This window comes from Chlorocebus sabaeus, chromosome 7 (assembly GCF_047675955.1).
Source record: "Chlorocebus sabaeus isolate Y175 chromosome 7, mChlSab1.0.hap1, whole genome shotgun sequence".
NCBI lineage: Eukaryota > Metazoa > Chordata > Mammalia > Primates > Cercopithecidae > Chlorocebus > Chlorocebus sabaeus.
The window spans coordinates 12,381,625-12,453,509 of record NC_132910.1 but is presented as its reverse complement, the minus strand read 5'-3'; the positions used below and the strand labels follow the sequence as shown (position 1 = coordinate 12,453,509).

Sequence of the window (71,885 nt, the reverse complement as noted above, 5' to 3'; positions counted from 1 at the left end):
ATGACTGGTTTGCTGTTAATAAATACGTGAGTAAATCTCTGTTCGGGGCTCTCAACTCTGAAGGCTGTGAGACCCCTGATTTCCCACTTCACACCTCTATATTTCTGTGTGTGTGCCTTTAATTCCTCTAGTGCCTCTGGGCCTGACCAAGCTGGTCTCGGTGGTCACCACAGTTGTCTTTATTATCTTTACATTTGCATTTAATTTATAAACATTTTTCATTTGAACTATATACTGGACATATTCTTTAAGTGAAATAAAGCAAATTGCCCTAGTAAGGAAAGTGGAAAGGAGAGGCAATGAGAGGGGGGTAAGCCCCACGTTCCCACTCTCACTTGCAATTCATGTTCACAAGTTGTTCATCCCATGCGTGCCACTTCCCTGCTCCTCTCTTGCTTCTAAAATTACCCCAAGATCCTCTGGCCAAGTTTATGAAAGCACATTTGTGGTGAAGGAACATTCCCGGTGGTCACTCCTTATGGTTGCTGCTCCTGAGGAAGTGGACACAGATGGGATGGAGAGGATCTGGCCCCCTTTCTCCTGCCCCACTGTTTCCTTGCCTCTGCTCTTCCATGGTGACCCCTGGAGACCAGGAAATCTCTGACAGTCCCTTCCTCATTCCTACATGTGACAGAGACAGCTAGATGTCTACCCACCGCCATTTCCCTGCTACAGACTGAATGTTTGTCTTCCCAAAATTCATATATTGAAATCCTAACCCTCGATGTGATGGCATTTGGAGATTGGCCCTTTTGCGGGTGATTAGGATTATTTGAGGTCATGAAGGTGGAGCCCTTGTGATAGGATCAATGCCCATATAAAAAGAAGAGGAGAGGGCTGGGTGCAGTGGCTTACGCCTGAAATCCCAGCACTTTGGGAGGCCAAGGCAGGTGGAACATGAGGTCAGGAGTTCGAGACCAGCCTGGCCAATATGGTGAAACACTATCTCTACTAAAAATACAAAAATTGGCCAGGCGTGGTGGCAGGCACCTGTAGTCCCAGCTACGTGGGAGGCTGAGGCAGAAGAATCGCTTGAACCCAGGAGGCAGAGGTTGCAGTGAGCCAAGATCACGCCACTGCACTCCAGCCTGGGCGACAAAAAAAGACTCTGTCTCAAAAAAAAAAAAAAAAAGAGGAGGAGACAGGGAATCTTCCTCTCTACTCACCAACATTTGAGGATACAAGACAGCCATCTACAAACCAAGAAGTGGGACCTCATCAGACACTGGATCTGCCAGCACCTTGATCTGAGACTTCCTAGCCTCCGGAGCTGTTAGATGTAAATTTCTATCGTTTAAACCATTCAGTCTATGTTATTCTATTATAGTAGCCCATACTAAGACTTCTCATTTCTTCCTTGCCAATGAAACCTTTACTTTATTGCAAATGTCAATATGACCAGTTTAAGAAAACTACTTTTCCCAGTCTCCCAAGTGAATAGGCATGAGTAAGTGGCAAAATTTTGGCTGGCAAGATGGAAATAGAAATCGTTGAGTAGGACATCTATAAAGCTTCTTAAAGGGGGGAAATGGCTCATCTGTGGGCCCCTTAAAATGTTTCCCTTCTTCTTTCTTACTTATGCATACTAAGCACAAACACAGCACCACTACATATATTACAAGGATATATGCATATTCAAGAGCACATCTCAATCACACCAGAGCAGGATGCCTGCAGGAGGCACATACACAAACACACACACACACACAACTTTAGGTTTGGGGGTACATGTGAAGGTTTGTTACATTTGTTGTACAGATTATTTTATCACTCAGGTATTAAGTCCAGTACCCAACAGTTATCTCTTTGTGGTTTTGATTTGCATTTCTCTAATGATCAGTGATATTGAGCTTTCTTTCATATGCTTGTTGGCCGGATGTATGTCTTCTTTTGAAATGTGTCTGTTCATTTCTTTTGCCCACTTTGTAATGGGGCTGTTTGCTTTTCCCTTGTAAATTTAAGTTTCTTATAGATGCTGAATATTAGACTTTTCTCAGATGCATAGTTTGCAAATATTTTCTCCCGTTCTGTAGATTGTCTGTTTACCCTGTTGATAGTTTATTTTGCTGCGCAGAAGCTCTTAAGTTTACTTAGATTCTACTTGTCAAATTTTGCTTCTCTTACAATTGCTTTTGGTGTCTTTGTCATGAAATCTTTGCCCTTTTTTTGGTCCAGGATGGTATTGCCTAGGTTGTCTTCCAGAGTTTTTATAGTTTTGGATTTCACATGTAAGTCTTTAATTCATCTTGAGTTGATTTTTGTATATGGTGTAAGGAAGGGGTCCAGCTTCAATCTTCCGCATATGGCTAGCCAGTTATCCCAGCACCATTTATTGAATAGGGAGTCTTTTCCCCATTGGAAAAACAAATTTTGTAAAAGAGAGAGGAGGTCAAGAAGGAGGATCAGGCCGGGCACAGTGGCTCACACCTGTAATCCCAGCACTTTGGGAGGCCGAGGCAGGTGGATCACCTGAGGTCAGGAGTTCGAGACCAGCCTGGGCAACATGATAAAACCCCATCTCTACCAAAAATACAAAAATTAGCTGGGCGTGGTGGCGGGCACCTGTAGTCCCAGCTACTCGGGAGGCTGAGGCAGGAGAATTGCTTGAACCCAGGAGGTGGAGGCTGCAGTGAGCCAAGATTGCACTGCTGCGCTCCAGCCTGGATGACAGAGCGAGACTGTCTCAAAAAAAAAAAAGAGGAGGACCACTCACACCTGTAATCCCAGTAATCCCAGCACTTTGGGAGGCCAAGGTGGAAGCTTGCTTGAGGCTAGACGTTTGAGACCAGCCTAGGCAACATGGTAAGACTCCATCTCCACACACAAAAAAAATTTTTTTTAATTTAGCTGAGCATGGTGGTGCGTGCCTTGTAGTCCTGGACATAGTGACACACTCCTGTAGTCCCAGCTTCTCAGGAGGCTGAGGAGGGAGGATCACTTTAGCTCAGGAGTTTGAAGCAGCAGTGAGCCCTGATAGTGCCACTGTACTCCAGCCTAGGTGACAAGGCAAGACCTTGTTTCAGAAAAACAAAAACAAAAACAAACAAAAAACAGAAAAAAGGGCTCTGTACAGGCTGTTGATAAGAATGTTTTCTAGGGCTGGGCGCGGAGGCTCACGCCTGTAATCCCAGCACTTTGGGAGGCTGAAAGCGGGCAGATCACGAGGTCAGGAGATCGAGACCATCCTGGCTAACATGGTGAAACCCCGTCGCTACTAAAAATGCAAAAAATTAGCCGGGCGTGGCAGCGGGCACCTGTAGTCCCAGCTACTGGGGAGGCTGAGGCAGGAGAATGGCGGGAACCCGGGAGGCGGAGCTTGCAGTGAGCCGAGATTGCACCACTGCACTCCAGCCTGGGCGACTGAGCAAGACTCTATCTCAAAAAAAAAAAAAAAAAAAAAAAAAAAAGAATGTTTTCTGAAATAGGTGTTATGGGTGTTTTTATTTAACTCAGCTGTCTGCACCTTATGTCCTGGAAGGGAGGGGAACAGGGAGAGGAGAGATGAAGAATCAGAGCCAAAAGCTATGGTCAATAATCATATGAAACCCTGCAGTGGTGCAGCATCCTCTGCTCTGTGGGTAATTAAGAGACGAACTCTCCACTTCCAGTACTATTCCTTGAAGATGTGAGCAGCAACCCATGCTGTCCTGCAGGAAAGACGTGGGCTGCTGGCCAGGTCTTATATCTCAAATCCAAACTTGCATTCCCTTTCCAGATCCTCTGTCCTAGGTGGTGGGCAGGGGCGGCGGGGGGTGGGCGCCTAGCTTCAGATCCTTGATCCATCTTATCTTTGCACAGCTGTCCCTTTTAGGACTCAATAGACTTAACTTCCTGTTTAGGTTCTCTTTTCCATCAGGAGAGACTGCTGGCTGTCTTCTTCCTCTAAGCAGAGTTGCATAAAATTAAATGTTACCTAAAGTGTCTGTGTTGTGGGAGAGGTTAAAGGAGGAGTGTGGTAGGCTGTCACATTGGTGACCCCCGCTAAGCCATGCCTCCTTGTATGGAATTACAGGCCAGGAGACCTGGCCCTGTGACCTGCTTTAATCAGTAGAAGCAGGCAGAAGGGGTGCTGTTTGGGACTTAAGGCCTGGAAGCTTCCGCTTTGGCCCTCTGAGGGAAGCCAGCTGCCCTGTAGGAAGATGACTGCCCTAAGCCCAGCAAGCTGTGAAAAAGCCCTCATTAAGTTTTACAGCGGTTTGTTATGAACACTAGATAACCAAAACAAAGAGGCACCGCACTGCACTGCGTTATATTTAGGGCTTGTATTTCCAACTTAGGGGAACAACAGCTTAGGGGAGAAGGTAGTGTTGCTTCTCACAGGGAATGAGAGTGGATGCTTAACAGACGTCTTCCATGCATAAGAGGATGCATAACACTGCAAAGCATCATCAAATGCTGACTTCCTCTCACGCATTTCTCTCCTCTGGCTCCTTTTCTCCCTCTACCCACCCACCCCAGCATTTTTTTGAGACAAGGTCTCACTCCGGTTGCCCAGGCTGGAGTGCAATGGCATGGTCTCAGCTCACTGCAGCCTCAACCTCCTGGGCTCAGTGATTCTCCCAACTCAGCCTCCTGAGTAGCTGGGAATACAGGTGCACACCATCACGCCTACCTAATTTTTTTGTATTTTTAGTAGAGAAAGGATTTCATCATGTTGCCCAGGCTAGTCTCAAACTCCTGGACTCCAGCAGTCTGCCCACCTCAGCCTCCCAAAATGCTGGGATTATAGGCATGAGCCACCATGCCTGACCTCCTCCCCCTTTTAATGAGCTGATCCCCATGCACCCCGGATTTGCTTTCTGCTTCTTCCCACTCCTGTTGCTTTGCCTGTGCTGTGCCATCCACCTGCAACGCTCCTCCTTCATCTCTGTGTGTCAAAATCACTCCAGTTTTTCTGAACCATTGTAAAGTATAACCTTTTTTTTTTTTTTTTTTTTTTTTTTTTTTGAGATAGGGTCTCACTGTGTTGCACAGGCTGGTCTTGAATTTCTGGGCTCAAGTGATCTTCCTGCCTGTGCCTCCCAAAGAGCTGGGGTTGCAGATGTGAGCCACTACACCTGGCCTAAGTATAACTGTTTTAATAGTTTTCCATGAATACCTCAGCCCCAGTAAAAGTTGTTCCTTTCCTCTGAAATCCATTCTCAAAGCAATTCTAAGTGGAAAATTGATTTGGCCATTATTCAATTTGTAACATCATTTCTCTTATTGTCTTGAACTAATATGTAAATGTACCTTGATTTAACTTTACAGTAGTTTGTTTCTTGTTCACTGAATCAGATCGTAGTTCATTAAGAACAAGAATATTGGGCTGGGTGCAGTGGCTCATGCCTGTAAGCCCAACACTTTGGGAGGCCGAGGTGGGTGGATCACGAGGTCAAGAGATCGACACCATCCTGGCCAACATGGTGAAATGCTGTCTGTACTAAAAATTCAAAAATTAGCTGGGTGTGGTGGCGCTCACCTGTAGTCCCAGCTACTCGGGAGGCTGAGGCAGGAGAATCACTTGAACTTGGGAGGCAAAGGTTGCAGTGAGCCGAGACTGTGCCACTGCACTCCAGCCTGGCAACAGAGTGAGACTCTGTCTCAAAAAGCAAACAAACAAAACAAAACAAACAGGAGTATTGGCTGGGCGTGGTGGCTTATGCCTGTAATCCTAGCACTTTAGGAGGCAGAGATGGGGGATCACTTGAAGTCAGGAGTTTCAGACCAGCCTGGCCAACATGGTGAAACCCTGTCTCTACTAAAACTGCAAAAATTAGCTGGGTATGGTGGCGCCTGCCTGTAGTTCCAGGTACTCGGGAGGCTGAGGCAGGAGAATTGCTTGAACCTGGGAGCCAGGGTTGCCATGAGCAGAGATCATACCATTGCACTACAGCCTGGGGGACAACAGCGAAACTCTGTCTCAAAAAAAACACAGGAGTATGTGTTGTCATCCACTCATTAGAAAGTAAGTTAGTAAATATCTATTGATTTCAACTGTATTTACCAGTTCTATCCAGACCAAGCAGTGTAATAGCTTTCTTTTTAAAGTTCTCATATCCTATCGAAATGATTGCAACAATTTTAAACTTTTGCCCAAGACCAAGGAGATTTCTGGGAATGAGAACCTTCAGTTTTAAAACTGAAAAATTAGCCAAGTGTGGTGGTGTGCACCTGTAGTCCCAGCTACTCTGCAGGCTGAGGCAGGAGAATTGCTTGAACCTGGGAGGCAGAGGTTGCAGTGAGCTGAGATTGCGCCATCGCACTCCAGCCTGGGTAACAGAGCAAGACTCTGTCTCAAAAATAAATTAATTAATTAATAATTAATTAAAATAAAATAAAACTGAGAGCGTCCCGTGCAAACCAGGACAAGTTGGCTACCCTACTTACAAGTTTACTGCCCCACCTAATTCACATGGTGCCCCACCCAGGGTTTCAAACAGCAGAACAGTTGCCCAATCCTATTTTCACATGAACTACTCTCATAAGTTCTATTAGTTCAAACAGGTGGTCTCCTAAACAAGTTTCACTGTCATTTAAATTTGATAGGCTTTTGAGAATCATTTGTGATAATTATACGTTACCATAATGGAGGTTGTTTTCATAGTAGAAGCTATAAAAAGGAAGGATAAAAACTTGCTGGATTTTCTCCAGCTTGGTTCTTGGAGGGAAGGTGTATGTGGCAAGCACATGTCATTCAGCCCCAGACAGTCTTACTATATTCCATCCTGCTGCAGAGGAAGTTCAGGGCTTCACTAAGACCTTAGTTAGACCTTTTGCTACATTGTATTGAAACATTTACCTGTCACTCTTTACCTCCCAATACTGTGAGCTGCTTTTTTTTTTTTTTTTTTTTTTTAGATGATGTCTTGCTCTGCTGCCAAGCTGGAGTACAGTGGTGCGATCTCTGCTCACTGCAATCTCTGCCTCCCGGGTTCAAGCAATTCCCCTGCCTCAGCCTCCTGAGTAGCTGGAACTACAGGCATGCGCCACCATGCCCAGCTAGATTTTTTGTATTTTAGTAGAGAGGGGGTTTCACCATGTTGGCCAGGATGGGCTTGATCTCCTGACCTCGTGATCCGCCCGTCTTGGCCTACCAAAGTGCTGGGATTACAGGCGTGAGCCACCCTGCCCGGCCTACTGTGAGCTTCTTAAAGCCAAGGGCTGGTGTATTTATACGACAACATTTATAAAACACATACAATGTGCCAGATAATGTTCTTTGCTTTTTACAAATTTTGTGTGTGTGTGTTTTTAAGAAACATTGTAATGACATGTTCTCAAAGTTTGCGTCCAAAGATGTTTCTCTGTCAAACACTTATATTCACTGACTGAAAACAGTTTTTGATGCATCTTTAAGAAATCATGCTTACATTTGCCTTTTTTTGGTATAAATTTATGGGGTACACATGTAATTTTGTTTCATGCATAGATTGTTTAGTGTTGAAGTCAGGGCTTTTAGAGTATCTATCACCCAAATAATGTTCATTTTACCCATTAAGTGATTTCTCATTATCCATGCCCCTCCCACTCCCTCCCTCTTCTGAGTCTCTATTGTCTATCATTCTGCACTTTAATCCATGTGTCCACATTATTTAGCTCCTACTAGTAAGTGAGAACATGCAGTATTTGTCTTTCTGTTTCTGAGCTATTTCACCTAATGGCTTCCAGTTCCAACCATGTTGTTGCAAAAGACATGACTTCATTCTTTTTATGGCTGAATGGTATCCCAATGTGTGTGTGTGTGTGTGTGTGTGTGTGTGTGTGTGTCACGTTTTCTTTATCCAACCATCCATTTGATGGATAGTTAGGTTGATTCCGTATCTTTGCTATTGTGAACAGCAGTGTGATAAACACATGAGAGCAGATGTCTTTTTGCTGTAATGATTTCTTTTCCTTTGGGTGGAAACCCAGTAGTGGGATTGCTGGATTGGTTGGTAGTTCTATTTTTAGTTTTTTGAGAAATCCCCATACTATTTTTCATAGAGAACACACTAATTTATATTACACCAATAGTGTATTAGAGTTCCCTTTTCTCCACATCCTCACCAACATGTTATTTTCTGTCTTTTTAATAATGGCCATTCTGACTGATATAAGATGATCTCTCATTATGGTTTTAATTTGCATTTCTCTGATGATTAGTGATGTTGAGCATTTTCTCATATGTTCGTTGGTTATTTGTATGTCTCCTTTTGAAAAATATCTGGGAGGCCGAGGTGGGCAAATTGCCTGAGTTCAGGAGTTCGAGACCACCCTGGGCAACATGGTGAAACTCCGTCTCTACTAAAATACAAAAAATTATCTGGGTATGGTGGTACATGCCTGTAGTCCCAGCTATTCAGGAGGCTGAGATGGGAGAATCACTTGAGCCCAGTAGGTGGAGGTTGCAGTGAGCCAAGATCACGCCACTGTACTCCAGCTTGGGCAACAGAGTGAGACTCTCTCTCTCAAAAAAAAAAAAATGTCTATTCATGTCTTTTGCCCACCTTTTAATTTTTATTAGAGACAGTCTTGCTCTGTCACCCAGGTTAGAATGCAATTGCATGATCATAGTTCACTGTAACCTTGAACTCCTGCTTTGCCCACTTTTGTTTTGTTTTGTTTTTTGTTGCTGTTGTTTGAGATGGAGTTTCGCTCTTGTTGCCAGGCTGGAGTGCAATGGTGCGAACTCAGCTCACTGCAACCTCCGCCTACCAGGTTCAAGCAATTCTCCTGCCTCAGCTTCCAGAGTAGCTGGGACTACAGGCATGTGCCACCACACCTGGTTAATTTTGTATTTTTAGTAGAGACAGGGTTTCTCCATGTTGGTCAGGCTGGTTTCAAACTCCTGACCTCAGGTGATCTGCTCACCTTGGCTTCTCAAAGTGCTGGGATTACAGGCCTGAGCCACCGCACCCGGCCTTTGCCCACTTTTTCAATGGGGTTATATGTTTTTCATCGTTGAGTCGTTTGAGCTCCTTGTAGATTCTGGCTATTAGTCCCCTGTCGGATGCATAGTTTGCAAAAATTTTTTCCCATCTGGCAGGTTGTCTGTTTACTCTGTGGATTATCTGATTATTTCTTTTGTTGTGCATAAGCTTTTTAGTTTAATTAAGTCCCATTTGCCTATTTTAGTTTTGTGGCCTGTACTTTTGAGGTTTTAGTCATAAATTCTTTGCCTAGACCAACGTTCAGAAGAGTTTTACCTAGGTTTTCTTTTAGTATTTTTATAGTTTCAGGTACATATAAGTCTTGTAATTCATCTTGAATTGATTCATCTTATATGGTGAGAAATAGGGGTCCAGTTTCATTCTTCTGCATATGGCAATCCAATTTTCCCAGCACCATTTATTGAAAAGGGTGTCCTTTCCTTAACGTATGTTCTTGTCAGTTTTGTTAAATATCAGTTGGCTGTGCTTTCTTATAAATGTTGACTCATTTAATTCTCATATGACCTTTATCAGAAAGGTGCAATTATTATTCCCATTTTACAGATGAGGAAACTGGGGCACAAAGTGGTTAAGCAACTGTCAAGCTAGTAAATAGTAGAGTTGGAATTTGAATTCAGGCAATTTGTCTCCAGAATGTGTTTTGTTTTTTTTTCTTCTTTTCAATGTTTAAAAAATTTCAATAGAGGGCCGGGTGCAGTGGCTTATGCCTGTAATCCTAGCACTTTGGGAGGCCAAGCTGGGCAGATCACCAGAGGTCAGGAGTTCAAGACGAGCCTGACCAACATGGTGAAACCCCATCTCTAGTAAAATACAAAAAAAAAAAAATTACCCGGGCATGATGACAGGTGCCTGTAATCCCAGCTACTTGGAGGCTGAGATGGGACAATTGCTTGAACCCGGGAAACAGTGATTACAGTGAGCCGAGATTGTGCCACTGCACTCCAGCCTGGGCAGCTGAGCGAGACTCCATCTTAAAAAAAACAAACAAACATCAATAGGGATGGGGTCTCACTATGTTGCCCGGGCTTGTCTCGAACTCCTGGCCTCCAGTGGTCCTCGCCGCTCAGCCTCCCAAAATATTGATATTACAGATATGAGACACCAAGCCCGACCCCCAGAATGTATTTTAATCACTACATAATCCTGCCTAGTCCTTATTTATTGTACCACAGCACCTAGCTCCATCTCTGGCATTAAGTAGATGTTCAATAAAATATTTATTAAAGAAGAAACAAGTGGCTGGGCACGGTGGCTAATGCCTGTAATCCCAGCACTTTGGGAGGCCAAGGCGGGCAGATCACCTGAGGTTGGGAGTTCGAGACCAGCCTGACCAACATGGAGAAACTCCGTCTCTACTAAAAACACAAAATTAGCCGGGAGTGGCAGCGCACGTCTGTAATCCCAGCTATTCGGCAGGCTGAGACAGGAGAATCACTTGAACCTGGGAGGCAGAGGTTGCAGTGAGCTGAGATTCTGCCATTGCACTCCAGCCTGGGCAATAAAAGCAAAACTCCATCTAGAAGGAAGGAAGGAAGGAAGGAAGGAAGGAAGGAAGGAGGGGAGGGAGGGAGGGAGGGAGGAAGGGTAAATGATTCACTTTTGTACAACAATCACATTCCAGGATATTCTTGGGGAGTTCTAATTTAAAACATTCTGCCATGTTTTCAAAACATGTTAAATTAGGCATGAGATGATACATTTGAATTTAGGGATCAGAAACCGTGGCAGTTTCCATAAGATTATTAATTCCATTTACTCTGATTCTATGTTCAACACATCATCTTCAAATTGATAATTCTTAGTCTACCATCTTAATACCAGGAATGAGGTGCCCTGGGATAATGGTTGTCAAATGCCAAGCACTGGAAAAATATCAAGTGTTGACGAGGTGTGGTATCTCATGCCTGTAATCCCAACACTTTGGGAGGCTGAGGTGAGAGGATCACTTGAGACCAGGAATTCACAGCCAGCCTGAGCAACATAACGAGACCCCATCTCTAGAAATATATATATATATATATATATATATATATTTTTTTTGAAAGGATAGAACTTTTTGTTTTAGAGACAGGGTCTTGCTATATTGCCCAGGCTGGAGTGCAGTAGCTATTCACAGGCACAATCCCACTTCTAATCAGCACAGGAGTTTTGACCTGCTCTGTTTTTGACCTGGGCTAGTTCACCCCAGGTGAACCTGGTGGTCCCCTGCTCCCAAGAGGTCACCATATTGATGTCAAACTTAGTGTGGACGCCTGATCAACATAGCACAGTACAGCCCAAAACTCCTGGGCTGCAGCGATCCTCCCAGCTCCGTCTCCTGAGTAGCTGGGACTGCAGGCATGCGCCACTGTGCCTGGCCTCTAGAAAGAATTTAAAATTCACTCAGTGTGGTGTGGCAGTGTGAGCCTATAGTTCCAGCTACATGGGAGGACAGCTTGAGCTCAGGAGTTCAAGGCTGCTGTGAGCCATAACTGTGCCACTGCACTTCAGCCTGGGCGACAAAATGATATGTTGTCTCAAAAAAAAAAAAAAAAAAAAAAAAAAAAAAAAGAGAGAGAGAGAAGAGGAAATTTGGACACAGAGAAGTACAGAGGGAAGACCATGTGCAGACTCAGGGAGAAGTTGGCCATTTTCAGAGCCAAGACAGACCTCAGAAGAAGCCAGCCCCGGAACACTTTGATCTTGAATATCTAGACTCCAGAACTGTGAGAAAATTAATTTCTGTTGCTTAAGCCATCCAGTCTGTGCTACTTTGTTACAACAGCCCTAGCAAACTGCCCCAGGGGCCTAGCCAAAAATGTACCTTGTTAGGATACTATTTTATGGCAGGGACTGCTTATCTTGTATTATAATCTGGTCTACAGAATCTTTCAGCTAAGGATTCCATGGTCCAGAAAAGTTTCTATGCTAGTGGTTTTTATGTGTTCCCTGACCAGCAGCATCAGCAGCTCCAAGGAACCCATTAAAAATACAAATTTTTGAGCCCATTCTATAACTACGAAATCAGAAACTCGGAGTGGAGCTTAGCTATGTGTGTGCCCTCCAGATGATTCGGCTGCAGGCTAGCGTTTAAAAGTCACTGATCGGCTGGGAGAGGTGGCTCACGCCTGTAATCCCAGCACTTTGGGAGGCTGAGGCAAGCAGATCACTTGAGGTCAGGAGTTCAAGACCAGCCTGGCCAACATGGTGAAACCTCATCTCTACTGATAAAAAATACAAAAATTAGCCGGGCGTGGTGGCAGACGCCTGTAGTCCCAGCTATTCAGGAGGCTGAGGCAAGAGAATAGCCTGTACCCAGAAGGCAGAGGTTGCAGTGATCTGAGATCGTGCCACTGCACTCCAGCCTGGGTTACAGAGCAAGACTCTATCTCAAAAAAAAAAAGAAAATAAAATTTAAAAAGCTACTGTTTTACAATAATAACTAAATTTGGTTTGTTTTTTAACTCAACTTTATTAAAAGAGAAAGAAAAAGAGATGGCAGGTACATCCCAAGTTCCAAGAATCCCCATGAGGTTAAAGTGGTGTTTGTTTCATGTATAATCAATCAGAGGCTGCCCCTCCTCTACCAGTGGTGACTTGGTGCCCTGTCTGCTCTAGCTGTGCTTTCAAGACTAATTCTGGCACACCTTGCCAGAGTGTTCCCTAAATGCCTTTTTCTCCTTAAAGAAGCCTGCAGGGAAAGGGGCTTTGGGCCCTGCTCCACACTGCTGGGGAACCCTAGGTGTTCTCATGAGCACACCGAGGCCAAGGCTGGACCCTTCTTCAAGGGGCCAACCACTGCCGCCTCCCCATCTTCCCCTCCTGACCATTCCATACAGGCCCTGTGCCTTCTTTCAGGGTGGGGGCTCTCAGCCGTGTCTCTCCCTGCCCTCACTGCTCTGGGGGTTGTCTCCCACCTTGAGATGCCCTCTCCCCTTGGCAAGGAAGGAGCCATAGAATCCTAAGAAGATGAATGTTCCCTAACTTGCCCTTATGTGACCAGGGCTTATGCAACTACTGACTGCCTCAAGCTCCCTGCTCCTGGGGGCCTTTCCTGTCCCCCATAAGCATCAGTAAAGTCTTCTGACTCCGGGTGGTGGGGGGTGATAAGGCTGATTATACTTTCACAGCCGTAACTACTGCTATTATCTATCAGAGCTGTGTTCACTTTCAAGGTGCTTCCTGTAACCTGCCAGCTGTAGCTCCTACTCCCTTAAGCGGACTTCTTTCTTTCTGTATGATTTTTGCTCTGCTTTTATTTCAGAGAGGTCATGTACACTGACTTTGGGGCAGGAAGAGAACAAATTCTAATAGTTCATCCAAAGTATCTGGAAAGTCTACCACAATGTGCAGGAGATATTGACTTCATTGTTATTTTCTAGGTGGCACTATCTAACTCCCCTTGGCAATAGCTCCTCAACACTTCCCCATTTAACAATTCATGTCCACTATGTGTGGGCTTCACTTATCCTAGGGATCGAAGACTATCTGTGTGTGAGTCTTGATGAATGAGCTATTTGAAGACAGCTAATTACCCTTAGGGAGGCCTGAAAATGTTCCACTATTTTAAAGTAAATATTCCTAAAGTATTCTTTTGTAGTTCTGCCACCCTTGTTTCTTATTTCTGCCATTAAAATATAGTGGCCAGGCGCGGTGGCCCATGCCTATAATCCCAGCACCTTGGGAGGCCAAGGCGGGCAGATCACAAGGTCAGAAGATCAAGACCATCCTGGCTAACACGGTGAAACCCTGTCTCCACTAAAAATTCAAAAAATTAGCCAGGCGTGGTGGTGGGCACCTGTAATCCCAGCAACTTGGGAGACTGAGGCAGGAGACTCACTTGAACCCGGGAGGTGGAGGTTGCAGTGAGCTGAGATTGCACCACTGCACTCCAGCCTGGGTGACAGAGCAAGACTCTGTCTCAAAAAAAAAAAAAAAAAAAAACAAAATATATATATATATATATAGAGAGAGAGAGAGAGAGAGAGAGAGAAACAGAGAGAGAGAGAGTTAGGCAAAGAGCTTAGGATGCAATTGTGATGTAGAACAAGATTGACCTTAATATTTATCCTCCTTATGCCCTTATCATCCAGTTTGCTGGTTTCTGGAACCCTGACCAAGAAGATAATATATTAGCAACTCACCCAGATTATGCTGCTAAGGTAGGGAAGGATGCCATATAGGCCTCTACTCATATGAAAACGTTGACTAGCCTACATAGGCTGCCAGCAGCACTGTGTTGAGGATTCTTTTTTTTTTTTTTCTGAGATAGAGTCTCTTTCTGTCACCCAGGCTAGAGTACAGTGGTGCAATCTCAGTTCACTGGAACCTCCACCTCCCGGGTTCAAGCGATTCTCCTGCCTCAGCCTCCTGAGTAGCTGGGATTTACAGGTGCTGGCCACCATGGCCGGCTAACTTTTGTATATATATATATTTTTTTAGTAGAGGTGGGGTTTTACTGTGTTGGTCAGGCTGGTCTCGAACTCCTGACCTCAGGTCACCCACCTGCCTCGGCCTCCCAAATTTCTGGGAGCCTCCACACCTAGGCTTTTTTTTTTTTTTTTGAGACAGAGTTTTGCTCTTGTTGCCCTGACTGGAGTGCAATGGCATGATCTTGGCTCACTGCAACCTCCGCCTCCCAGGTTCAAGTGATTCTCCTGCCTCAGCCTCCTGAGTAGCTGGCACCCACCACCGTGCCCAGCTAATTTTTGTGTTTTTAGTAGAGATGGGGTTTCACCATGTTGACTGGGCTGGTCTCAAACTCCTGATCTCTGATGATCCACCTGCCTTGGCTTCCCAAAGTGCAGGGATTACAGGCATGAGCCACCACGCCTGGCTGCCTTGAGGATTCTAAGGCTAATTCCAGACTCTGTGAGAAAGCACGCGATGATAGATTAGTGACACCTGCAGTCAATTGGCAACGTGCCTGGGAACTTGCCTAGAATTTGCATCCCTGTGTTAAAAACTTAATATATTACCTTTCTATAGGATATTTGCATGTTAAAAGAAGAATGTGAAGGAGACAACCATTTATTAAAAGACCGATGAAATGTGGAGGCTCAGACATTGGTAGAAGGTCAGTGGGATATATTAAATACATTTTGCAGGAGCCATGGAGAGAGTTGAAGAAGGTGGAAGCAACATCTGTTCCGAAAGAAAGAATCAGCTTGAAAGGGTGCAGAGAGAAATTGCTTATCCTAGCCTTACTAACTACCATTTTATAGACCTAATATTAACTCAAAATTCTGGTTAAATGTATAAAATATGTCCAAGGTGCTGTGATTTATTTTGCCAATAATGTGGTTTCTATTTAAAAAACAACTTTCCAGGCTTCACATCGTGCCCTGGCTCAGTTGTTTATTTTATTTTCCTTTGTCTGATGTGAGCCAAAAAGCCTGAGAAGGTGGCCTTATAGAAGGCATGGAAGGTACTGTATGTGATTTTCCTACTGGTCTGAGCACATCTTTGGTGCTCAACAAATAATAAACCACCTAAGTGCTGCCACCTACTTGGGAACCAGCTTTTTCCCCAACAGAGTCTAAATGAGAAGCTCCTCTCTCAGCAGCACTGCGAACTACATCCTTTCAGCACCTTAGTTGTTTATGTAATCCCAGCACTTTGGGAGGCCGAGGCAGGGAGATCACTTGAGGTCAGCAGTCCAAGACCAGCCTGGCCAACATGGTGAAATCCTGTCTCTACTAAAAATACAAAAATTAGCTGGCTATGGTGGCGCATTCCTGTGATCCCAGCTACTCAGGAGGCTGAGGCAGGAGAATCGCTTGAACCCTGGAGGTAGAGGTTGCAATGAGCTGAGATTGCCCCACTGCACTCCAGCCTGGGTGACAGAGTGAGACTCGGTCTCAAAAAAAAGAAAAGAAAAAAAAAGAAAACAGTAACAGTAGCCACCAAATCCACTGCAAAGAGAGGAAACAAAGGTACTGTTGATCACGACAAGTCCCAAATATATTTACAAGCATTTATTTAGTGTGTAAAACCACACTACCCTAAAATCTCTACAGCAAATGCTCCTTTTGAAAGATTTTTCTGCATGAGTAAGATTTGTTGCAACTTTCGAAAATATATGGTTTAGAAAGACAACTTTCCCTAATAAATCACCTGTGGCAAACAAAGGAATTCTTCACTCTTCCAAAGACCTCCAAACAACATTGAAAATGAGGGTCATCTGTCTCACATATATATTCATTGCTGATTTGATGTGCACAGATGCCTGTGAAAGTCTTTGAATAGAAAATGCTTCCACAGTGTTGCCTTGCTCTTCCTTTTCAGAAAGAAATTCACTGCCAAGCTCCGTATTTGAGATCCTGGACTTTCCACTCTGCCCACATCAGGAGCCAGCAGGCTGGTCAGTGGTCTCAGGCCAATGCGATGTCATTAGGGCTTGGTCCAATAATCCAGTGGTTTCCAACATCAGCTTTAGTCACTTGGGGTGTACTCATTTCCAATATAGTGAAGGTCTTTAACGTGGGAGTTAAAAGCCCAAACCATTTCAAATCATGGGTGGAAAACATGCGTGAAAATAGTTTATAAAGTATGAACAACTTTGTAAACAGTATAGCCAAGCAAAGATAGAATGTTATATGCATTGCCTGAAGTAATGCATAAAGGCAGAAGTTTTAGCCAGAATGAAAGATTGTGAACTGGGGGTGGGACAGGGGACCACAGTATTGAGGCAGAAAAACTGGAGAAGAAAAGTGGGAACTTCCTCCTCAACCCGCCACCCACAGAGAAGCACGCCCCTCTTTCTGATGGCTGCGGGAGCTAGGTTAACCTGGACCGCTAAGTTTGAACCCTACCGTGGCAGCTTGTCAAATCCCTTTCCCTGACTCCTACTCCAGAAGGCAAAATGGTTTCGGTTTGTCTTTATTTCCCATCTTTTCACCCAGGTCCTCAACTACATGCTGACCTCCGCTGGACCATTGTTCAGTTTTATTCACAGAAACAGTGTCTTCAAGAAATCAAAGCATAAGAGCCTTTGGAAACAGCATTTAAGTGCAACGTAACTTTCCCAAGGTTGGTGACGATGAATCGATGAATCGTAGACCGCAGGCTGAGCTGCTTGAGCTAGGAGCAGCAGCAGTTCTCAGGGAGGCACTCACTGCCCCCTGGTGTCTCCACACTGGCCAGGAAGCATTTTTGGTCATGATCTGTAAGAGATTATTGCTGGGCTCTTTCTGACTCGTGCATTTGTTGGTTCAAACAAGACTTCCTTCATCTCATGGCTTTTAAAATCAGACCTTGCTTCCTCCTCCCCCCACTCTGATTTTTAATAAGACCCATTTTATTATAATTAGCAAAATAATGTATACTGCTTGAAGAAAATTTGAGTATGATTATTTAATTTCATTAATGTTTTAATGTATTTCCTCCCCCAATTTTTTTTTTCTTTCTACAGATAAGGAAATCTAATTTTACTTGGGGACAGAAAGAAAAGCCACAAAAATTATGAAATCTAATTTTATCATAAATGTCACATAAACACAATCCTCTGCACAGTAAGAAAACCAGTTTTTGAATCTGCTAGAGTATTAAGAAACAGAGTTGATGTTTCTCTCTTAATCAATATAAAACATAAAGGATAGCACTTTAGATCATAGGCCCGCATAAAATGTGCCTGAAGTTCCAATACTATGGATTAAGAATACTGGAGTGGGTTTTGGCCAGGCTCAGTGGCTCACACCTGCAATCCCAGTACTTTGGGAGGCCAAGGCAGGCAGATCACGAGGTCAGGAATTTGAGACCAGCCTGGCCAATATGGTGAAACTCCATCTCTACTAAAATACAAAAAGTAGCCGAGCATGGCGGTGCGCACCTGTAGTCCCAGCTACTCGGGAGGCTGAGGCAGGAGAATCTCTTGAGCCAGGAAGGCAGAGGTTGCAGTGAGCCGAGATTGCGCCACTGCACTCCAGCCTGGGTGACAGAGCGAGACTCCATCTCAAAAAAAAAAAAAAAAGAAGAAGAAGAAGAAGAAGAAGACTGTAGTGGGCTGGGCATGGTGGCTCATGCCTTGTAATCCTAGCACTTTGGGAGGCTAAGGAGGGCAGATCACTTGAGGTCAGGAGTTCAAGATCAGCCTGGCCAACATAGTGAAACCCTGTCTCTACTAAAAATACAAAAATTAGCCAGAAATCACTTGAACCCAGGAGGCAGAGGGTGCAGTGAGCCAAGACTGTGCATTCCAGCCTGGGCAACAGAGCGTCTCAAAAAAAAAAAAAAAAATACTGTAGTGAATGCAACTATAGACAACCATTAAATTAAATATTATCTGATTTTCAACACAGAAAAATAAAACTCCCTGCTCTAAAGAGAGAATGTGCCAATTATTCAATTTGGCAGTCTAAATGATTCTGTTATTGGCAACTGCTTTCACATGTGATTGCTCATATTGCTAAATATTGTGTAGGTATGTTGCTTCCTGTCACCATGGAGAATACAGAAACAGAGGCTTAGATCTGGGTGTTATAGAGGGAGGTGAGAATGAGGTCTTTTCTTCCCCAAATTCCTTTCCTTCTGTATTTTATTCGTTGTGTGTACCAGTTAAATGCGTATACAATATAACATAAACATAGTTGTATGATGTCAGAGAGCAACTGTGGATGAGAACTGGAATGAGGTAGAAGGAAGTTTAATGCTTTCAATATTTTGTCTGATGCTTTATTTTCTTTGAAGACCCTGTGACTAAGAGAGGACATTTCAGTATGAGCAGAATTTGATCTCAATTAGGAGTTTGGAGAGGGACAGGTGAAAGAAGCCCTGGAATGTGGGTTCTCAATTTTTTTTTATCCTAAGATCACTTTAATTCTACGGGAAGAAAACTCCATGGTTGGATGTGCTGGCTCACTTCTATAACCCCAGCATTTAGGGAAGCCAAGGTGGAAACCTCATTTGAGCCCAGGAGTTTGAGACCAGCCTGGGCAACACAGTGAGACTCCTATGTCTATTATTTAAAAATAAAAATTAAAAAGACCAGGTGCAGTGGCTGACACCTGTAATCCCAACACTTTGGGAGGCCGAGGCAGGCGGATCACTTGAGGTAAAGAGTTCGAGACCAGCCTGGCCAATGTGGTGAAACCCCGTCTCTACTAAAAATACAAAAAAATTAGCCATGTGTGGTGGCGGGTGCTGTAGTCCCAGCTACCTGGGAGGCTGAGGCAGGAGAATCACTTGAACCCGGGAGGTGGAGGTTGCAGTGAGCCGAGATTGCGCCATTGCACTCCAGCCTGGGCAACAAGAGCAAACCTCTGTCTCAAAATAAACAAATAATAAAGACAAAACAAAGTGCTTTGTTATTGTTTTTATTTTTTTAATTATACTTTAAGTTCTGGGGTACATGTGCAGAGCATGCAGTTTTGTTACATAGGTATACATGTGCCATGGTGGTTTGCTGCAAATAAATAAATAAATAATAATAAAATAATTAATAATAAATAAATAATAGAGACAAATAAAACAAAGTGCTTTGTTGTTGTTGTTGTTGTTGTTTTTATTATACTTTAAGTTCTGGGATACATGTGCAGAGCATGTAGTTTTGTTACATAGGTATACACGTGCCGTGGTGGTTTGCTGCATCCATCAACCTGTCACTTACATTAGATATTTCTCCTAATGCTATCCCTCCGCTAGCCTCGCACCCCCTGACAGGCCCTGGTGTGTGATTTTCCCTCCCTGTGTCCATGTGTTCTCCTTGTTCAACTCCCACTTATGAGAACATGTGGTGTTTGGTTTTCTGTTCTTGTGATAGTTTGCTGAGAATGGTTTCCAGCTTCATCCACGTCCCTGCAAAGGACATGAACTCCTCCTTTTTTATGGCTCCATAGTACTCCATGGTGTATATGTGCCACATTTTCTTTATCCAGTCTATCATTAATGGATATTTGGGTTCCAAGTCTTTGCTATTATGAATAGTGCCACAATAAACATATGTGTGCATGTGTCTTTATAATAGAATGACTTATAATCCTTTGGGTATATACCCAGTAATGGGATTGCTGGGTCAAATGGTGTTTCTAGTTTTAGACCCTTGAGGAATCGCCACACTGTCTTCCGCAATGGCTGTATTAATTTACACTCCCACCAACAGTGTAAAAGCGTTACTATTTCTTCATATCCACAAAGTGCTTTCTTAAAAACAAATAGTGTTGACCAGGTACAGCATCTCACACCTGTAATCCCAGCACTTTGGGAGGATGAGATGGGAGGATCGCTTAATATAGTGAGACCCAGACTCTGTCTCTACAAAAAAAAAAAAAAAAAGTTAAAAAGGGTTAGCTGGGCATGGTGGTGCATGCTTGTAGTTCAAGCTACTTGGAAAGCTGAGGCAGGAGGATTGCTTGAGCCCGGGAGGTCAAGGCTGCAGTGAGCTATAATCTTCACTCCAGCCTGGGTGACAAAGTGAGACCATGTCTGAAATATATATATATATGTATGTATATATACACACACACACAAGCATACACATATAGTGTTCAGCAAATAAATGTTCAATAAACTAGGACATAGGGCCCCTTACTTTGAGGTTTATGGCCTGGGTGAGCTCACCTCCAAGACATGGTGAGGAAGTAGCTCCCCTGAAGGTTGAATGAAAGTGATTTATGTCTAACTGTTGCCACTTGCTTTGCTGCCTGAAGTTCAGCTTCTCCTTTTGTCCAAAATACTCTTGCCATTGTAATGCAGAAGCCATCAGAATGAAGCTGACTTCAGTAAGTCTGCTCAGAGCACGTATTAAGCACGTACTGTATGACAGGCACTATGCCAAGTGCTGGGAATTCAGTAGGGAACACAACAAATATTGGTTTTAACCTCACGGAACTTACAAGTCTACAGCAGACATCAGATTCTTAGTTTTCAGGAGTGAGAGTTTTTCTGCTTTTCAGAGAAAAAGAATGATCCTATAAGTTCTGCATGTATAGGAGCTAAGGGTCATTTGTCATTGTATACCCCATGCTCATCACATAGTAGATATCTACAAGTGTGTACTACATAAATGAGTGAATGATCAGATGTAAAGACTTTTTGTCATTAAAAAAATCTAAGCCAGGGCCGGATGCCGTGGCACATGCCTGTAATCCCAGCACTTTGGGGAGGCCAAGGCAGGCGGATCGCTTGAACTCAGGAGTTCAAGACCAGCCTGGGCAACATGGAGAAGCCCCATCTCTACAAAAATAAGAATAATTTTCAAAATTAAAAAAAGAGCCGGGCATGGTGGCTCACACCTGTAATCCCAGCACTTTGGGAGGCCAAGGCAGGCGGATCGCTTGAACTCAGGAGTTCAAGACCAGCCTGGGCAACATGGCGAAGCCCCATCTCTACAAAAATAAGAATAATTTTCAAAATTAAAAAAAGAGCCGGGCATGGTGGCTCACACCTGTAATCCCAGCACTTTGGGAGGCTGAGGGGGGTGGATCACAAGGTCAGAAATCCAAGACCAGCCTGGCCAATATGGTGAAAGGCCATCTCTCCTGAAAAATACAAAAAGTTAGCAGGGTTTGGTGGCAGGCTCCTGTAATCCCAGCTACTTAGGAGGCTGAGGCAAGAGAATCACTTGAACCTGGGAGGCAGAGGTTGCAGTGAGCCAAGATCACACCACTGCACTCCAGCCTGGGCAACATAGCAAGATTCCATCTCAAATAAATAAATTAATTAAATAATAAAGAAAGAATCTAAACCAGTTTAACGTATGCTCCTGGAACTGTTCATGATCATCTGGGCATGCAGCATTGTTTTTTCAGAGTAACATAGGAAAAAATGAAATTCACTCTTGGGCAAGTCAAAACCTTGTTTTCTTTGTGGTGTGTGGATTTCTGGTTTGAGTTATCTTGCCTGTTCTTGCAGGAAGGAAATTCATGGAGGTTGGTGGTTTTGTTGTCATTATTTTGTGAGCCTCCTAAGCCATATTTTCATGTCCTCAACCAACAAATATGCACTGTGCTAGGTGCTGTTCTGAAATACTGAAAATACCATGATGAGCAAGACTTGGAGGATCTCCATCCTTGGCAGCTTCTATTCTAGAACTGTCCATAGACTGTTGCACTTTCTTCTCACCATTTACTTGAGACAACTATAATTACTATGCCACCTTTAAAGAAGAACATTAGACCAGCCTGGCCAACAAGGTGAAACCTCATCTCCACTAAAAATACAAAAACTAGCTGGGCACAGTTGTGTGCGCCTGTAATCCCAGCTATTCCAGAGGCTGAGGCGGGAGAATCACTTGAACCCAGGAGGCAGATGTTGCAGTGAGCCGAGATCACGCCACTGCACTCCAGCCTGGTGCGAGACTCCGTCTCAAAAAAAAAAAAAAAAAAAAAAAAAAAAGTAAAAAGAAGAAGAACATTAAGGGGGAAAAAAATAATTCTTCAATAAAGAATGAATACTGGCCAGGTGCAGTCGCTCACACCTGTAATCCCAGTACTTTGGGAGGCTGATGCGGGTGGATCACCTGAGGTCAGCAGTTCGAGACGAACCCGGCCAACATGGTGAAACCCCGTCTCTACTAAAAATTCAAAAATTAGCCAGGCATGGTGCCACACACCTGTAATCCCATCTACTCCAGAGGCTGAGGCAGGACAATTGCTGAAGCCTGGGTGACGGAGGTCGCACTGAGCCGAGATGGCACCACTGCACTCCAGCCTGGCCGGCACAGAGATTCTGTCTTGAAAAAAAAAAAAAAAAGAATGGATGCAAACTGAGTTTGCAGAACAAGTCTGAGTAGATTCGGGACAGCACCACTTCTCTAACTCAATGGTAGTAGAAAGAAGAACCAGGCACTCATTTGTCACAGAGGATGTAGATAGGTATACCCTTTTCAAAAATGTTTTGCAATTTCTTTCAATATTTTAAATTTGTGTATCTTCTGACCAAGTAATGCCAATCTTATGAATTTGTCCTACAGAACGTGCACAAACAAGGAAGGGCATGAGTACAAAGACGTAAGTTTAGCCGGGCATGGTGTCACATGTCTGTAGTCCCAGCTTCTCACGAGGCTGAGGTGGGAGGATCATTTAGGGTCCAGGAGTTCTGGGCTGTAATGCGCTATGCCTATGGGTGTCCACACTAAGTTTGGCATCAATATGGTGACCTCCTGGGAGCAGGGGACCACCAGGTTGCCTAAGAAGGGGTGAACCGGCCTAGGTCGGAAACAGGGCAGGTCAAAATCCCAGTGCTGATGAGTAGCAGGATCTCGCCTGTGAACAGCTACTGAACTCCAGCCTGGGCAACATAGTGAGACCCATCTCTACTAAAAGAAAATTTTTCACTTTTTAAAAAATAAATAGGCCAGGCGCAGTGGCTCACACTTGTAATCACTACACTTTGGGAGGCTGAGGTGGGTGAATCATCTGAGGTCAGGAGTTCAAGACCAGCGTGGCCAACATGATGAAACCCCATCTCTACTAAAAACACAAAACATTAGCTGGGCATCATGGTGCACGCCTGTAATCCCAGCTACTCAGGAGGCTGAGGCAGGAGAATCACCTGAACCCAGGAGCTGGAGGTTGCAGTGAGCCTTGATCGCGCCACTACACTCCAGCCTGGGCAACACGAGCAAAACTTCACCTCAAAAAATAAACAGAAATTTATAAATAAATAAATAAAAATGAAAGACATAATTTTAGCATTATTTGTGATACTGAAAAATGAGAAATAACATAAGTGTCCATCAGGATGAGATTGAATAAACAAATTATGGTATGTCTATATAACGGAATACTATGCAAGTGTTTTCAGTGATGTAGATCTACATGTATATATTTGAAAAAATATCAGTGAAATACTAAGTCAAAAAAGCAAGCTGTTTTTGAAAAAAAGGTATAGTTTTCTATAATACAGCCAACATTTCAAGTGTCCTGAACACCTTACATGCATTATCTTAAGTTATACTATTATCTTCCTCACTTTATAAATGAGGAAACTGAGTTAAGCAGTAACTTGGTCAGTGAATGCAGACATCTGGCTTTGAACCAATGTGCTTAGTCACTTCAGTACACCAAGGCGGTAATTAAGTCCCTCTTTAGCTTAGGCTAGTTCGAGTTGGGGTTTCCCACTTTCAATCAAGAGAATCCTAATAAATAATCCAGATATAGGTCAATAGAGACTGGATAAATTATGGCACAATAACAGGATACTGTGTAGCTGTTTTAAAGAAGAAACAGGCTGGGCATGGTGGCTCATGCCTGAAATCCCAGCACTTTGGGAGGCCAATGAGGCAGATCCCTTGAGGTCAGGAGTTCCAGACCAGCCTTGCCAACATGGTGAAACCTTGCCTCTACTAAAAATACAAAAATTAGCCAGGTGTAGTGGTGGCATGCCTATAAGCCCAGCTACTCCAGAGGCTGAGGCAGGAGAATCGCTTGAACCCGGGAGGCAGAGGTTGCAGTGAGCAGAGATTGTGCCACTGCACTGCAGCTTGGGCAACAGAGCAAAACTCCGTCTCAAAAAAATAATTTTTTTAAAAAGAAGAAACAATATATATCGACATGAAAAACCCAATATTTAAGAGTAAAAGCAAGTTTACAGGACAGTTTGTGTGTGCACATGTGTAATTTTGTATACATGTGTACTTAGAGAGAAAAGACATTTCAAAACAGTTTTGGGTGCCTCTGGAGGCTAGGATGGGCAAGACTCTCACTCTATTTTTATATAATTCTGCATCTTTTTTTTTTCATTTATTTATTTATTTAACAGAGATGGGGTCTTCTATGTTGTCCAGGCTGGTCTTGAACTTCTGGCCTCAAGTGATCCTCTTGCCTCAGTCTCCCAAAGTGCTGGCATTACAGGGATGAGCCACTGCACCCGGTGCATATTTTTCTTTTTAATTTTCCAAAAAGCATATATGATTTTTTTTTTTTCAAGATGAAGTCTTGCTCTGTCAATGCAGGCTGGAGTGTAGTGGTGCGATCTCAGCTCACTGCAACCTCCACCTCCCAGGTTCAAGTGATTCTCCTGCCTCAGCCTCCCGAGTAGCTGGGGTTATAGGCACGAGCCACCATGCCCAGCTAATTTTTGTATTTTTAGTAGAGACAGGGTTTCACCATATTGGCCAGACCGGTCTCAAACTCCTGACCTCGTTATCTGCCCGCCTTGGCCTCCCAAAGTGATGAGATTATAGGCAAGAGCCACCACACAGGCCCAGGCTCAGTTTTAAATGTGTTCTATCACTTTAGGCAAATGTGTTTGCCTTTGTGGGCCTGTTTTCTCCTCTCTAGGAGGGGTGTCTGAAACAACAGTAGTACCTTTTTCAGTGGCTTCTATATGCCAAGCACTATGCTAAACAGTTTCCTCACCACAGCTCCAGGAGCTAAACATCAACTCCATTTCCAGATACAAAAAATGAAACACAAGTGTTGGAATCAGAATGAACTCAGATTTAGCTCACCTCCAAAAGCCATGTTCTCCCCACTATACCACTCTCCCAGCTACCTCTTGCCTCGTGTCTCACAATTTCCTGGTGCTGGAACATATTTAAACCCAGGCCTTATGACTCAAATTTCTCTACCTGGAAAATGCTATCATTCTAAATGCCTGTTCACTTACATTATTGTTATAAAATGTTTATGCTGTATCAAACTCTAAAACAGGGCGTCTCAACCTTAGCACTACTGACATTTGGACTGGAAAATTCCTTGCCGTTGGGGGCTGACCTATGGCAATGTAGGATGTTTAGAAGCATCCCTGGGTAGCACCCCACACCTCAGCTGTTATACCAAACATGCCTCCAGACATACTGCCAAATGTCCCCTTGAAAATCACCCTGGATTGAGAACCACTGCTCTAAAAGGAAGAAAAAGCCAAACTCCTGCGTGAACTCACAATGAAACTGTATTGAAAGGAAATTTTGAATCTAATAAATATTTGTACCTCCATGATTCTTTAAGAGTTTGGGTTAATGTTAACACCAAGTACCTTACAATTATTGGCCATGTGCAGAACACTGTACCAACTACACATAAAGTAATTATCCAAGAATTAGGGAAAGAAGGAGTTAGGATAGATCTTGCCCTCTCAACAATAACTCCACTTCACACCTACTGAAATCCATCCATGCCTGAGAGGAACAGGACCATGTGAGGCCGCTGAGTGATGAAGGAGATAAGAATATGCCAACTCAATATATGCTGCCCTGGCATATTAACTATTTTGAGCTAAAAGCACTTGAAAAACAGCAGATGCAAGATCATTCTGACTTTCCTTCTGTTTCTTAAAAGCAGGAGATAAAATTCCCCTGTGAAAGACGTCCTCTCTACGCCAGAAGTAAAGTAACATTCTTATCATCAAGGACGGGGGGAAATTGGAAATTGAGGTCAAGGGAAACGTGTACAAACCAACCTTGTTAGACTAATCCTTATCCTCCCAGCCACTTCTCTACCCAATTAACTCAGCCCAAGCCCCTCTGCCATGTCACACTTTCATAATTCACAACTCTTTGTCTAATTCAGCATATAGTGTTCAACTCTGTGTCTTTGAGTGTTTATTTCTTTTTCTTTCTTTCGAGATGGAGTCTCGCTCTGTTGCCCAGGCTGGAGTGCAGTGGTGCGATTTCAGCTCACTGCAACCCCTGCCTCCCGGGTTCAAGCGATTCTCCTGCCTCAGCCTCCCAAGTAGCTGGGACTACAGGCACACGCCACCATGCCCAGCTAATTTTTGTATTTTTAGTAGAGACAGGGTTTCACCATGTTGGCCAGGATGGTCACGATATCTTGAGTTCATGATCTGCCTGCCTCGGCCTCCCAAAGTGCTGGGATTACAGGCGTGAGCCACCATGCCCGGCCAAGTGTTTATTTCTTTATGAAGGCTCCCATGCCAAGTGAAACTTGTATTAAATAAGTCTGTATGCTTTCCTCCTGTTGATCTGTCTTATGTCCATTTAATTTTCAGACCCAGCTGAAAAACTCTTAAAGGATACCTCCTCTGCAATGAGAATATTTTCAACAGAGCACAGTAGGAAGTGAATTCAATGCTGATTTTATTTCAACTAAATAAAGCAATGCACAAGTTATCTGGGCAGCAAGCTTAACTCTAGGAGCAAAAGCTAAGAAACAAGGATTCTTTTTTTCTTTAAATTATCCATCACTACACATGGCTGTCTTCCATACCTGCTCTCAGAAGATGTGTGTTAACAAATTTTATGTAAAGAAATACAGGAAAAGAGAAAAAGGGGAAACGCAATTTATCTAGTCTGCCAGTGAAGGTGGTCTCTCCATCTTCTGTTCCGTAAACTGTTCCATCAGCAGGGTCCACGTCGGAGGATTTTAATATTTTGACCACTTTCCCTGCAAATTGAACAATCATAGAAACACATTTATTACCTACCATACTGAAACTGTCTCATTATTTGTGTTAAGAAGACCCATATAGATATACATTAGATTCCTTCCATGGCTATACTTACTTAATCATTTTTTAAGCTAAATCTAGGAAACAAAGAGGGTGGAAGTCACCAGTCTGCCATTTTTTCCCTAACCCTAGGGCACAGGACATTAACCCCAAAGAATCACTCAGAGAGCTGGGCATGGTGGCTCATACCTGTAATCTCAGCACTTTGGGAGGCCGAGGTGGGCGGATCACTGGAGGTCAGGAGTTCGAGACCAGCCTGGCCAACATGGTGAATCCCCATCTCTACTAAAAATACAAAAATTAGCCAAGTGTGGTGGCACATGCCTGTAATCCCAGCTACTTGGGAGGCTGAGTCAGAAGAATCGCTTGAACCCAGGAGGCGGAAGTTGTAGTGAGCCAAGATCTTGCCAATGGACTCCAGCCTGGGCAACAAGAGCGAAATTCCATCTCAAAAAAAAAAAATTAGCTGGGTGTAATGACGCATGCCTGTAATCCCAGCTACTCTGGAGGCTGAGGCAGGAGAACAGCTTGAACCTGGAAGGCAGGGGTTGCAGTGAGTCAGGCGATAAGTGAGACTCAGTCTCAAAAAAAAAAGAAACAGAGAAGACCAACTGAGGTCAAATAATGAATCCCCACTACGTACAAAGCTGCATACCTGAAGGAGCAGTTGCAGTTACCTGGTCAGGTGTGCTACATGAAGCATATCAAGTATCATTACTTAGCATTCTACTAAGCAGAGTCAGTAAGTCGCACTTCCTGACTAGTAGTACAGGGTGTGCAGATCACCTACACATGCCCTTTGAATTAAAAATAAAATTTAATACTTCACGGAGTTTAACTATTAAATAGACTCTTAATTTTAGGAAATTTCACATTAGTGGGCAATAACATAATTTCATTACCTAGCCTATAGTTGACTAATCACACATCTCATTGTTTAACTTGATCTGAAAAATGCACTGAGGATTCTGCATCTCTTTAACCATCACCCTGAAAACTGAGAACTACCATTATCACTTTTGATTCTTACATCCAAGAAAATAGTCACTACCTCCTAAGTAATCAAAATTCAACAAAAGAAACGAAGAGGCTGGGCGTGGTGGCTCACGCCTGTAATCCCAGCACTTTGGGAGACCGAGGCGGGTGGATCACTTGAGGTCAGGAGTTCGAAACCAGCCTGGCCAACATGGTGAAACTCTGTCTCTACTAAAAATAAAAAATCAGCCAGGCACGGTGGCGGGTGCCTATAATCCCAGCTACTTTGGAGGCTGAGGCACGAGAATTGCTTGAACCCAGGAGGCAGAGGTTGCAGTGAACCAAGACTGCACCACTGCACTCCAGCCTGGGTGACAGAGCAAGACTCCGTCAAAAAAAAAAAAAAAAAAAAGAAAGAAAGAAAAAGAAAAAGAAATGAAGAATACTTGGCTAGTCTACAGCTGTAAAATCATGTTACCTGATTTTCATGCACAGAGTACATTCATTGGGGTAAGTGATCATGTCAGTGCCACACACAGGGTTAAAGTCCCTGGGACATCCTGGTAATTGATACCGATAGCAGAATGGCTGGAAAAAAGAAAGGGACAGAGAAATTCAAGAATGACTTGAGATACACTCATAAAATAGTTCAGAGAAGAAAATATCCCAGATCTCCTTAGATTTCCTAGAATCATTCAATAAAAATATTTTTATTTTCCAGAAAAAAAAATTTTTTTTGAGACAGAGTCTCACCCTGTCTCCCAGGCTGGTGTGCAACGGCACAATCTCAGCTCACTGCAACCTCCGCCTCCTGGGTTCAAGTGATTCTCCTGCCTCAGCCTCCCAAGTAGCTGGGATTACAGGAGTGTGCCTCCATGTCCAGCTAATTTTTGTATTTTTAGTAGAGACAGGGTTTCACCATGTTGGCCAGGCTGGTCTCGAACTTCTGACGTCATCCACCCACCTTGGCTTCCCAAAGTGCAAGGATTACAGGCGTGAGCCACTGCACCTGGCAAAAAAAAATTTTCTAATGCTAAAATCAGATACAATGTTGGTGTGATGGTTCCATACATACTATGTAAAAAAAGGACCCCGGCCGGGTGTGGTAGCTCATGCCTGTAATCCCAACACTTTGGGAGGCCAAGGTGGGCAGATCACCCAAGGCTGGGAGTTCGATACCAGTCTGACCAACATGGAGAAACTCCATCTCTACTAAAAAATACAAAATTAACTGGGCATGGTGGTGCATGCCTGTAATCCCAGCACTTTGGGAGGTCAAGGCGGGCAGATCATGAACTCAAGAGATCGAGACTGAGGCAGGAGAATCAAATGAACCTGGGGGGCAGAGGATGCGGTGAGCCAAGATCACGCCATTGCACTCCAACTCTCCAACCTAAGCAATGAGAGCGAAACTCCATCTAAAAAATAAAATAATTTAAAAATTAAAAAAAAAAGGACCTCAGAGGCTTCAATCTGGCTGATTTTTAAATGAAAGTCTGAGACACGCCACCATACCTACTTTTTTATTGTCTAGCTTCATAATTTGCACTTCGCTACAATGTCCATGTGGATGTTCTATTAAATTCCACCTTAATCCCTTGCCTGAATGCCAAGACAAAATCAGGAATCTAATCTTTCAATCTGAACTTTTAAGGCACTGACATTTAACCAAAAACATTAAAGAAACCAGGAGATTCAGAATTGAAGCAAATTTGTGCCAAAGGAAAAATGTTCAAAACAGGCTCATCATCTATGGAGGCTCCAAATTTCATCCCACAAAATACTATCTACAGGAAGAGAGTTGAATCTGGGCAAACATTGCCCCAAAACTTCCTCTCCACTGTCTGGAAGAGGGCCACTGCACATTTATTATTCCTTAATGTCATTTTAATTCTTATAGAAGGGCGGAGCATGGTGGCTCATATCTGTAATCCCAGCACTTTGGGAGGCTGAGGCAGGTGGATCACTTGAGGTCAGGAGTTTGAGACCAGCCTGGTCAACATAGTAAAACCCCGTCTCTAGTAAAAATACAAAAATTAGCCGGGTATGGTGGCACACACCTGTAATCCCAGCAACTCGAGAGGCTCAGACAGAAGAATCGTTTGAACCTGGGAGGCAGAGGTTGCAGTGAACCGAGATTGCACTACTTCACTCCAGCCTAGACAACAAGAGCAAAACTGTCTCAAAAAAATTACAAATTAAAATAAAAATAATTCTTTTAGAAGGATATGCTAAAATTTTAAGCAATTCTCTGACCTTTATACTCTAGAGCAGGGGTTTCCAACCATCAGGCCACAAACTGGTACCAGTCCATGGCCTATTAGGAACTGGGCAAGTGGCTGGCCAGTGAGCATTATCAACTGAGCTCCACCTCCTGTCAGGTCAGTGATGGCATTAGATTCTCATAGGAGTACGAACCCTATTGTGGCATGGGCATGCGAGGAATCTAGGTTGCGCACTCCTTATGAGGCTATTATTTTTTTTTTTTTGAGATGGAGTTTTGCTCTTGTTGCCCAAGCTGGAGTGCAATGGTGCCATTTCGGCTCACTGCAACTTCCGCCTCCCAGGTTCAAGCAATTCTCCTGCCTCAGCCTCCCCAGTAGCTAGTATTACAGACGCATGTCACCATGCCCAGCTGATTTTTTGTATTTTTAGTAGAAATGAAGTTTCACCATGTTAGCCAGGCTGGTCTCAAACTTCTGACCTCAGGTGATCCACCTGCCTCAGCCTCCCAAAGTGCTGGGATTACAGGCATGAACCACCGCACCCGGCCCTTTTTTTTTTTTTTTTTTTTTGACAAAGTCTCACTCTGTCGCCCAGGCTAAAGTGCAGTGATGCCATCTCGGCTCACTGCAATTTCCGCCTCCTGAGTTCAGGCAGTTCTCCTGCCTCAGCCTCCCAAATCGGTAGGATTAAAGGCACCCACCACCACACCCAGCTAATTTTTGTATTCTTAGTAGAGACTGGGTTTCACTATGTTGGCCAGGATGGTCTCAAACTCCTGACCTTGTGATCTGCTGGCCTCGGCCTCCCAAAGTGCTGGGATTACAGGCGTGAGCCACCACACCCTGCAGAGACTCCTAACTAATGCCTGATGGTCTGAGTTTCATCCCAGACCATCTCTGCCCACCCCACTCCATGCCTCAGTGCATGGAAAAATTGTCTTCCACAAACTGGTCTCTGGTCCCAAAAAGGTTGGGGACCGCTGCTCTAAAGCTTTTCTCCTGAAAGTTTCTTACATCGTTTACTGGTATAGTCACTCATTTACAGATGTTATGGCAGACACAAAGACAAAGAAAAGTTGGATCCTGACTATAAGGAACTTAGGATGGAATAAAGCAATCAAGAAATACACATGCTGGTCTTGAAGAATGGGTAAAATTTAATATAGAAGGCTGGAAGAATGTCTACCGCAAAGAAATAAAATTGATCAAGCAAAGGCACAGTGGCAAGAGAAGTGGTTGGCATTGGAGTTAACAGTTTAAAGGAATCCCCAAAACTCTTTTATGATTTAAAAAAAAAAAAAAAAGGTTGAGGCAGGAGAATCGTTTGAACACAGCAGGCAGAGGTTGCAGTGAGCCAAGATCACTCCATTGCACTCCAGCCTAGGGCACAAGAGTGCAACTCTGTCTCAAAACAAACAAACAAAAAACAAACAAACAAACAAAAAACACAGTACTCAACGAACTAGGAACAGAAGAGAACTCCCTCAACCTTACAAAAGGCATCCATAGAAAAAACAAAAACAAAAATAAAATAAAAGGCATCCATAAATAACCTACAGCAAACATTCTACTCAGTGGTAAAGGACTCAATGCTTTTCCCTAAAATCAGAAATAAAAACACAAGAATGTCCACTTTCACCTCCTCTATTCAACACTGTACCGAAGTTTGTTGCCAGGACAATTATCCAAGAAAAATAAATAAAATGCACCCAGATGGGAAAGGAAGAAGTAAAACTATCTCTATTCAAAGATGACACAGGGCTGGGCACAGTGGCTCAAGCCTGTAATCCCAACACTTTGGGAGGCCGAGGCAGGCAGATCACTTGAGGCCAGGAGTTCGAGATGAGCCTGGCCAACATGGTGAAACCCTGCCTCTACTAAAAATACAAAAATTTGCCAGGCGTGGTGGCAGTCACCTGTAATCTCAGCTACTTGAGAGGCTGAGGCAGTAGAATTGCTTGAACCCGGGAAGCGGAGGTTGTAGTGAGCTGAGATTGCACCACTGCCCTCCAGCCTAGCGAAAGCGTAAGACTCTGTCTCAAAAAACAAACAAGCAACAAAGATGACACAATCTTGTTATACAGAAATTCCTAAGACATTCACACACACACACACACACACACACACACACACACACACACACACCAATAATTACTAATAAACAAGGCCAGGTATGGTGGCTCATTCCTATAATTCCAGTACTTTGGGAGGCTGAGGTAGGAGGATGACTTGAGGCCAGGAGTTCAAGACCAGCCTGGGCAACATAGCAAGACCCCATCTCTACAAAAAATTAAAAATTAGCCATGTGTGGTGACCTGTGTGTGTAGTCCTAGCTTCTCAGGAGGATAAGGAAGAAGGATCACTGCAGCCCAGGCGTTCAAGGTTATATTAAGTTATGATCATGCTATTGCACTCTAGCATGAGCCACAGAGCAAGACTCAGTCTTGGAAAAAAGAAAAAGGACTAATAAGCAAGTTCAACAAGGTTGAAAGATACAAGATCAATATATAAAACTCAATTTTATTTCTATACACTAACAATGAACAATCTGAAAATAAAACTAAGAAAACAATTCCACTTACAATAGCATCAAAAAGAATAAAACATCTCTAGGGCCAGGTGTGGTGGCTCACACCCTTAATCCCAGCACTTTGGGAGGCCGAGGATCACCTGAGGTTAGGAGTTCAAGATCAGCCTGGCCAACATGGTGAAACCCTGTCTCTACTAAAAAAATATAGGCTGGGCACAGTGGCTCACAGCTGTAATCCCAGCACTTTGGGAGGCTGAGGTGGGAGGATCACCCGAGGTCAGGAATTCAAGACCAGCCTGGCCAGCCGGTGAAACCTCATCTCTACTAAAAATACAAAAATTAGCTGGGCATGGTGGTGGGTGCCTGTGATCCCAACTACTCAGGAGGCTGAGGCAGGAGAATCGCTTGAACCCAGGAGGTGGAGGTTGCAGTGAGCCGAGATCATACCATTGCACTCCAGCCTGGGTGACAGAGTAAGACTCCATCTCAAAAAAAAAAAAAAAATATATATATATATATACACACACACACATATATATATACACACACACACACACACACCAAAAAAAGTAGCTGGGCATGGTGGCGGGAGCCTGTAATCCAGCCACTTGGGAGGCTGAGTCAGGAGAATCACTTGAACCTGTGAGGCGGAGGTTGCAGTGAGTCGAGATGGCTCCACTGCACTCCAGCCTGGGTAACAGAGTGAGACACTGTCTCAAAAAAAAAAAAGAATAAAACATCTAGAAAGGCCAGGCGTGGTGGCTCATTCCCGTAATCCCAGCACTTGGGGAGGCCAAGGCGGGCGGATCACAAGGTCAGGAGTTTGAGACCAGCCTGACCAACATGGTGAAACCCCGTCTCTACTAAAAATACAAAAATTAGCTGGGCGTGGTGGCATGCGCTTGTAATCCCAGCTATTCAGGAAGCTGAGGCAGAAGAATCACTCAAACCCAGGAGGTGGAGGTTGCAGTGAACCAAGATCACACCATTGCATCCAGCCTGGGCAACAGAGTGAGACTCTGTCTCAAAAAAAAAAAAAAAATTAAGAATAAATATTTACAAAGTGTAAGACACATATACTGAAAACTACAAAGCATTGTTGAAAGAAATTAAAGGCCTAAATACATAGAAAGACATCCCATGTTCATGGATCAGAAGACTTAACACTTTTAAGATGGCAATACTCTCCAAATAGATATACAAGTTCAGTGGAATCCCCATCAAAATCTTAGCTGTCTTTTTTTTGCAGCAGAAACTGATGAATTGATCTTAAAATTCAGATAGAAATATAAGGGACTCCAAGTGGCCAAAACATTCTTGAATAAGAAAAAAAGGTTGGAGGATTCACACTTCCTCATTTTGAAACTTACTATAAAACTACAGTAATCAGGCTGGGCACGGTGGCTCACGCCTGTAATCCCAGCACTTTGAGAGGGGGATGACCTGAGGTCAGGAGTTTGAGACCAGCCTAGTCAACATGGTGAAACCCAATCTCTACTAAAGATACAGAAATTAGCCAGGCATGGTGTTGCACGCCTGTAATCCTGGCTACTTGGGAGGCTAAGACAAGAGAATCGCTTGAACTCAGGAGATGGAGGTTACAGTGAGCCAAAATTGTGCTACTGCACTCCACCCTGGCAACAAGAATGAAACTCCATCTCAAAAAAAAAAAAGTATGGCACTAACAATAGAGGAGGATATACTATGAGAAAACACCAGAAGGTACAGGTAGAAAAGTAGGCTGTGTTGATGAGGTTAGACTTTCTCTGTGGGCAATGGGAAGTCCTTGAAGATTTTGCACAGAGACATGCTACATTCAGTCAAGATTTTAGAGACTAATTGGAGCAGCAGTGTGTAGCAGGAACTGGAAAGTGAAGATACCAAAAGGCTGGGGAAAACCCATTGAAAAGCCACTATGCGAATCTAGGTGAGAGATAATGGGGGCCCTAAATTAGAGCAGTGGCAATGGAAATAAGGAAGAAAAACCAAAGATCAATCTCTCTCTCTCTCTCTTTTTTCTTAAGACTGGTCAAGTGAAGCAGTGGAATGAAAAAGGAACAGAGAAATCTGTGGTTGTGATCAATTAGTTGTAAACACCACTGCACAAAAAGCAGCCAAACCAAAGATCTCCTGTGTGAGTCATCCTTTTAACAATCCTGTCAAAAGACAGCAGGTCCAGGCGGGGAGCGGTGGCTCATGCCTGTAATCCCAACACTTTGGAAGGCCAAGGTGGGTGGATCCTGTGAGGTCAGGAGTTCGAGACCAGTCTGGCCAACATGGTGAAACCCCGTCTCTACTAAAAATACAAAAAAATTAGCCGGACGTGGTGGCATATGCCTGTAGTCTCAGCTACTTGGTAGACTGATGCAGGAGAATCACTTGAACCCAGAAGACAGAGGTTGCAGTGAGCAGAGATCTCACCACTGCACTCCAGCCTTGATGACAAAGCAAGACTCTGTCTCAAAAAAATAAAATAAAATAAAGACAGCAGGTCCTGCAGCACTTGCATTGCCTCCTGAGTGTGAATGCCTTCAAATTCTACATGTAGGAATTCACTCACTTTACCCTAATCCCAGCCTTAAAACGAAGGTACCATAAGTCCCATTTTCTAAAAGAAAACCAAACCCAAGCAAACCGAATCACTGACTAAAAGTGTTATTGGGCATCCATGAGATGCTGAAGACTGAGCACCAAATAGCAAATAAGACACTATACCTGACAACAGGCATAGTTTCCTGGAGGACATAGGCAAACAGGCAATTACAATCTAATGCTGTGACGGGGTAGAGGAAAGCACTGGATCTGGAGTCAGACTGCCTGGATGAGAAGCATAGCTCCACCACTTCCATGTGACTTTGACCAAGGGGATAATAATGAAATAATGATCCCTACCTCACAGTGCTGTGAAAGATGAAATTAGTTATTATATATGAAGCATTTAGAACACTGGTGTGGCACGTTGGTATCTAAGCATTTGTTGTTATGATGGTGATGATGATGCAGTATAGGTAAGCAGAGAGAAAGTGTGCGTGTATATATATCTACATCTCTACTTTGGAGGAAGGGAATCGCGTGGGAAGGTTTCCTGGAAGAAGTCTACTCGGAGCTGAATGCTCAGAGTTAACCTACTGAAGTCAATATCCTCATATGTCAGATAATGTCTATCTTACAACATCATTGTGAGAATTGAGAGACCAAATAAACAGACAACGACTAGACCTTATATAAAACAGCACTCTGACCCACAACCTGCAGCATCCTGCCCAGGAACTCAAATCATCATTTAGAATAACCAAGCCAGGGGGCCAGCCGGCTATAAGTCAGACTTGAAGGAAATCAGACTGCTATCTCTAGTGACAGCCCAGGAAGCCAAATAATAACCCCTTTAACAATCAGCCCAAAATGGCTAGGACTTTTTTTTTTTTTTTTTTTTTTTTTTTTTGAGATGGAGTCTCACTCTGTCATCCAGGCTAGAGTGCAGTGGTGTGATCTCAGCTCACTGCAACTTTTGCCTCCTGGGTTGAAGCGATTCTCCTGCCTCAGCCTCCCCAGTAGCTGGGATTACAGGCACGTGCCATGATACCTGGCTAATTTTTTGCATTTTTAGTACAGACGGGGTTTCACCATGTTAGCCAGGATGGTCTTGATCTCCTGACCTCGTGATCTGCCCACCTCGGCCTCCCAAAGTGCTGGGATTACAGGTGTCAGCCACTGTGCCCAGCCACAAAATGGTTAAGACTTGATTACTAACTGACAGCTTCCATAATTTCTGTCCTTGATTCCAACTTAGGACAACCATTGAAAACCAAATACGCACCCCTAACCCATACCATAGAATGTCTTGCTTCTAGCTAGCTCACCTGCAGCTTCCCTGTGCCAACAGCCTCCAATCAGGTCATACCTGAAGCCATTTCTTTTTTCCACTATAGTTTTCGCACACCTCTCTTTGACTCGAGTCCCTATTCAAATGCAGGTGACAGTGACTGACTCTCTTGCTATAACAAGCCCTGAAAAATACACCCTTTGCTTGTTCTCATTTGGTTGGTCTCCATTTACATCCTCACAATTTAATTTGATAAAGTACATAAAATATCTAGTACGGCCGGGCGCGGTGGCTCAAGCCTGTAATCCCAGCACTTTGGGAGGCCAAGACGGGCGGATCACTAGGTCAGGAGATTGAGACCATCCTGGCTAACATGGTGAAACCTCGTCTCTACTAAAAATACAAAAAACTAGCCGGGCTAGGTGGCGGGCGCCTATAGTCCCAGGTGCTCGGGAGGCTGAGGCAGGAGAATGGCGTGAACCCGGGGGGCGGAGCTTGCAGTGAGCTGAGATCCGGCCACTGCACTCCAGGCTGGGCGACAGAGCGAGACTCCTTCTCAAAAAATAAAATAAAATAAAAAATAAAATAAAATAAAATATCTAGTACAAGGCATAACTATTTTTCTAAGGACCTTTTGAATCTTTAAAGGAAATATTAACAGAAACAAAGACTGAGCTGTTTTCAACTAAAATTTACACTTTTATCTGAATCAAAAGGGCTGCGTGACAACCTGGTTTCAAACGCAGTCCTCAATGGTTTCAAAAGTGGCAGGTCAGACCTGAGAGCCAGCCTCCCTCCCAGACAGTTTTGGGCTTCACTGTATTGGTAGAAACAGCACAAGTGGTTTCCTACTTACCGTTTTATATTTTGAAAATCGACGGAACAGAGGGCCTGTAAGAAGAAAGCACAGACATTTTACAGTATGGGATCAAGGTAAGGTATTGTTCATGAGGACTCTTTTTTTTTAAATGAGGTCTTGCTATGTTGCCCAGGCTGGTCTTGACCTCCTGGGCTCAAGCGATCTTCCTGCCTAGGCCTCCCAAAGTGCTGGAATTCGAGGCGTGAGCCACCACATCCAGCTTCATAAGAATGTTTTAAAATCCCGTTTGGGATTTATCCAGGTCACATCTTCTATTTTCCCCTCTAAAGCCTACCTTCTTTAAACTGTCCCCATCCCACTTCCTCCAGAAAGGATATTCAGTTTTTTATGGCACCTCTCCCCACAATCACACAGAAATAACATTTGGTTCTGTTCCCATTAGGTTTGGTTGAGAAAGGACTTTGAAGCTACGGAATAAAAGTCGCGCTAGCGCACTGCAGCTTCAATTCCTGGTCTCAAGCGAGCCTCCCGCCTCAGCCTCCGGAGTAACTGGGACTACCGGCCCAAGCCACCGCAGCTGGCCAAGGAAGTAACCCTTAATTAATAGTTTATGCCATTCTTTTCCTTTGCAACTCGGAGTAACAAATATAAAATTTAATGCAAGATGTGAGCATTTTAACTCCATTTTAAGAGAGGTGTGGACTAAAGCCCCTTTCTCGTAAGCATCCACAATTCCTCGTTCCTGCGCATCTCCTCCTGTGGGACCATACATAAAAACCCAACTCCTCATCTTGGGCACCTGAAAATCTACTTTAACAGAGAAAGCGCTCTAGATAGCAGGCGTCCTTGGAGCTGGGAGTGAAATCCAAGCAAGAACTAACCACACCCCCCAATTCGCGCTCCTCCACCTGGCAGGTCCTCTGGGGAACCGCCCGTAACGGCCGCGCGGGTACCGTCGCCGAGGCCGCCCAGAGCCGGGCAGGGGCCGCCGCCGGCGTGACTCCCTCTCCCGCTTTTCTCCAGAGGTCCCCGCTCTCCAGGACCGCTCCGAGAGCTACCTGCGAAGGTAACTGCCAGGAGCAGCAGCGCCAAGCGCAGCACCGCTAGCGCCATCCTCCTCCCGCGCCGGGCGTCTGGCCCCTGCGCTCTGGTGCCAGCGCCACTCGCAAGGGGCGCGGGGAGGGCGGGGGAAGGGAGGAAGAAGGGGCGGGGCGAGAGTGGGAGGAAGTGCAGGGGTAGGTGGCGAAGGCAAGAGCGGCGGCGGGAAGAGGAGCCGTGAAGGGTCGAGGGAGAACCGGGAAGGGCTGGGAAGGAGAAAGGTAGAAGGACGGAGGAGGGGGCCATGGGGAAGGAGGGGGCGAGGGAGATAGAGGAAGGGGTGGTTGTTGCCCCACACCCTCTCCTTCCCGCCGAGGAGACTAAGGGGAAGACCTCTCCCTCCGACATACAAGAACCTGAGAGCCCTAGGGAACCCTCGTGGAACTCTTGGGAGCTCTGTCAATCGATCCCTATTTCTTAAGCATCTACTGAGTCCCAGATAGTGTTTTGTTGCTGAAGACACAGCCCTGACCTCGACAAAGGAGGTCCTTGCTCTCAGGAAGCGTTCCGCCTTTCCCTCTTTTAATATATTTTTTAACTATTTTAGTTGACACATAATGATTATACATACTTATGGGGGTACATAGTGATATTTGGATATATACAATGTGTAGTGATCAAAACAGGATAATTAGCATATTCATCACCTCAAACATTTATTATTACTTTGTGTTGAGAACATTCAAAATCCTTTCATTTAGCTACTTGAAAATACGTAATAAATTATTATTATTATTTAAATTTCAGACAGGGTCTCGCTCTTTTGCCCAGGCTGGAGTGCAGTGGCACAATCTCAGCTCACTGCAACCTCCACCTCCCAGGTTCCAGGTATCCTCCCACCTCAGCCTCTCTCCCAAGTAGCTGGGACCACAGATATATGCCACCATGCCCAGCTAATTTTTGCATTTTTTGTAGAGAGGGGTTTTCACCATGTTGCCCAGCCCTTCTTTTGAAGCCGAAATGCCTACTCACACAACTCTGAGCATTGCCCCTGAGTCTGGGGTCAGATTTGTGCTGTAATCCCAGCACTTTGGGAGGTTGAAGTGGGTGGATCACTTGGGGTCAGGAGTTCGAGACCAGCCTGGACAACATGGTGAAACCTAGTCTCCACTGAAAATACAAAAATTAGTGGGCATGTTGCCATACTCCTGTAATCCCAGCTACTCGGGAGGCTGAGGCATGAGAATTTCTTGAACCCGGGAGGTGGAGGTTGTAGTGAGCCAAGCACACCACTGCACTCCAGCCTGGGCAACAGAGTGAAACTTTGTCTCAAAAAAAAAAAAGTGCTGGAGACTGGAGCCAGCTGATTTTGTCAGAGTGATGAAGAGTCATTGCTGTGGCACTGCTGAAAGAAACAGCCAGCAGGCAGGAGCCAGTCCCTTCTCCCTCCTCCTGCCTTCTGATGTTCCCCTCACGGACCCTATGGGCATAACCTTCCAGAAGCCAGCTGGAAAAGCAGAAATGAGGTCTGCTGAGACCTGGCACCACATAGCAGAGTATAGAAGGGGAGGTGTAGAGCTGATGGAGAATCACCTTATGACTGGCATGTTCCCATGCCCACCCCTTGACCTTAGCAACCTCAAGGGCTGGAACAAGAAGACACTGTGCAGTTTTCAACTCCACTTGGCACCACACATGGCCGAGTTCTGGCTGGTATCCTGCTGAGGCCGAGGGGTAAATTTGAAATGAGTGTTAGTACTTTTCTAAGTCACATCACATTCAGTTCTTTGAACAACAGTCATAAAATGGTCATAGGTCATTTTGCTGAAGATTCTTATCAAGAATTGATAAAATATAATTTATATATAAAGCTTTCTCAACTCTGTTGGATGTCTGTTACCAAATGACATGTGCACTTGCTTACGAATACCTTTGATGCTCTGGGAACGCAAATCTGACCCCAGACTCAGGGGCAATGCTCAGAGTTGTGTGAGTAGGAGTTTCGGCTTCAGAAGAAAAGCCATTTACACCTCAAGATAGATTTCTTATAAATGATGTGTGTGCATACAGCTGCCTTTACGTTATTTTGTTTCAAAGAGCTGACTGACTGGCAGGATGGCTCATGCCTGTAATCCCAGCACTTTGGGAGGCAGAGGGAGGCAGATTGCTTGAGCCCAGGAGTTGGAGTGCCAGCACCACTCACAGGGGACGCGGGGAGGGCAGGGGAAGGGAGGCAACATGGTGACAAAACCCTGTCTCTACAAAAAATACAAAAATTAGCCTAGTGTGGTGGTGCGCACCTGTAGTCCCAGCTACTCAGGAGGCTGAGGTGGGAGGATCACCTGAGCCTGGGAGGTGGAGGCTGCAGTGAGCCATGATCACACCACTACATTTCAGCCTGGGTGATAGGAGTGAGAACTTGTCTCAAAAAAAAAAAAAACAGTAACATTGATAGTTATACCTTAGAAATATTTTCTATCATGGTGCTTTTCACATGTTGTCTTAGCATTTGTGAGCCAAGAACAACGGTCAAAAAACATTTTCTGTAAAGGGCCAGATAGTAAGTACCGTAGACTTCTTGTCACAGCTAAACTCTGTCATTGTAGTGCAAAAGGAGACATAGACTATAACTCAATGAATGTGCATGACTGTATTCTTGTTTTGTTTTGTTTTGTTTTGTTTTGTTTTTTTGAGAGAAGGTCTTGCTCTGTCACCCAGGCTGGAGTACAGTGGCGTGATCTCAGCTCACTGCAGCCTCAACCTCAGCCTCCTCCCACCTCAGCCCTGCAAGTAGCTGGGACTACAGGCATGCACCACCACACCCAGTTAATATTTTTGTATTTTTTGTAGAAGTAGGTGATATGGTTTGGCTGTGTCCCCACTCAAATCTCAACTTGAATTGTATGTCCCAGAATTCCCAAATGTTGTGGGAGGGACCCGGGGGGATAATTGAATCATAGGAGCCAGTCTTTCCCATGCTGTTCTCATGATAGTGAATAAGTCCAGGAGATCTGATGGGTTTATCAGGAGTTTCCACTTTTGCTTCCTCATTTTTTCTCTTGCTGCCACCATGTAAGAAATGCCTTTCACCTCCCACCATGATTGTGAGGCCCCCCAGCCATGTGGAACTCTTAAGTCCAATTAAACTTTTCTTCCCAGTCTCAGGTATGTCTTTATCAGCACTGTAAAAACGGACTAATACACAGGGTTCTGCCGTGTTGCCCAGGCTGGTCTCAAACTCCAGAGCTCAAGTGATCTGCCTGCCTCAGCCTCCCAGAGTGCTAAGATTATAGGCATGAGCCACTGTGCCCAGCTGGCATGGCTATATTCTAATAAGACTTTACAAAAATAGGCAGCAGGCCGTATTTAGATTATGGGCCTTAGTTTACTGACCTTAAGCCAAACATACCCCCAAAATGGCCATGCAGACCACTGGCGTGTTTGTTAGAGGGTAAAACCAGGTGCAAGCTAAGAGATCTGTTTTGTGGTTAATCCTTGTGGTTTGGTTTTTAGTCATTTTTTAGGTATTCATTGCTGCTTAGGTCACCATAGCTCAAAATGAATTTAAAAAATTGATAAAGTGTCTAGACAATTTAGGCAAAATAAAAAATTTTTTTCAGTCTTATTATCTGATCACTACCTTTAAAATCATGTTTTTTAAAATCATGAATTATCTAGCTAATTCTGCCTGTAGAAGTCTGACTTTCAATTTTAGTTTTCTGTCAGTTCCTGCTGGTCCCCTTGTCATCATAGGGGCCTAGAGAGGAGCTTTCACTGTTTCTCATGCTACAGCCTACTAAGATCTTATTACTAACCCCATCAAAGCATATTATCCTACCTGTTTAATAATCAATTCTAGGCTTTTGAAATGCAGCCATAGGCATAAAAAAGCAAGCTCTGTTATACTAAAATTAGCTCAAAATGAAACATAGACTTAAAATATGAAACTTTAAAATTTTAGAGAAAAGCATAGGAGAAAGCATTTGCTCTGGGGAAAAAAAAAAAAAAAAAACACCTATGCAGAAGATGAAGCTGGGTGCAGTGGCCCACACCTATAATCCCAGCACTTTGGGAGGCCAAGGTGGGCGGATCACCTGAGGTCAGGAGTTCGAGACCAGCCTGACCAACATGGAGAAACCTCATCTCTACTGGAAATACAAAATTAGCTGGGTGTGGTGGCACATCCCTTTAATCCCAGCTACTTGGAAGGCTGAGGCAGGGGAATCACTTGAACCCAGGAGGCGGAGGTTGCAGTGAGCCGAGATCACATCATTGCACTCCAGCCTGGGCAACAAGAGCGAAACTCCATCTCAAAAACAAAAAAGAAGTTTGAGGCTGTAGTGCTTAATGATCTCACCTGTGAATAGCCACTGCACTCCAGCCTGGGCAACACAGGGACACTCCATCTCTAAACACAAACAAACAAAAAAGGCAGAAGGCTGAGGCACAAGAATCACTTGAACCTGGGAGATAGAGATTGCAGTAAGCCGGGATAGCGCCACTGCACTCCAGCCTGGGCAACAGCAAGACACCATCTCAAACAAAAAAAAAAAGAGAGAGAGAGAGAGAGCGAAAAGGAGAAACTGTAGACCAGGAGAACATATTTTGTCTAAAATATATAAAGAGATCTCAAAACCAAGAATAAAAAAATATACATGATTAGAAAGTGGGCAAAAAGATGTGAATAGAGATTTCCCTGGAGAGGATATACAGGTGGCAGATGAGCATAACATTGTGAGCCATTAGGGAAATGCAAAATAAAAACTGCAATAACACTACACATCTGTCAGAATGACTAAAATAAAAAACAGTAGTAACATCAAATGCTGCAGGGATGTGGAAAAAGTGTATTACTCACTGTTCACGGAAATGTGAAATCGTACACCTACTCTGGCCAGGCGCGGTGGCTCACGCCTGTAATCCCAGCACTTTGGGAGGCTGAGGAGGGTGGATCATTTGAGGTCAGAAGTACAAGACCAGCTTGGCCAACATGGTGAAACCCCATCTCCACTAAAAATACAAAAATTAGCTGGGCATGATGGCGTGCGCCTGTAATCCTAGCTACTCAGGAGGCTGAGATAGGAGAATCACTTGAACCCGGGAGGTAGAAGTTGCCATGAGCTGAGATCGCACCACGGTACTCCAGTCTGGGCGACAGAATGAGATTCCACCTCAAAAATATAAATAAATAAATAAATAGGCTGGGCGCGGTGGCTTGTGCCTGTAATCCCAGCATTTTCAGGGGCTGAAGTGGGCAGATCACCTGAGGTCAGGAGTTCAAGACCAGCCTGGCCAACATGGTGAACTCCTGTCTCTACTGAAAATACAAAAACAAAATTAGATGGGCGTGGTGGCGTGCGCCTGTAATCCTAGCCACTCAGGAGGCTAAGGCAGGAGAATCGCTTGAACCCAGGAGGTGGAGGTTCCACTGAGCTGAGATCAAGCCACTGCACTCCAGCCTGGGTGACAGAGCGAGACTCCATCTCAAAAAATAAATAAAATAATAAAATAAAATAAAATAGTATGGTTGCTCTGGAATAGAGTTTGGCAGCTTCTTAACAATCTAAGTGGTTGGGCGCAGTGGCTCATGCTTGCAATCCCAGCACTTTGAGAGGCCAAGGCAGGTGGATCACCTGAGGTTGGAGTTTGAGACCAGCCTGGCCAACATGGCAAAACTCTGTCTCTACTGAAAATACAAAAATTAGCTGGTCTTGGTGGCGGGTGCCTGTAATCCCAGCTACTAAGAAGACTGAGGCAGGGAGAATCCCTTGAACCTGGGAGGCGGAGGTTGTGGTGAGCCGAGATCGCGCCATTGCATTACAGCCTGGGTGACAGAGTGAGACTGTCTCAAAAAAAAAAAAAAAAAGAAAAAGAAAAAAATCTAAACATACAAATACCACATGACATATGACTCAGTAAATTGCAGTCTTGGGCATTTATCCCACAAAAAAGAAAACTTGGGGCCAGGGGTAGGGGCTCGTGCCTGTGATCCTAGTACTTTGGGAGAACAAGTCAGGTGGATCATTTGAGGTCAGGAGTTCGAGACCAGCCTGACCAACATGGTGAAACCCCATCCCTACTAAAACTACAAAAATTAGCCAGGTGTGTGGTGGAACATGCCTGCAGTCCCAGCTACTCGGGAAGCTGAGGCAGGATAATCACTTGAACCCAGGAGACAGAGGTTGCAGTGAGCCGACATTGTGCCACAGCACTCCAGCCTGAGTGACAGAGTGAGACTCCGTGTCAAAAAAAAAAAAACACACACAATCAATCAATCAATCAATCAAAGCAGGCCAGACGCGGTGGCTGTTTTTTATTTTTGTTTTTGAGATGGAGTCTCTCTCTGTGACCTAGGCTGGAGTGCAGTTGCACAATCTCATCTCACTGCAACCTCCACGTCCTGGGTTCAAGTGATTCTCCTACCTCAGCCTCCCAAGTAGCTGAGATTACAGGCGTGCACCACCACGCCAGGCTAATTTTTCTATTTTCAGTAGAGACAGGGTTTTGCCATGTTCGCCAGGCTGGTCTCAATCTACTGACCTCAGGTGATCCACCCGCTTCAGCCTCCCAAAGCGCTGGGATTACAGGTATGAGCTACCACGACCAGCTCTTTTTTTAAAAAAAAAGAAAAAAAAAGAAAAAGAAAGTAAACCCTGGGGTTTTTTTATTCTGTTATGTATCTTCACGGGGTTGGTGGTCACAGGAATCGTCAAATGTGGATACAATTGCATAGAATTAAATACACGCACAAACACGCACAAATGAACATTGGTAAAACTGGTGAAATCTGATTAAAGTTAGTAGACTGTATTGTCAGTTTCCTGTTTTCTACATTATAGTTACGCAAGATATTACTATACTATTTTCTAACAACTACACACAAGTCTACTATCATCTCAAAATACAAAAGTGAAGCTCTGAAAATTATCTATAGAATCTGAATAGTAAAGGGACACAATTCTTTTTTTTTTTTTTCTTGAGACAGAGTCTTGCTCTGTCAATAGGCTAGAGTCTTCACTCCAGCCTGATCTTGGCTCTCTGCCTTCCGGGTTGAAGTTATTCTTCTGCCTCAGCCTCCCAAGTACAGGTACTACAGGTACACGCCACCATGCCTAGCTAATTTTTGTATTTTTAGTAGAGATGGATTTTACCATGTTGGCCAGGATGGTCTCGATCTCTTGACCTCATGATCCACCCATGTCGGCCTCCCAAAGTGCTGGGATTACAGGCGTGAGCCAGCGCGCCTAGCCTTCGTTTTTTGGGTTTTGTTGTTGTTGTTGTTGTTGTTGTTATTGTTTTTGAGACAGAGTCTCGCTGTGTTCCCCAAGCTGGAGTGCAGTGGCACGATCTCGGCTCACTGCAACCTCCGCCTCCCGGGTTCAAGCAATTCTCATATCTCCACCTCCCGAATAGCTAAGACTATGGGCCAGTGCCACCACACCTGGCTAATTTTTGTATTTGTGTAGAGATGAGGTTTCACCATGTTGGCTTGACCTCAAGTGATTCCCCTACCTCAGCCTCCCAAAGTGTTGGAATTATAGGCATGAACCACTGTGTTCAGCCATAAAGGTATGTAATTCAAAATATTCTGAGCATACAGAGTCTCTTTTCCTTCTTTAACATCATCATGATTTAAATGAACCTGAGTAATTAATGTTATTCTAGTAAATCGTAGTGGCCTTAAGTCTAAGTATTAAGAATAGGTAATTTTAGCCGCGTGTGGTGGCTCAGGCCTGTAATCCCAGCACTTTGGGAGGCCGTAGGCTGGTGGATCACCTGAGGTCAGAAGTTTGAGACCAGCCTGACTAACATGGAGCAATGCCATCCCTACTAAAAAAAAAATACAAAATAAGCTGGGCATGGTGGCACATGCCTGTAATCCCAGCTACTTGGGAGGCTCAGGCGGGAGAATTGCTTGAACCCGGGAGGCAGAGATTGCAATGAGTCAAGATCTGGCCATTGCACTCCAGCTTGGGCAACAAGAGCGAAACTCCTTCTCAAAAAAGAAAAGAAAAGAAAAAAGAATAAGTAATTTTATTATATTCTACAATGAAGGGCAATTTAAACGTAATGTAATTTAATGTTTAGACATTTGTGAAACTTTCATCTAAAAGATTCCCAGGTTTCTATGAGAAAAATTAAAACAACCTTTTGTCAGAGTAGGCATCCCAATTATTTTACAAAATATGCTCACCATAAACAAGACAATGATATGACTTAGAATTAAATGTTAATATAACCTTTCTTGCCTTGCTTTCTACACAGCATTGTGAAATTATGTGTCCTGGGTATTTTTGACTTGTATGTGCTTCTGATTAGCTGGAAAATAGCTAGGAAAACACAGTGGTCAAAACACAGAATTTGGCCAGGTGTTCTAATCCCAGCACTTTGGGAGGCAGAGATGGGAGGATAGCTTGAGGCCAGAATTTGAGACCAACCTGGGCAACATTGTGAGAGCCCTATCTCTACAAAAAATAAATAAAAGACAAGCCTAGTTCAATGTGGTTTTCTTTACCATTAGGCTCTGTGATGCAGATAGAAACTTTACCCCTGAAGCTAACATAATTGAAATGGAATTGTCGATCAAGTTGGCAACCCAACATGTATGTTTCGTATTGCCTCTGGCACCAAGTTTAAACATTTAAGAAAAATTATCCTAATGTGTCCTCCAAATATGTCCTTTCTTTCTTTTATTTTATTTTATTTATTTATTTTTTTGAGACGGAGTTTTGCTTTCCTTGCCCAGACTAGAGTGGAGTGACTTGATCTCGGCTCATTGTAACCTCTGCTTTCCAGTGGTTTCAAGCGATTCTCCTGCCTCAGCCTCCTGAGTAGCTGAGACTACAGGCACATGCCACCACGCCCAGCAATTTTTTTTTTTTTTTTTCTGAGATGGAGTCTCGCTCTGTCATCCAGGCTGGAGTGCAGTGGCACAAACTTGGCTCACTGCAAGCTCCGCCTCCCGGGTTCACGCCATTCTCCTGCCTCAGCCTCCCCAGTAACTGGGACTACAGGCACCTGCCATCATGTTCGGCTAATTTTTTGTATTTTTAGTAGAGATGGCGTTTCACCATGTTAGCCAGGATGGTCTCGATTTCCTGACCCCATGATCCGCCTGCCTCGGCCTCCCAAAGTGCTGGGATTATGGGCGTGAGCCACCGCGCCCGGTTTACACCCAGCTAATTTTTTGTATTTTTAGTAGAGACGGAGTTTCACCATGTTGGCCAGGATGGTCTCGATCTCTTGACCTTGTGATCTGCCCACCTCGGCCTCCCAAAGTGCTAGAATTACAGTCATGAGCCACCGCACCCGGCCCAAATATGTTCTTTCAAAGTCATACTAGAGTACTGTCTAAAAGGCCGGCATGGAAGTTGTCTGATTCCAGAGGAAGTCATTTCATTTCATTTATTTACCATTGATAGGGCCCAGAGTCTGTAAAGTTAGATGTTAGCTTATGGAAAATAAGTGGCAAATTATTTTGTTGGGTAGAAAAGATATCTCCAGGCCAGGTGCGGTGGCTCACCCTTGTAATCCCAGCACTTCTCCCAAAGTGTTGGGATTACAGGGGTGAGCCACCTTACCCAGTCAAAAAAAGGTTTTTTGTAAGATAAGGTCTTGCTATGTTGCCCAGGCTGATCATGACTTCCTGGGTTCAAGTGATCCTCCTGCCTCAAGCTCCCGAGTAGCTAGACTACAGACACGCCACCCAGCTAATTTAATTTTTTTTTTTTTTTTGTAGAAACAGGGTCATGCTACACTGCCCAGGCTGGTCTCAAACTCCTGGCCTCAAGCAGTCCTCCTGCCTTGGCCTCCTAAAATGCTGGGATTACAGGTATAGGTCACCATGCCTGGCCTAATACAAAGGTTTTTTTTTTTTTTTTTTTTTTTTTTTTTTTGGAGACAGAGTCCCACTCTGTCACCCAGGCTGGAATGCAGTGGCTCAATCCTCAGCCTCCCATAGTGATGGGATTGCAGGAGAATCGATTGAACCCAGGAGGCAGAAGTTGCAGTGAGCCAAGATCACTCCATTGCGCTCCAGCCTGGGCAACAGAGTAAGACTCTGTCTCAAAAACAAAGATGAAAAACAAAGATGTGCACATCCAAAGATGAAGATGGAAACTGAGGGAGAGGGGTATAGAACAGGCTCTATATTAAGAATAATCATTTTTCACAATCCACATCAAGCAAAAATATTTCTAAGCTCAAGCAGGTAGTCCATTCATTTGAAATCAAAACTCCAACATTTCAATATAATCACAAATCCAAGACTAGTTAAGTCATTTCCTAAAAATGTACGTTCTCCAACAGCTAGTAGAGCTAAGCTGGTTTTGGCGATGTCTACTGCCATCTAGTGGAAATGGATTGACATAACTAGTGCATCATTTAGTGCTAAAGCTTTCAAAGTAAAGCTTTCAAATTAAAGTTTTCAAAGTACTCTCATTTTATCTCCACAGTAACCTGTGAAATAGACATTATTATTCAGTTTGTTTCAATTTATTAAAAAATTTAAGGCCGGGCGCAGTGGCTCACTCTTGTAATCCCAGCACTTTGGGAGGCTGAGGCAGGCAGATCACTTGACATCAGGAGTTCAAGACCAGCCTGGTCAACATGGCAAAACCCCATCTTTATTAAAAATACAAAAATTGGGCCAGGCACAGTGGCTTACACCTGTAATCCCAGCACTTTGGGAGGCTGAGGTGGGTGGATCACTTGAGGTCGGGAGTTGAAGACTAGCCTGACCAACATGGAGAAACCCCATCCCTACTAAAAATACAAAAATTAACTGGGCATGGTGGTGCATGCCTGTAATCCCAGCTATTTGGGAGGCTGAGGCAGGAGAATCACTTGAACCCAGGAGGCGGAGGTTGCAGTGAGCCAAGATTGTGCCATTGCACCCCAGCCTGGGCAACAAGAGTGAGACTCCGTCTCAAAAAACAAACAAACAAAAATTAGCTGAGCATCGTGTCAGGCTCCTGTAATCCCAGCTGCTCAGGAGGCTGAGGCAGGAGAATTGCTTGGACCTGGGAGGCAGAGGTTGCAGTGGACCGAGATTGAGCCACTACATTCCAGCCTGGGTGACAGAGCGGGACTCTGTCTCAAAAAAAAACACAAAAAACCTTCATATTAGGCCAGGCATGGTGACCTATACCTGTAATCCCAGCATTTTAGGAGGCCAAGGCAGGAGGACTGCTTGAGGCCAGGAGTTTGAGACCAGCCTGGGCAGTGTAGCATGACCCTGTTTCTACAAAAAAAAAAATAAATTAAATTAGCTGGGTGGCGTGTCTGTAGTCTAGCTACTCGGGAGCTTGAGGCAGGAGGATCACTTGAACCCAGGAAGTCATGATCAGCCTGGGCAACATAGCAAGACCTTATCTTACAAAAAACCTTTTTTTGACTGGGTAAGGTGGCTCACCCCTGTAATCCCAGCACTTTGGGAGGCCCAGGCAAGCAGATCACTTGAGGTCAGGAGTTCAAGACCAGCCTGGCCAACATGGGGAAAACCCATCTCTACTAAAAATGCAAAAAATTAGCTGGACGTGCTGACACACGCCTGTAATCCCAGCTACTCAGGAGGCTGAAGCAGAGAATCGCTGGAACCTGGGAGGCAGAGGTCGCAGTGAGCCGGGATCGTGCCACTGCACTCCAGCCTGGGAGACAGAGCAAGACTGCCTCAAAAAAAAAAAACAAAAAAAAACTAACCCTTCATATTGTCAAGCACTTATTATAAGCACTGTACATGAATGATCTAATTTATTTTCCATTACAATCTAATATAGTAAGTATTATCTGTGTTATTATTCCCACTTACAGATAAGAAGCCAAGACTTAGAGAATTTAAGAAGCATGCTGAAAGTCCAACAGCTAGTAAAGTAGGAGCATCAGGGTCAAAGTAGGGGATCCTACAAGGCATGCATGTTAATGTAAGTTATCATCAACATCACAAAATGTGTCAGACATTCTCCTAAGCAGTTAGTTTATAGGTATCAGCTAATTTAATCTTCACAAAACCCGAACCAGGAGAGGTGGCTCATGCCTATAATCCCAGCATTTTGGAAGGCAGAGGTGGGCAGATCACTTGAGGTCAGGAGTTCGAGACCAGCCTGGCCAATGTGGCAAAACCTCATCTCTACTAAAAAGACAAGAAATTAGCCGGGTGTGATAGCTCCTGTCTGTGCTCCCAGCTACTCGGGAGGCTGAGGATCACCTGAGCCTGGCAAGTTGAGGCTGCTGCAAGCCATGATCACGCCACTGCATCCAGGCTGGGTGATGGGAATGAGACCCTATCTCAAAAAATAAAACCAAAACCAAAAATGTATGAAGTATGAATAATTATTATTTCCATTTTCTAGATTAAGAAACCAAGGTATGGAGGAGTTAAGCAAGATATTCAAGGTCACCAACTAGTGAAAAGCATAGCCAGAACTGGAATCCAGGAAGTTTAATTCTGGAGCCCATGTTCTCAACCAGTAAGCAATTTTTTAAAAAATTATTATAACTTAGGCCAGGCACGGTGGCTCATGCCTGTAATCCCAGTGTTTTGGGAGGACTTTAAGACCAGCCTGGGCAACATAGTGAGACCCCCATCTCTACAAAAAATATATATTTTTAAATAGCTGGACATGGTGGCACATGCCTGTAGTCCTAGCACTTTGGGAGGCTGAAGTGGGCAGATCACTTGAGCTCAGGAGTTCAAGACCAGCCTGAGCAGCATGGCAAAACCAAGTCTCAGAAAAAAAAAAAAAAGGCCAGGCATGGTGGCTTAGGCCTGTAATCCCAGCACTTTGGGAAGCCTAGGTGGGTGGATCACTTGAAGTCAGGAATTTTGAGACTAGCCTGACCAACATGGTGAAACCCCGTCTCTATTAAAACTACAAAAATTGGCTGGGCGCAGTGGCTCACGTCTGTAATCCCAGCACTTTGGGAGACTGAGGCGGGAGGATCACGAGGTCAGGAGATGGAGACCATCCTGGCTAACACAGTGAAACCCCGTCTCTACTAAAAATACAAAAAAAATTAGCCGGGGGTGGTGGCGGGCGCCTGTAGTCCCAGCTAGCTACTCAGGAGGCTGAGGCAGGAGAATGGCGTGAACCCAGGAGGCGGAGCTTGCAGTGAGCCGAGATTGCTCCGCTGCACTCCAGCCTGGGCGACAGAGGGAGACTCCGTCTCAAAAAAAAAATAAATAAATAAAACTACAAAAATTAGCTGGGCATGGTGGTGAGCACTTGTAATCCCAGCTGCTCAGGGGGCTGAGGCAGAAGAGTCAATCGAACCCAGGAGGCGGAGGTTGCAGTGAGCCGAGATCGCACCACTGCACTCTAGCCTGGGTGACAGAGACAGACTCTATCTCAAAAAGAAACAAAAACAAAAAACAAAAACAAAATGCAGATTCTGATGCAGAAAGCCTGAGGTAGGGCCTAAGATTCTGCATTTCTATAAAGCTCTCAGTAAGGACAGTGCTGCTGGCAAAGTGTGCTCCTACATTTTCAGGAGCAAAGTTCTGGCAAGGGGAGGGAGGGGAGGGGAGCAACTGAACTATTGAAAGAAAAACTCTAGACAAATTAAATTTAACAGAGGGTAATTGAACAAATAATGATTCCTTAAAAATATATATTATTTTTTAGAGACTGGTCTCACTCAGTTGCGCAGGCTGGAGTGCAGTGGCGCAATCATAGCTCACCACAGCCTCAAACTCCTGGGCTCAAGGGACCCTCCTGAGTAGCTAGGACCACATGCCACATGCCATGATGCCCAGCTTTTATTCATTTATTTCTTTTCTTTTCTTTCTTTCTTTCTTTTTTTTTTTTTTTTTTTTTTTTTTTGAGACAGAGTTTTGCTCTTGTTGCCCTGGCTGGAGTGCAACGGCACAATCTTGGCTCACTGAAACCTCTGCGTCCCAGGTTCAAACGATTCTCCTGCCTCAGCCTCCCGAGTAACTGGGATTACAGGCATGCGCCACCACAGCTGGCTAATTTTGTATTTTTAGTAGAGATGGGGTTTCCCCATGTTGGTCAGCCTGGTCTCGAACTCCCAACCTCAGATGATCCACCCACCTTGGCCTCCCAAAGTGCTGAGATTACAGATGTGAGTCACCATGCCCAGCCTAAAGAACAATTCCTGAATCGGGTGGCTCTGGGAACAAGCAGAGCTTCAGAGAGCTCCAGTATGTAAGGTAGGCAGGGATCACTTATAGACAGAAAAAAACAGAAATGAGGTGTGGAAAACAACTTGATCGGTTACAGCTCAGTATTAAGACATGATCTAATCAGCTGGTAGCCTGTGACTGACTGAAGCTCAGCTGCTGTGCTTGGCTGACACTTAGCTATTTGTTACAAAACAAAACTTCTATATTAGGCTCTCATATAGGCTCTCTATATTAGGCTCTCATATATTTGTTACAAAACAAAACTTCTATATTAGGCTTTCTTCAACCTAACCTGCTGAAGTTAGGTTGCAGTTCTTTCAGTAGGAACTCAAGGTAAGGAGGCAGCCTCTGGCCAAACTTAGTTTAATTTACTAGGACCCTCAGTAACGCCTATGTTATTGGGGTAGGAGGGGAATTAAAGGAGGCTCTGAAGGAGCCTGAGGGTGAGAGGGGACTTGGCCTGAAAAGGTCCTTGGAGAACCAGGACAGTGTGTTGTCGGAAAAGATACTATAGAAGCATTTCTTTCTTTCTCTTTCCCTTCCCTTCCCTTCCCTCCCGTCCCCTCCCCTCCCCTCCCTTCCCTTTCCCTTTCCCTTTCCCTTTCCCTTTCCATTTCCCTTTCCATTTCCCTTTCCCTCTTTTTCTTGCCGGAGTCTCACTGTCTCCCAGGCTGGAGTGCAGTGGTGCAATCTTGGCTCACTGCAGCCTCCACCTCCCAGGTTCAAGTGATTCTCTTGCCTCCACCTCCAAGTATCTGGGATTACAGGCATGCGCCACCAAGTCCAGCTAATTTTTGTATTTTTAGTAGCGACAGGGTTTCGCCATTTTGGCCAGGCTGATCTCGAATTCCTGACCTCAAGTGATCCCACTCAGCCTCCCAAAGTGCTGGGATTATAGACATGAGCCAATGAGCCCAGCCTATAGAAGCATTTCAAGGCAAAATAGTCAACAGCAATATAAGCTAAGTGACAGTAAGGGGCCCTGCTGGTTTCTTAATTAAGAGGCAACTACAAAAAAAAGAGGCTACTGGTCAATGTAGTGAATATGGTTTCTGTGAATAATAGAAGCTGAAAGATTTCGTGATGTTGGGGTGTAGGGAGTGAATAGGGGAAATGGAGCTAATCTCTTTTTCTAGAAAGAGAGAACAGTAGCTAAGGTGGATGGCAGGGGCAAATGAGAGAAAGAAAGTGGGGCAGGGATGGCTTATGGGGAAGCTTGTTTGGTTTGGTTTTGCAGGTGTGACACCAGAAGCTATGGCGTTATGCAGAAAGGGAAAGCATGAGGGAGAAATTGACCCAGAGAATGTGGGTGGCTTCTTCTCTCCTAAATAGACCCTCATGTTTACTGAATGTCTGCAGTGTGGCAGCTCCAGGAATAAATAGGACACATCCTTGAGCTTCAAGGTCTTGACTACTAAGGGACCTTTGTGCCTCTTCTGTGAAACTTTGAGAGACGGCAGTAAAACAGGCGTGGGGTTCACAATGAACAATCTTTTCTACATGAGGCCCAATTCAAGAAAGATACACGTGTATCTATCTGGTCACCAGTTTTCCTGACAATTGAGTTGAAACATTCTTTATTTCTCCATCACTGGAGAGTTCAGTTTTTAACCTAAAATTCCAAAACAGCGCCGTACTGTCAGAATAGGTAGTTAGGCAGATGTGAGCAGGGCAGGAGAGGACTACCCTCCCCCTAGGAATGTCAGGTGATGGTCAGGCAACTGTCAAGTGATGGTCAGGCAGCTGTTAAACTGTCTCTCTGAAATAATAATTGGGCCAGGAGCTGTGGCTCATACTTATAATCCCAGCACTTTGGGAGGTCGAGGTGGGCAGATCACCTGAGGTCAGGAGTTCAAGACTAGCCTGGTCAACATGGTGAAACCCCATCTCTACAAAAATACAAAAATTAGCTACACATGATGGCAGGTGCCTGTAGTCTCAGCTACTCAGGAGGCTGAGGCAGGAGAATCACTTGAACCGGGGATACGAAGGTTGCAGTGAGCCCAGATCATACCATTGCACTCCAGCCTGGGCGACACAGCAAGACTCCATCTAAAAAATAATGAAATAAAATAAAAATTGATTGCAACAGGCACCAGGGAAAGGCAGTCTCCCAATAGATAGAAAACACCTAGTGGCCGGGCACGGTGGTTCACGCCTGTAATCCCAGCACTTTGGGAGGCTGAGGTGGCTGGATCACGAGGTCAGGGCATCAAGACCATCCTGGCCAACATGGTGAAACCCCGTCTCTACTAAAATACAAAAAATTAGCCGGGCGTGGTGGTGCATGCCTGTAGTCCCAGCTACTCGGGAGGTTGAGGCAGTGGAATCGCTTGAACACAGGAGGCAGAGATTGCAGTGAGCCAAGATCACACCACTGCACTCCAGCCTGGTGACAGAGCAAGATTCTGTCTGAAAAAAAAAAAAAAGAAAACACCTGACGCTGGTGATCTACAGCTTCCCGATAACATCTCAGGAGTTGGGGGAGTGGGCTCAAGCATATGCACTGAGAGGCAAAATGGCAGAGTTTAACTGGTATATGACCTTCCTCTAGGAACACTCAACTGGTAAGAGAAGAATGCCTCAAATGAGCATGTGCATAACTTCAGCAAACACACTGCACTGCTCACGCGGCCCCTCCCAAGTATCTGCAGGCCACTGCATGAGGACAGCCCACACCAAGGGAAGAATCAGGGGAGAAGGTATGCACACCCCAGAACCATGCCAATGTATAAACCTCAAGCCAAGGTCAGTTGGAGCACTTGGATCTCTCAAGTTGCTTGGTTGCCCCTGTTCCAAGTGTAGTGTACTTCCTTTTGTTCTTGCTCTGAAGCTTTTTAATAAACTTTAACTCCTGCTCTAAAACTTGCCTCAGTCTGTCACTCTGTCTTATGCCCCTCGGCTGAACTGTTTCCTCCCTGAGGCAAGAATGGAGTTCTTCTGACCCGTGGGAATCACTGCTGCTGACATTATCAGTAGCACCCCCTGCAGTACTAAGCGACAACACTGGGTCTCTGAAGCAATGTTGAGTGAGACAGGCAACATGGGGTTGCTGAAGGGGATAAAACATGGGGTTAGGTTAGATATTTGGTGCTGAAGGACTGGGCAAGGTGGTCCATGCCTGTAATCCCAGCATTTTGGGAGGCCAAGGCAGAAGGATCACTTGAATCCAGGAGTTTGAGACCAGCCTGGGCAACATAGCAAAACATCGTCTTTACGAAAAAATTTTTAAAAAACAAAAAAACAAAAAAACGGCCAGGCGCAGCCCACGCCTGTAATCTCAGCACTTTGGGAGGCCAAGGCAGGCAGATTACCTGAAGTCAGTGTTTGGGTGAGGGAGAAAGGACAAGATGGAGAAAGGTGAACAAGAAGGCACAATCCATGTTGCTTCCAGGTTCTTCCTCACCAACTTTCCTGTGTGCGGGAAAATGCAGCCCAATGCAGATCAACCGAGCATGCACCAGGTGATGTCAATCCAAAGAGACAGAAACTTACCCGGCCACGCCTATGGAGACCCCCTATCATGCCCTTATCCCGCCCACTGCCCTCCCCCTTCCAGTACCAACGCATAAAAGTCCGCTGCCGGTGGGAGCCGGCGTGACTTCTTCGGCCCCTCCTACTTGTGGACCGGAGAACCTCACCCGAGAGCGCTGGCATGACTTCCCTGGCCCCATACCTGAGGACCGGAGAACCTCACCCAAGAGTGTGTGCATATTTGTAATAAAAGACTGCCGCTTTCTTATGTACTTTGGCCTCATGTTTAATTATTTAGCTCTCCTAAATTAAGTATTAAATTAAGACAATTATTAAATTAAATTAAGACAGTCAGGAGTTTGAGACCAGTCTGGCAATATAGTGAGACCTTGTCTCTACTAAAAATAAAAAAATTAGGTGGGCATGATGGCAGATGCCTGTAATCCCTGCGACTCGGGAGGCTGAGGCAGAATTGCTTGAACCTGGGAAGCGGAGTTTGCAGTGAGCCAAGATGGTGCCATTGCACTCCAGCCTGGGCGACAAGAGCAAAACTCCCTCTCAAAAAAAAAAAAGAAAAGAAAAAGAAAAAGAAATTAGCCAAGCATGCTGCATTACTATGTACATGCTACAGGCATTAGTGCATGCCTGCAGTCCCAGCTACTCAGGAGGCAGAGGTGGGAGGATCACTCCAGTCTGGGAAGTTGAGGCTACAGTGAGCCACGATTGTGTCACTGCACTCCAGCCTGCATGACAGAGCGAAACCCTGTCTCAAAAAAAAAAAAAAAAAAAAAAAGAGAGAGAGAGAGAGAGATTTGGCATTGTGATACAGTCACAGACCAGGGACAACTGCAAAAATTCCAGCCCTTTGGAAAAATTCAACATCTGATGTCAACTGGAGGCAGGGGCTGCTATCTTAGTGGTAGCGAGTGGGTTACAGAGTAAAGTGTAGTATGCAGGGCATAAATAAGAGGGTGAGGGCCATGGTGCAAAAGCCTTCCAGAAACCTCCATCCACCCCTAGCTTCTCTCATCCTAAACAAAGATAAAAGAGAATTCAAGTATTCAGACCCCACCCAGCCCATCCTTCTGGAGAGACTCTGCAGTCCATTAAGTTGCTCTGCAGATTTCCAGAGGAGTTGAAGTTCAATCCTCCTCCACTTCTGCTCCCCAAATCAGCCCACCTAGGAGTTTGTGTAACTATTGTCTCTGGTTTTCATTTATATGCAAATATTCAAAACCTGACCATCACAGAACTGCCCCCAGGGAGCAAACAAGCTTCAGACTCATTTTCCTTCCAGCTTGAAAGTGCCTACAGGTTCCCAGAATCAGATAATTGGAGATTGAGGGATGCCTCTAGCATCTTGGCTTTGGAGGCACTCAATGCCTTTCGCAGTGGACCAATGCCTCCTCTGCTATGCTCTCTGGGGCCTTCTCCCTCCTCTGCCTCCCTCCATCCCCTGGGCATTCAGAGCCATCTTAAAGCAGTTGGGCCCAAATAAAGGAAGAACCATTGCAGTTCTTTCCTTCAAGAATAAGTGCTGGCTGGGCTCAGTGGCTCACACCTGTAATCCCAGCACTTTGGGAGGCCGAGACGGGCGGATCATGAGGTCAGGGAATCGAGACCATCCTGGCTAACACGGTGAAACCCTGTCTCTACTAAAAATACAAAAAATTAGCCAGGCATGGTGGCGGGCGCCTGTAAGTCCCACCTACTCAGGAGGCTGAGGCAGGAGAATGGTGTGAACGTGGGAGGCAGAGCGTGCAGTGAGCCGAGATTGTGCCACTGCACTCCAGCCTGGGGGACAGAGCGAGACTCCCTCTCAAAAAAAAAAAAAAAGAAAAAAAGAGTAAGTGCTTATACAGGCAGTGATGTATGATGCATGATTCAGGATTGGCTCTATGGATAGTGAGTTTCAGGCTGCAATAAGCCATGATTGTGCCACTGCACTCTAGTCTGGGCCACAGAAGCAGACCCTGTCTCTAAACAAACAAAACAAAACAACTTGAAGAGCTTTTCCCAGGTGGGCAGAGGCCAGGACTTTCGTCCAGGCTTTTGTCTGTCTATTCTTCCTGCCTGGGATGCCCTCCCTCATTTATCTTCCAGAAAGCCTTTCTAGGACCCCCGAGTCTGGTTAGTTTTCCATGGTACTTGAAGAACACCCCAAAGATATCATCTACTATATAGTAATTTTGTAGTTCCTTGGGCATAGAACTGTTCCATTTTATTCATCTTGGAATTTGAGTGCCTTTCAAAAGCACGAGGCACTCAGTAGGCCCTCTTTTTTTTTTTTTTTTTTTTTTGAGATGGATTCTCGCTCTGTCACCATGCTGCAGTGTAGTGGCGTGATCTCAGCTCACTGCAACCTCCGACTCCCTGGTTGAAGCGATTCTCCTGCCTCAGCTTCCCGAGTAGCTGGGATTATAGATGCCAGCCACCACGCCCGACTAATTTTTCTATTTTTAGTTAGAGAAGAGTTTCACCATGTTGTCCAGGATGTTCTCCATCTCCTGACATTGTGATCCGCCCACCTCAGCCTCCCAAAGTGCTGGGATTACAGGAGTGAGCCACCGTACCTGATCCTCTCTCTCTTTTTAATAGAGATGAGATCTTACTATGTTACCCAGGCTGGTCTCAAACTCCTGGGCTCATTGGATCCTCCCATCTTGGCCTCCCAAACTGCTAGGATTACAGGCCTGAGCCACTAGGCCTGGCCTCATGAATGTTTTCTGAATGAACGAGTGTGAATGAGGGTGAGCTGAATCCAATGGGTCAGCTGGCCTGGAGAGTAGGGGCAGGCAGGGCAAGACTGCAGTGGAGACCAGGACCAAAGCATGGAGGAGCTTATGAGCTGTGCTAAGGAATTTGGCCTTGAGCCCTTGGGAAGGTGGGCCGTTCAGGAAAATTACTCTGGGTTTTTTTTGTTGTTGTTGTTTTTGGTTTTTTTTTTTTTTTGAGATGGAGTCTCTCTGTGTCACCCAGGCTGGGGTGCAGTGGCGCGATCTCGGCTCACTGCAAGCTCCGCCTCCCGGGTTCTCGCCATTTGCCTGCCTCAGCCTCCCTAGCTGGGACTACAGGTGCCTGCCACCACGCCCAGCTAATTTTTTGTATTTTTAGTAGAGACGGGGTTTCACCGTGTTAGCCAGGATGGCCTCTATCTCATGACCTTGTGATCATCCTGCCTCGGCCTCCCAAAGTGCTGGGATTACAGGCATGAGCCACTGCGCCCGGCCGAAAATTACTCTGTCATCTGGTGAATACATTGGTTGAGGTGAGGGAACTGCTAGAGTGAGGGTGTCTCACACAGGGTTTGACACAAGCAAGAAATGGATGACTATTTCCTTATGAAGAGGCAACTAGAAGGCTACTAAAGTTAGGCTGCATGCGGTGACTGACACCTGTGATCCCAGCACTTTGGGAGGCCAAGGTGGGTGGATCATCTGAGGTCAGGAGTTCGAGACGAGCCTGGCCAACACAGTGAAACCCCGTCTCTACTAAAAATACAAAAATTACCCAGATTTGGTGGTGCATGTCTGTAGTCCCTGCTTCTCAGGAGGCTAAGTCAGGAGAATCACTTGAACCTGGGAAGCAGAAGCTTGCGGAGGTTGCAGTGAGCTGAGATCGCGCCACTGCACTCCAGCCTGACAACAGAGCGACAGTCCATCTCAAAAATAAAAGGCTACTGAAGTTATCCAGGTGAGAGTTGACTGGGCTGAAGCTAAACAGATGACTGTCTTTGGGGCAAAAAATATCATCTCACTGTTTCTGCAGGTCGGGATTCTGGACATGGTTTTGCTGGGTCCTTTGGCTCAAGGTCTCTCACAAGGAAACAATTATGGTGTCAGCCAGGGCAATAGTCATCTCAAGGCTCTACTAGGGGAAAGTCCACTTCCAAGCTTACTCAGTAGTTGTTGGCAGGTCTCAGGGTCTCCCAAGCTGTTAGCCCAAGTCACCAGTTCCTTGCCACACGGCCCCCTCCACAGGGCTGCTGACAACATGTCAGCTGACTTTCCCCAGAATGAAGGTAGAGAGATCCAGAGAATACAGGATGAAAATCACATCTTCTTTTTGTACGCGAATCTTGGAAGTGCCAGCCCATTACTCGTACCCTATTCTATTTGTTAGAAGCCAGTCACTTTGTTCAGCTGACACTTAAAGGAAAGGGAGGGAGTACACAAAGGCATGAATACCAGGAGGGGGAAGTGTTGGGAGCTATCTTACAGACTCCTATGGCAACTCCCAAAAAGGAAGGGAAGGAGAAGCTGGGGAGAGAGAGAGGGAGAAATGTAAATACCGGCCAGGTGCAGTGGCTCATGCCTATAATCCCAGCACTTTGGGAGGCTAAGATGGGTGGATCACTTGAGGTCAGGAGTTTGAGACCAGCCTGGCCAACAGGGTGAAACTCTGTCTCTACTAAAAAAAAAAAAAAAAAAAAAAAAATTAGTCAGGCCTGGTGGTAGGCCCTGTAATCCCAGTTTTTTGGGAGTCTGAGGCAGGAGAATCGCTTGAACCTGGGAGGCAGAGGTTGCAGTGAGCCGAGATCACGCCATTGCATTCCAGCCTGGGTGACAGAGTGAGACTCCATCTCAAAAAATAAAAATAAAAAAAGAAAAGAAATGTAAATGCTTTCTCAATGCCGTATTTAGGAAGAGCTTAGAGAAGGGCAGAAAGAAGGAATTAAGTAGGAGGCAAGGGCAGCCTGAAGGACTGGTGAAATGGCTTGACCTTCATGTTTTTTCTTTTGTTTTTCTATATGTTAGGCAGATATTTTTTCCACATGGAAAAAATTATTATAACTAAAGATTAAGAGAAATAATACAGTTGAAAGTTCAGGAATCTACCATGTAGCAAAAAATTTAATAAATTCTCAATATGAAAAACATGCAAATAAGGCTGGGTGCGGTGGTTCATCCTTGTAATACCAGCACTTTGGGAGGCCAAGGCTTAAGGATCACTTCAGGTCAGGAGTTCAAGAGCAGACTGGACAACATGGCAAAACCCCGTCTCTACTAAAAATACAAAATTACTGGGACATGTTGGTTCATGTCTATAATCCCAGCACTTTGGGAGGCCAAGGCGGGCAGATCACGAGGTCAGGAGATCAAGACCATGCTGGCCAACATGGTGAAATCCCATCTCTACTACAAATACAAAAATTAGTTGGGCGTGGTGGTGCACAGCTGTAGTCCAGCTACTCAGGAGGCTGAGGCAGGAGAATGGCATGAACCTGGGAGGTGGAGCTTGCGTGAGCCAAGATCATGCCACTGCACTCAAGCCTGGGCGACAAAGCGAGACTCCGTCTCAAAAAAAAAAAAAGGAAAAGAAAGAAAAACATGCAAATTTAATTTTAAGATGGGTAAAATTGAAGGAGTCCAGCTAACAGTTGCCAGGAAATATAATATCCGTGGAACAGATGGAAATTATCAATGATATTAAGCAGCAGGTAGCAAAGAAAAGTTAACCCCTGGAGGCTGGGTACGGTGGCTCATGCCTGTAATCCCAGCACTTTGGGAGGCTGAGGTGGGTAGAATACTTAAGGCCAGGAAAAAAATTAGCTGGGTGTGGTGGCACATGCCTGTAATTGCAGCTACTCAGGAGGCTGAGGCACGAGAATCGCTTGAACCCAGGAGGCAGAGGTTGCAGTGAGATCACACCACTGCACTCTAGCCTGGGCGACAGACCACGACTCTGTCTCAAAAAAAAAAAAAAAAAAAAAAAAAGTTAACCTCTGGAAAAAATGAAGCCTATAAGGAAATGGTATAAACCACGGAGAAAAAAAAATTTTTTTAAATTTCAATAGTTTTTGAAGTACAGGCAGTTTTTGGTTCCGTGGATAAGCTCTTTAGTGATGATTTCTGAGATTTTGGTACCCTTGTCACCCGAGCAGTGTACACTGTACCCTGTGTAGCCTTTTATTCCTCAACCCCCCTACTTTTCCCTCCGAGTCCCCAAAGTCCTTTTGTTGTTGTTGTTGTTGTTGTTTTGAGACAGAGTCTCGCTCTGTCCCCCAGGCTGGAGTGCAGTGGCGTGATCTTGGCTCACTGCAAGCTCCACCTCCCGGGTTCACGTCATTCTCCTGCCTCAGCCTCCCGAGTAGCTGGGACTACAGGCGCCTGCCACAACTCCCGGCTAATTTTTTTGTATTTTTAGTAGAGTCGGGGTTTCACCATGTTAGCCAGATGGTCTTGATACCCTGACCTCGTGATCCACCCGTCTCGGCCTCCCGAAGTGCTGAGATTACAGACGTGAGCCACCACGCCCGGCCTCTTTCTTTTTTTCTGTTTTTTGAGATGGGGTCTTGCTCTGTCACCAGGCTGGAATGCAGTGGGGTGATCTTGGCTCACTGCAACCTCCGCCTCCTGGGACGGAGACGGGGTTTCACCCTGTTAGGCTGGATGGTCTCTATCTCGTGACCTCGTGATCCGCCCGCCTCGGCCTCCCAAAGCGCTGGGATTACAGGCATGAACTACCGCGCCCAGCCATATCATTCTTAGGCCTTTGTATCTTCATAGTTTAGCTCCCACTTATCAGTGAGAATCTATGGTATTTGGTTTTCCATTCCTGAGTGACTTCACTTAGAATGATGACCTCCACCTCCATCCAAGTTGCTTCAAAGGCCATTATTTCATTTTGTTTTATGGCTGAGTAGTATTCCATGATGTGTGTATATATATATACATAACCCATTTTCTTTATCCACTCGTTGGTTGACGGGCATTTAGATTGGTTCCATATTTTTGCAATTATGAATTGTGCTGCTATAAAGACACTTGTGTGTGCAAGTGTCTTTTTCATATAATGGCTTCTTTTCTTTTGGGTAGATACCCAGCAGTGGGATTACTGTCAAATGGTAGTTTTACTTTTAGTTCTTTAAGGAATCTCCATACTGTTTTCCATAGTGGTTGTACTAATTTACATTTCCATCAGCAATGTAAAAGTGTTCCCTGAGAAAAGCTTTTTAATCGAAAAAAGTTGACTTTCCTGTATCGGTGTTAGGGTTAACAATTAAACAGGCTTAGGCTGGGTGCAGTGGCTCATGCCTGTAATCCCAGCACTTTGGGAGGCTGAGGCGGGCGGATTACCTGAGGTCAGGAGTTCAAGACCAGCCTGGCCAACATGGTGAAACCCTGTCTCTACTAAAAATACAAAAATTAGCCAGACGTGGTGGCAGGTGCCTAGGACCTGTAACCCAAGCTACTTGGGAGGCTGAGGCAGGAGAATTGATCAAACTCAGGAGGAGGAGGTTGCAGTGAGCCGAGATTGTACCACTGCACTCCGGCCTGGGCAACAGAGTGAGACTCCATCTCGAACAAAAGAAAACAAACAAACAAAACAAAAAATTAAACAGTTTCCAGGCTCCCTAGAATGTACTGAAGAACTGCTTTCCATATACCCTGAGACCTGTGCAGTAGTGACTTTCAAACCCTTTGACCTCAACAAATAGTAAGAAATACATTTCACACAGCAACTACTATACACACACTCACACACATAAAATGAAAGTACAAATTTTATAAAAACAATACTCACCCTGATTATGTACTATGTACTCAAATTTTTATAGTCTATGTCTCTTAAAAATATTTTATGTTAAGAACTATTAAATTTTTTATAACATTTTATGAACTATTAATAGGTTATGACATGCAGGTTGAAAATGCTGCTCTGGGCCAGGCACCATGGCTAGCACCTGTAATCCCAGCACTTTGGAAAGCTGAGGCAGGTGGATTGCTTGAGCTCAGGAGTTGGAGACCAGCCTGGGTGACATGGCTAAACCCTGTCTCTACAAAAAAAAAAAAAAAATTAGCCAGGCGTGGTGGTGCTCACCTGTGGTCCCAGCTACTCAGGAGGCTAAGATAGGAAGATCACTTGAGCCTAGGAGGCAGAGGCTGCAGTGAGCAGAGATCACAACACTGCACTCCAGCCTGGGCAGCAGGCTTGTTACTTGCAGTAGTTATATTCTATGAAGTTGCCATAAGCACTGAATTAGCAAATATTGAGCCATTGCGTGCACGGGAAATGCAGGGTCTGTTGAGCCTGTGGTCATATTTTTGTCAACTAGTCAATATGTAACCTTGTTTTATGGGTATTTCTGTTTTGGTTTTGTGTTGCTGTGTTTTTTGTTTGTTTTTTGTGGGTTTTTTTTAAGATGGAATCTCACTTTGTTGCCCAGGCTGGAGTGCAGTGGCGTGATCTCAGCTCACTGCAACCTCCTCCTGCTTGGTTCAAGCAAGTCTCTGCCTCAGCCTCCCGAATAGCTGGGATTACAGGTGCCAGGAACCTACCACCATGCCCAGATAGTTTTTTTTTTTTTTTTTTTTTTTTTTTTTTTTTTGTATTTTTAGTAGAAACAAAGTTTCACCATCTTGGCCAGGCTGGTCTTGAACTCCTGATATCGTGATCCACCTGCCTTGGCCTCCCCAAGTGCTGGGATTACAGGCATGAGCCACAGTGCCTAGCCCATGCCAGTGGTTTTTGAAACCTCCATGCTGGGCTTTGAGATGGTGGGGCTGAAACTCTACAAACTACATTTATTCTTTGTCAGCCAGCTTCTGTTAGGGTCAATTAGTAGGGGGCACTAGAGAAACATGTGAAGGAGGAAGGGGGAGCAGGACCAGGCTCCTTCCTACTGCATGGTTCCTGTCAGAGTCTGTCATGGCATTGACATCTTACAAAAAACAGAAGCCATCATAAGAATGCTTTTCGGCTGGGCACGGTGGCTCACGCCTGTAATCCCAGCACTTTGAAAGGCCATGGTGGGCAGATCACTTGAGGAGTTCAAGACTGGCCTGGCGAACAAGGTGAAACCCATCTCTACTACAAATACAAAAAATTAGCTGGGTGTGGTGATGTGCACCTGTAATCCCAGTTACTCGGGAGGCTGAGGCAGGAAGATTGCTTGAACCCAGGAGGCGGAGGTTGCAGTGAGCTGAGATAGTGCCATTGCACTCCAGCCTGGCAACAGAGTGAGACTCCATCTCAAAAAAAAAAAGGGTTGGGGCACGGTGGCTCACACCAGTCCGCCTATAATCCCAGCACATTGGGAGGCTGACATGGGGAATTTGAGACCAGCCTGACCAACATGCCAACATGGCGAAACCCGTTCTCTACTAAAAATACAAAATTAGCTGGGCGTGGTGGAGCATGCCTGTAATTCCAGCTACTCGGGAGGCTGAGGCAAGAGAATCGCTTGAACCTAGGAGGCAGAGGTTGTGGTGAGCCAAGATTGCGCCATTGCACTCCAGTTTGGGTAACAAGAGCAAAATTCTGTCTGAAAAAGAAATAATAAATAATAAATAACAATAATTATGGAATTGGCCAGGCACAGTGACTTACGTTTGCAGTCCTAGCACTTCAGAAGGCCAAGGCAGGAGCATCACTGGAGCCCAGGAGTTCAAGACCAACTTGGGCAACATAGTGAGACCCCATCTCTAAAAAAAAAAAAAAAAAAAAAAAAAAAAAAAAAAAAGAAAACGAAAAGAAAAGATCAGAACTAAAAGGACTGAAATAATTATGGAGTTGTACCATACACCCTAACAGCTAGACATTTAGGTTCACTGCAGCCTCTGCCTCCCAGGTTCAAGCAATTCTCCTCCCTTAGCCTCCTGAGTAGCTGGGATTACAGGCATGCGCTGCCATGCCTGGCTAATTTTTGTATTTTTAGTAGAGATGGGGTTTCACCATGTTGGCCAGGCTAGTCTTGAACTCCTAACCTGAAGTGATCCACCCACCTTGGCCTCCCAAAGTACTGGGATTATAGGCATGAGCCACCACACCCAGCCTATTTATTTTTATTTGTATAAAAGTAAGGAGTACAAGCGCAGTTTTGATACGTGGATATACTGCCTAATGGTGAAATCTGGGCTTTTAGCGTAACCATCAACCAAATAGTGTACATTATACCCATTAAGTAATTTCTCAACATTTAGACATTTAATGCTCTCTTTATAATAACTGTGAATAGCAGAAAAATCAGAGAAAATTCAAAACCAAACAGAAAATGTACAAAAGATAAGCATTAAGAAATTTCTAGACATTTTCATGGTCTCAAAATATCTTTTGTTTTGTTTTGTTTTTTGTGTTTGAGACTAAGTCTTGCTCTGTTACCCAGGCTGGAGTGCAGTACTGCAATCTCGGCTCACTGCAATCTCTGCCTTCTGGATTCAAGCAATTCTCCTGCCTCAGCCTCCCGAGTAGCTGGAATTATAGGTGCCTGCCATTATACCCAGTTAATGTTTGAATTTTTGGCAGAGACGGGTTTTGCCATGTTGGTCAGGCAGGTCTCGAACTCCTGACCTAAAATGATCTGCCCACCTTGGCCTCCCAAAGAGCTGGGATTACAGGTTTAAGCCACTCCGCCCGGCCTGGTCTCAAAATATCTTGCCATAGATTGCTTATTAATTGCACGCAGAAATAAAAAATAAAAATAAAATAAAACTAATTGCATGGACCAAAATAGTGGAGAAACTGGACAACATCTTGTCTATATAACCAAAATTAACATCACCAGCTGCGGTGCGGTGGCTCACATCTGTAATCTGCATGGTGGCTCATGCCTATAATCCTAGCACTTTGGGAGGCCAAAGTAGAAGGACTGCTTAAGGCCAAGAGTTCAAGACCAACCTGGCCAATATAGTGAGACTCCATCTCTATTAATCTTAAAAAAATTTTTTTAGGCCAGGCGCAGTGGCTCATGCCTGTAATCCCAGCACTTTGGGAGGCCGAGGCAGGCGGATCATGAGGTCAGGAGATCGAGACCATCCTGGCTAACACGATGAACCACCATCTCTACTAAAAGATACAAAAAAAAAAAATTAGCCGGGCATGATGGCAGCACGTGTAGTCCCAGCTACTCGGGAGGCTGAGGCAGGAGAATGGCGTGAACCCGGGAGGCGGAGCTTGCAGTGAGCCGAGTTTGCACTGCTGCACTCCAGCCTGGGCGACAGAAGGAGACTCTGTCTCAAAAAAAAAAAAAGAAAATTTAATTTAAAAATAAAAAATGAAGAAATAAATCATATCACTAAAGTGAAGAAACTATTTGTGACGGGGTGCGGGGGCTCATGCCTGTAATCTCAGCAACTTTGGGAGGCTGAGGTGGGCAAATCCCTTGAGTCCAGGTGTTCAAGACCAGCCTGGGCAACATGGCAAAATGCTGTCTCTATTAAAAAACAAAACAAAACTATTTGTTATGCTTATTTTATTGTATGTTTTTAAGTTCTCTTTTTTCTTTTTTTTTTTTTTTTGAGACAGAGTCTCACTCATCGCTGAGGCTGGAGTGCAGTGGCGCGATCTTGGCTCACTGCAAGCTCCGCCTCCCGGGTTTACGCCATTCTCCTGCCTCAGCCTCCCGAGTAGCTGGGACTACAGGCGCCCGCCACCACGCCCGGCTAATTTTTTTGTATCTTTTTTTTTTTTTTTTTTTTTCTGAGACGGAGTCTCCATCTGTCGCCCAGGCTGGAGTGCAGTGGCCGGATCTCAGCTCACTGCAAGCTCCGCCTCCTGGGTTTACGCCATTCTCCTGCCTCAGCCTCCCGAGTAGCTGGGACTACAGGCGCCTGCCACCTCGCCCGGCTAGGTTTTTTTGTATTTTTTAGTAGAGACGGGGTTTCACCGTGTTAACTAGGATGCTCTTGATCTCCTGACCTTGTGATCCTCCCGCCTCGGCCTCCCAAAGTGCTGGGATTACAGGTGTGAGCCAACGCCCCCGGCTGTTTTTAAATTCTCAATCCTTTTAATTAAAAAAATAATTTAAAAAAAAATCTGTTAAATTGTTAATATAGTTGAATGGTTCAAAACTCAAAAGATACAAAGAACATACAAAGAGTTTACCTCTCACCCCTGTAATCCAGCTACCCAGTTCTCTTCTGGAAATGACTAATGTTACAAGTTTCTCTGTGTCCTTTTAGAGACAGTTTTTACATTAGTTCATATGGGGTGCTATAACAAAATATTATAGCCTATGTGACTTATAAACAACAGAAATTTATTTCTTACAGTCCTGGGAGCTGGAAAATCCAAATCTAGGTTCAGCAGATTAGGTGTTTTCTCATTCGTTTGTTTGGTTTGTTTGAGACAAGATTTCACTCTGTTGCCCAGGCTGGAGTGCGGTGGCGTGATCATGGTTCACTCCAGCCTCAAACTTCTGGGCTCAAGGTATCCTCCCACCTCAGCCTCCCAAGTAGCTGGGACTACAGGCACATACCACTACAACCAGTTATTTTTTTATTTTTTACTTTTTTTTTTCTGTAGAGACAAGGTCTCACCATGATGTCCAGGCTGGTCTCAAACTCCTGACCTCAATCAATCCTTTTGCCTCAGCCTCCCAAAGTGCTGGGATTACAGATGTGTGCTACCAGTACCTGGCCCAGATTGGGTATTTGATGAGAACCCACGTCCTAGTTCATAGCCAGCCATCTTGCTGTGTCCTCACATGGCTGAAAGCAGCAAAAAATCTCTCTGGGGCCACTTTTATAAGAGCATTGATCCCATTATGAGGGCTCCACCCTCATGACTTAATCACCACCCAAAAGCCCTACCTCCAAATACCATTACATTGTAGATTAGATTTCAATATACGAATTTGGGGAAGGGGGTTGTGGGAGACACAACCATTCAAACCACAACATGCGTATAAAGCAAAAAGATATATTCTCTCCACTCCCCTTTCTCTACTGTTGCTTTTGTGTATACTTTCCACACTGTTCTGCATTTGTCTTTTCTCATTTAACAATTTAACAATACAACCTGGAGATCATTAAATATCGGTACATTAAGTGTCAGCTTCTTTTTTTTTTTTTTTTTTTTTTTTTTTCAGATGGAGTCTTGCTCTGTCACCCAGGCTGGAGTGCAATGATGCAATCTCCAATCTCAACTCACTGCAGCCTCCACCTCCCAGGTTCAAACGATTCTCCTGCCTCAGTCTCCCAAGTGGTTGGGATTACACCACCATTCCCGGCTAATTTTTGTATTTTTAGTAGAGAGAGGATTTCGCTATGTTGGTCAGGCTGGTCTCAAACTCGACCTCAGGTGATCCACCTGCCTCGGCCTCCCAAAGTGCTGGGATTACAGGCATGAGCCACTGTGCCTGGCCAATATAAAATTCTTAGAGTTCAAAAACTTACCTTAGAGATGACATTAAAATTTTAGTTTAATTCATGTACAAGTGTTGTACAAGTACTGTAAATATTGTTGTTTCTAACACTCCAAAGTCTTGCTATTTGGTTTAATTTTTTATTTAAATAATGTACATATTTCCAGCTGCACTATAAACTACAGAGAGCAAAACTCAGGAAGGTGGCAGATAGTTCAGCTGTTTTGCAGACCTGAGCCCTGGCAAAAGAGAATAGGTAAAGGGCCTCTCCGCTGGAGCGCTCCTGTAAGCTCTTACTGTCCTTGAGGCATTTTCCTTGCCCAAATAAGAAGGAAAATTATTTTCCAGTCTTAAATCAAGTGCCAAAATTATTCTTGGAATTGCTCCCTTCATCTGTCAGTTTCAGTTTTTTCCCAATGGAGGTGTGGTCAGGGCAGCCAGACCTTCACCATCAGAATCAGGATTGGAACTTAATTGCTCCCACAGACAGCTGGTTTGGAAAAACTCCTTGCAAGGCAATTTGGATAAGGGATGAGAAACAGAAAGCTGATACATGTTAGATCTGAAGCTCTAACCATACACCTGACTTGAGTCTTTCTACAGGGCTAGTGGCTAACAACGGAATTAATCATCTTTGGGAATTTCTTAGGAAAGAAAAGACAGAGGAGCTGAGTTCCATGGCTTCTTAGTGTTAGTCTCTAGCTCATTTCCCAAGTTCTTCATTTTCACTCTCTTGCTTAGTCTGGTCTAGTCAAGAGTGTGGGCTTTGGAGCCAGATGAACCTTAGCCACATCCATGTTTGTCTCTTGCTGGCTGTGGGATCACAGGCGAATTAGCCTCCTAGAGATAGGGTCTCCACCAATAAGACCGGGAGCACGCTATCCTGCTCTACCTTCCTGTCAGTGTTGAAGTGATGATTAAAGAAAATCAACTATGGGCACGGTGTCTTGCATGGTTCTGACAAATAAGGCTCAGTAAATGTTAGTTCCTTTCATACTATCACCTTTCTACCCCTCTTACCAATGGCCTAAAACTCATTCTTCTGGAGTTTATGGTCTTGACTAGTGTTAAGTTAGAAAAGAAGCATTATGGTAAGGTAATCTAAGTGGAAACACCAGCTGCAGCTGTACCTAAACTAGAATTTGGAATTTTTCTAAAAATCCATTCCTTTCAATGTGGTAAGATTTTCAAACCTTCTGAAATGTATTTTGCAGTGTCGACAGCCCCTCTGTGGGAAAATCCATACTTCTGGGGGCAACTCTAACAGGTTTTGTAATCAAGTCAAAACTGCAGCTTATATTTAAACATTTCACAATCTTGTAAAGCAATTTAGATACAAATAGATGTTTTACAAAATCAGGTTCAAGTTTCTCTTTTCTTTCCTCTCCCCAGAGAATATAAAAGACAGCTCCCAAAAATAGGAAATGGTTTTATCATAGACAGAGACTTTAGAAATTATCTGAAACAAATGGTTTTGAGATGTTATAAATACAGTACAAATATACAGTAGTGAATTACTTTAATTCAAATTATTTATTTGTAGAAACCTAACAGGAACCAATTTAACCATAGTGGCAGACATTGGCTAGCTATTCACCAAACCTGTTTTTCTCCTGGGCATGCAGCTAGACTATATTTCTCAACTTCACTTGCACTTAGGATGTGCCAAGTAGAATGTGGTCAAAAATGATATACAGCTGGGCGTGGTGGCTCATGCCTGTAATCCCAGCACTTTGGCAGGCCAAGACAGGAGAATTGCTGGAACCCAGGAGTTCAAGACTAACATGGGCAACATAGCAAGACCCTGTCTGTACAACAATTACAAAAATTAACTGGGCATGGTGGCTGGCATTCACCTGTAGTCCCAGTTACTCAGGAGGCTAAGATAGGAGGATCACTTGACCCCAGGAGGTTGTGGCTGCAGTGAGCTGTGATCACACCACTGCACTCCAGCCTGTGCAACAGAGTGGGGTGGGAGAAGTCATATACATACATGTATGTGTGTATATATATATGACTTCAGCACACACATATATATATATATCACTTCCAGACCTGGTCCATTAGAACTGCATGCCGTTTAACCTTACCGGATGAAAGGAAGGAACATGACTCCCCAGACAATCCTGGGAGCTCCTTTTTTTTTTTTTTTTTTTTGAGACTGAGTCTTGCTCTGCTGCCCAGGCTGGAGTGCAATGGTGGGATCTCGGCTCACTGCAACCTCCGCCTCCCAGGTTAAAGCAATTCTCCTGCCTCGGCCTCCTTGAGTAGCTGGGATTACAGGCACATGCCACCAGGCCCGGCTAATTTTTGTACTTTTAATATGGATGGGGTTTTGCCATGTTGTCCAGGCTGGTCTCAAACTTCTGACCTCAAATGATCCGCCCACCTCAGCCTCTCAAAGTGCTGGGATTACAGGCGTGAGCCACCACATCGGCCAGCTACCTTTTTAATACGGCAAAAAAGCTAGAAGGAAGAAATGTGGGTCCCTGAATCACTCCTGGAGGAGAACTGCCCAACCAGGAACGTCT

General features: G+C 44.7%; 1 protein-coding gene across 2 annotated transcripts; it reads right to left on the bottom strand.

Moving 5' to 3' along the window:
* Positions 1-26,851: 26,851 nt before the first annotated feature.
* Positions 26,852-38,785, bottom strand: SPINK2 (serine peptidase inhibitor Kazal type 2). 2 transcript variants are annotated; one of them, XM_007998608.3, is made up of 4 exons: positions 38,671-38,785; positions 37,649-37,683; positions 28,693-28,802; positions 26,852-27,175 (listed from the first exon to the last, which is right to left on the bottom strand). In XM_007998608.3, exons 1-4 carry the CDS (start codon positions 38,723-38,725, stop codon positions 27,130-27,132), a joined length of 246 nt encoding a protein of 81 aa, XP_007996799.1. In that variant the 5' UTR covers positions 38,726-38,785; the 3' UTR covers positions 26,852-27,129. The 2 variants fall into 2 exon arrangements, with proteins under 2 accessions (XP_007996799.1, XP_037845336.2); XM_037989408.2 differs by lacking the exons at positions 28,693-28,802; positions 37,649-37,683 and having other exon boundaries at positions 26,881-27,175; positions 38,521-38,772.
* Between the last annotated feature and the right edge of the window lie 33,100 nt (positions 38,786-71,885).

Coding starts and splice junctions, on each gene's coding strand:
- SPINK2 (XM_037989408.2), bottom strand. CDS start 38,725: ATGGCGCTAGCGGTGCTGCGCTTGGCGCTGCTGCTCCTGGCAGTTACC. Junction 27,176..38,520: donor TTCCCCAGAGGACCTGCCAG/GTGGAGGAGCGC, acceptor TTCAATTTGCAG/GGAAAGTGGTCAAAATATTA.